At 45.6% G+C, this 70,689-nt stretch overlaps 1 protein-coding gene across 1 annotated transcript; it reads left to right on the top strand.

Annotated features, from left to right (window-relative positions):
- The first annotated feature begins 9,983 nt into the window (after positions 1 to 9,983).
- LOC145411954 (solute carrier family 23 member 2-like) lies at positions 9,984 to 41,546 on the top strand. The gene is made up of 12 exons (XM_080281924.1): positions 9,984 to 10,238; positions 12,828 to 12,985; positions 14,230 to 14,432; positions 15,889 to 16,015; positions 16,708 to 16,828; positions 20,780 to 20,921; positions 26,209 to 26,322; positions 27,016 to 27,155; positions 27,909 to 28,148; positions 31,924 to 32,053; positions 32,961 to 33,102; positions 41,486 to 41,546. The coding sequence occupies exons 1-12, from the start codon at positions 9,984 to 9,986 to the stop codon at positions 41,544 to 41,546; spliced, it is 1,833 nt and encodes a 610-aa protein (XP_080138050.1).
- Positions 41,547 to 70,689: the final 29,143 nt, after the last annotated feature.

The following is a 70,689-nucleotide window of genomic DNA, read 5'->3' as shown; positions in this document are numbered from 1 at the left end:
CCTTGGGATCTGCGGGTTGGCACTGGGAGGCCTGGTGCTGCGGTCGCCTACAGGTTGGGGTGCCGTCAGGGATTGGCTGCGGCACCTCTCCTGAGGGGCGTCTGTCAGGGGCCGGCATCATCCAGGGACAGGTCGTAGGGCAGGAACCCGGCCTTCAAGGACAGGATCTCGCCACCACTCCCGGAACGGCAGCACCTCCGGAGAACCACACCTGGAGGGAGAGAGAGAAGGGCATCCCACGCAGCCGAGATAGTAGAGAGCTGGCCGAGCAAGGGGCCTTCCTCTCCGGAAGAACCCTCGAGACTGTGGATGAAGGGCGTACAGTGGCCGTCCTTTCCCCAACGCGTACAGTGGCCGTCGTTGCGGTTCCACAGTCTCTAAGGGCAGCAGCAGAAGAATGTACAATGGTCATTCCTTCCCCGGTATGTACAGTGGCAGTTACCACGGTGCTGCTCCCGAAGGAGGAAGAGGCAGATGAGGGACGTACAGTGGTCGTTCCCTCCCTGGCACGTACACCAGCTGTTGCTGCGGGTCTGCCCGCCCAACGGGAAGTAGCTGAGGGTCGTACAGTGGCCGTTACCGCGGGGCTACTCCCGTAGGAGGAGGAGGAAGTGGATGAGGGACATACAGTGGCCGTTCCCTCCCCGAAGCGTACAGTGGCCGTTGTCACGGTTCCACTCCTCCTGCCTTTGCCTGTCGGTGTGTGCTCAATAGCTAGCACACCGAGGTGGACTCCTGATGTGGCTGCAGCAGAAGGATGTACAGTGGCTGTTCCTTCCCCGGTATGTACAGTGGCCGTTACCACAGGGCTGCAGGGGGAAGCAACTGAGGGACATACAGTGGCCGTTCCCTCTCCGGTACATACAGTGGCTGTTACTGTGGCGTTGCCTGGGACTGTATCTGGAGCAGTCCCACCCCGATCCTGGTGAGGACTGCTTCGGCCGAGAAGTAGTGTCGCATTCCTGTGACGTCGCAGTTGGGTAGGTTGAGGGGAAGAGGGACTCAAGATAGGGGTGCCCTGGTGCCTGTCTTGCTCTGGGCCAGTCCCGCACTCACCTGGCCTGCCGTGGTGTCCTCCTGGGGTGGGGGTAGGGCTGCGGCTCCATAGCAGGGTGGAGGGTCCTGTGGCTGAGGCGCTCATTTTACATATGCCTACAGGTGACTCTACACTCCCCCTTCTGTTTTTTTTTTTCCCTTCATTCTTTCCTCTTCCTTCTTCCTATGGGTGACTCTACACTGAGTGACAAGCCAAATGGTGTCTTGTACACCAGGAAACCATTTACTATGCTGGGTAGTAATCATATAACCATATTATGTTGGAGCCTGGTGGTTTATTGGGAAATTAAGGCATACCAATCGGATTGAGCTTGTGTATGCTAATATCCAAGGGGTGGTTGGGGTTTATTGCTCATGTAATGCCACTCAGGGCTGAGTGAGGCTGGACATTTTACCATCGTCCATGGTAAAGAAGTCACGGACCCGTGACTGGAGATGGTATGTACTGGTAGTGGATGTCTGGTGGGTAGGTGTGATGTGTTGGAGGAGGGTGGTCCAGTGGTGTGTTATGTGATTGGGTTCTTGGTGTGGGATGAGTGTGAGGTGGAGTGTGGAAGTGTGTGTGGTGTGGTGGAGGTTGCGGAGGAGCTGGTGGGTCCCCCGTACTCTCAGGCTTGGTCAGTGTGTGGGAAGCCAAACTATCCTCTGGATCCTCATCTCTGGTGGTGGTGCTTGGTGCAGGGTCGATGGCTGTATGCTGGCTAGGGGTGAGGTCCTGGGCTTTTTATGGGGGAGGTTAGGGTAAGAGCATTGTTTCCCTCTGGGGATTTGGGTAGGTGGAAATTTCCACCGTGCTTGGTGTAGGGTGAGCGTGATGGGGATAGTGTTGGGGTTATGGGTAGCATGTAGGGATGAGGGTGGATAAGTAGGGGAGGTAGGAGTGGGCATAAGGGTGTATCTGGTTGGTGGGCGTGAGAGGCGTCCTGATTTGGTGGTAGTGGTGTAAGGGTAGGTGTGGGAGGTGAAGCTGAGGAGGCACGTGGTGGTGTGGGCGTCCTGTTGTGGTTGTGGGTGGTGGTGTGGGTTGGCATGTGTAGTGGGCATGGTCGGTAGGTAAAGGCTGGACAGGGGTGGATGAATGAGTAGTGTGGGTGCTAGGTGGAGTTGATGCACATGGGGAGTTAGCAGGTGAGGTGGTGCGTGGGGTGGTGAGGAGGGGAGTGAGGGTGGGGGAGGGTGAGTGTCATGGCGGTACGGTGTGGGTGGTTGTTTCCATGGTGGTCATGGTGGGACTTGTCGCAGAGTGGCGTGGTGTTGGTGTGGTGATGGAGGTAGGGGATGGTGATTGAAAGTGGTGGATTGGAGGAGGTGAGGTGGGCATGTGGGGTGTGGGCAGAGGTAAGGTCGGTGAGGGTGTAGACTCAGAGGAACCTGGTGGCGGGTCATGTAAGGGCACAGTAGGAGGTGTGGTGGCAGGTGAGGTGGAAGGGGAGGGTGAGGAGTAGGAGTATGAATCAGTGGGATGATTCTCGGAAGGAGGGGAAGTGGGTGGTGCACGGCGGGAGGTGTGTGGCGCGCAGTAGAGCGGAGGGTTATTGTTGGTGGGTTGGAGGGGGCGCACCTGGCGGTTGCGGTACGTGCGTGGATGCCCATGCTATTGGATAATGACTTGGTAGGGGTTGGGGACTCTGATGATGGTGAAGGGGCCTTTGAATCGGGGAGAGTTTTGCTAGGGGTGGGTAGGCGTGCCACGATGACAGAGTCTTCCGGTCTGTAGGGGTTGGAAACGATCGTGTCAGGCTGTAGATCTTGTTGTTGCTGAAGGTGGTGGAGGCGCCTCTTGAGGTGGTGTAGGGGGTCGGTGGTGGAGGGTGGGGGAGGGGGTTGGAGGTGTTGGCGGAGGGGCAGCAGGAGCAGGGCTTCCCCGAAGACTCACTCGTGGGGGGTTATTCCATCATCCCTGGGGCATGTGCTCAGGCCCCACTGCACAATTTTCACATGGGCTGGCCAGTCATCGTTGCCTGTTTGAACGATTTGGGTCCGTACCTGGTTAAGGAGAGAACGATGACTTCTCTCCCAGACACTATTTCCCTGAGGCCAGTATGGGGAGGAGTGTAGCCGAATAGTGTTGTGAGTTCTTCCCAGACTTTACCTGTGAATTCAGAGGCATTATCAGAATGCAAGGCCTGGGGGATTCCAAATCAAGGGAAGACGTGACGGACTAATGCATACGCTACTCTTACGGCGTTATGTCCTTTCGCAGGGCAGCCGATGATGAATTTTGAGCATACATTGACGAAGGTGATGATGTATTTGTAACCTGCTTTGGGTGTAAGAGGTCCAACAACGTCAACCTAAAGTAGTTGCCACGGTTTTTGTGCGGATATATTTCCCGCTGGTCCAGCTGTGTGTGTGATGTCTTTACCCAAGGAACAGGCTTGGCACATTTGGATGATGTTTTTGGCAATGGTGGAAGGGTTTGGTGTCCAGTAGATGTCATTGAAGACTTGTAGTAACTTCTTTGTGCCGAGGTGGATGCCATTGTCAGTGTGAAGGTGGAGCATGGCATCGTGTGTGGCGGCATCCAGGAGGGGCGTTGTTTGTTGTGCCACATTTGGAGGAGGTCTGGTTTGGTGCGAATTGAGTTGATGGGGAGGCAGGAGAGGGCATCGGCGTTCATGTGCAGCTTCCCGGGTTGATATGATATTTCATAATCAATTCTTCCAGTGCCTCTCGCCATCGAATCAGTTGAGCGCTGGTGGTGTTGGACTGTCATAGCCACTGGAGAGATTGACGGTCGGTAATGATGATGACATGGGTGCCTGATATATAGGAGCGGAAGTAATCCAACACCCAGATATTACCCAGGCACTCGCTTGGTAGCAGTGTAATTTCTCTCCACCTGATTGAGGGTGCGGCTGGTGCAGGCGATGATATGTTCCCGTCCGTCCTGCACCTGGGCGAGTACAGCCCCTATGGCAATGAGGGAAACGTTGGTGTATAGATGGGAGAGGAGGTTGTAGTCCAGGAAAGCAACAATCGGGGGTGAGATGAGTTTGTTTTTGAGGGTGTTGAATGTCACGATTCAGGTATCTGTCCAGACAAAAGGTCTGTCTTCCTTTGTCAGATCGTGTAAGGGTTTGGCAATGTGGGCGAAGCCTTTGACGAAATGCTGGTAGTAAGAGGGAAGTCCGAGGAAGGCGTGCGTTTCATGGACATCCTTAGGCGAGGGGAGGTCAGCGATTGCGCACAATTTGTCGGGATTGGGGGGAGATGCCCTCGGCTCTGATCATGTGTCCTAGGAAGGAGACGGATCTTTCTGCTAGGACGCACTTTGAAGGTTTGAGTTTAAGTCTGGCCTGGCGTATTCGTATAAAGACTTGTTTGAGGCGGTGGAGATGGTTGACTCAGGTTTGGCTGAATATGATGACATCATCTAGATACGCCATGCAGATCTCCCAGGTCAGACTGCTCAGGACCGACTCCATGAGGCGGGAGAATGTGGCCAGGGCATTGCAAAGTCTGAAGGGAAGGACGTTAAATTCATAATGTTTGCCATTGCTGGTGGAGAAGACTGTTTTTTGTTTGTCCTCGGGATGGACGGAGACTTACCAGTACCCCAACTGCAGGTCGAGGGTGGAAAACCATGACGAGACGTGTAATGAGTCGAGGGAATCGTCAATTCTGGATAGAGGAGTGGCGACCTTGGTGATGACATCGTTTAGTTTATGGTAGTCAACACAGAACCGCATGGTGCCATCCTTCTTTCTAACGAGTACGATGGGGGAGGACCAGGGGCTGGTGGAGTTGGAAATAACACCGGCATCGAGCATGTCCTGGACCTTCCAGTCTTCCTCTGCCCATTGTTTAGGGTTCTTGTGTCACGAGGGTTGGCAGATGGGTGGTCCCGTGGTGTGGATTTCATGGCTGAGGTAGGTGGTATGCCTGATGTCTGCTGGGCCAGATGAAAAAAGGTCTTGGAAGTCCAGGAGCAGTTGTCGGAGGCTGTTAGTTTGGTATGTGGAGAAGTGAGAAGGTAGAGGAGGTAGCGTGGGGTGGGAGGGGGGTGGCGTCTCACAAGACTCGGCCTCCTCCATGTCACCTATTATTAACCCTCGAGGAAGGGTAAGTGGTGTGGCGGCGAGATTGGCGATTCGCACTGCTCGGGCATGGGGATGAAGGAATGTGGGAGAGACTAAACATGATGAAAGGGGCCCGGGTGGTAAGGTGGGTGAAAATAGTATGGAGGTATCAGTGAGTCTGTTTAGTTTTAACCAAGCCTCATGGTGAGGGGGAATGGTAACGGCGGAAACGATGGTGGCAGGAAAAGTTGGAGGGGCAGGTGAAGTTGGGGAGGCAGAGGAGAGGGAATGGGGGTGAGAAGGTAAGGTGTTGGGTGACGGGAGGGGTGTGGTTGGTGGTGTGATGCATGTACAGAGAGGTTGAGGGAGGTGAGGGGTGGGTGGTGTGTGTGGTGGGGGTGTGTACACGCTGTGTGAGTGATTAGGTGGCGGGCTGGATGGAAGTGAAGGCAGAGCTTGTAGCAGTCGATGCTTGCGTGCAGCTTTTGTAGAAGGTCCAGCCCCAGGTAGCCGTAATATGCACAGCAGGTGGAATCGAAGACAATGAAGGGGTGTCTTGTGATGACTTGCTGGTGGGTTTCAGTCCGCAGGTCCCGGGTTTCTCCACGGATAGGCAGGGGGCTATCCCCCGCGTCTACGAGGTTGGCTGAGGTGGAGAGAAGCAGGCCAAAGGCGGAGTTGTGGCTGGAGTAAAAATGCGAGTAGAGGCAGGATCTGGCTGCTCCCGTGTCCACCAGTAGCCTTGCCTTGACCCCGTTGAGCCTTATTTTGTCGTAGACTGAGGGTCTGTACTTATGTGAAATGGCCCCCGCCACTGTGGGGAGGTGCGGAGGCGGACCTAAAAATCCATCTGCTGTACGGTGCCTCCCTCTTCAGGCTCCTCTTCCCCTTGGTCTGCATACATTAGGGGTGGGGCATCGTCTTGTGAAGTGTTGTCTTCCAGGGATGACACCTTCCAATGCCCTTGTGGGGCCGTCCTGCATCGATTGGCTTTTAGCTGCCTGTGGATGTCATGTAGCGGGCAGCTGCGACTGCAGGCGGTAAATTCCCAGGGGTTAATGGAAATCAAGTTGGAGTTTTTCCTGGGGTTAGGGCGTTTCCTCTGGGGGTGAGCCCTGGGTACGGCAGGTGATGGCTCCATAGTGGGTTGTGAGGGGGATGCCCGTTGCTTGGGGAGCGCCGTCTTGGTTGTTGGGAATTTACTGACAGCATGTATAGGTTGGGGTGTGGGGCGGGGGGCGAGGAGGTGTCGTACTAATTGCAGGTCTCGGTCCATGTCTCTCGATGGATCATAAATTGAATAATGTCCCCTGACCGTGCTTGGGAGGATTCTTAGCAGGGTGTTGAAGATATGCTGGTCCTGAGTGGCTGTGCTTGCGTCGGGATAGGCGGTGGTGACGAGTCGCCATGCCTGGACGAAAGTGTCGTCTAGGCTGCTGTCATATGTTAGGGTGTCGAGTTGTGAAAGAGCGACAACTCTGCCCAATGAAGGCGTAACAGCTTGTTTCACGATATGTGTGAATTGGTCCCATTGTTAATTGGGAACAATTTTTGTGGCTATAGTGGCCACAATTTTGTCCAGGTTAGGTAGTGTGACAGCAATTTCCTCTCTGTCATTGTAAAACCCTGTGTCTAGTAAGGGTTTAACCATATCCAAGTATACATCGATGTCGTACTGTTCAGGGTTGAACTTTGGCAATTGGATGTGAGGTTTGGCTGCCATTGTGCAAGATTTCCCTTTTTGTTCCTCCGTGTTCTAATGGGGTCCAGAACCACCGCTTGCCACCAGTGTTATGCTGGGTGTTTTTAGTCCGACCTCTCGTCCAAAAGACACCAGCGACTGAGTGGGGTCCTCTTTCTAGACCGGAAGTAGAACACTCACAAAGGAACAGGGCATAAAAACTCAGCAGTATACCTTAACACATCTATTGTCCTAATTCAAACTCCTTACAATACACATACAAAGATATACTATGGAAGGGGTAAAGTGACAAAGTAACTAATATTGGTACAATGTGTACATGGGCAACGTATTGATGTCTGAGTCTGTGTACCACTTCACTTCAATACATATATATAACAGGTCACAAAGGCAAAATGTAGATGTCAGAGTCAGTGCACAATTTCCATTCAATATACACGTCAGGATACACTACATATGAAAAGAGTGAAGCGAAGAAGTAATTAGTACTAGCATACATATCACATAAGCACGGTGTCTATACCTGAGTCAAGGCATGAGGGAATGTCACTTAGCTGTGGCGACACTGATCACACGTTCTGTGTTTAGGACTGTTCTTGGTAGGTTAGTCTTGGGCCGCACACTAATACATTACCCTGGTTCCGAAGGGCTTGAGCATAAACACAGTACCTTGGATAAACAGAATAGGAACCTTAGTGTATCATTTCTGTCTCACTGTTCACATTCACTGACTGTCACTTTCACTAAGTCTTTAACATGACTCTGGAGGTTGAAGGTGTCGTCACTGGACTGTCAATGCCTAGGGTTAACTGAGGTGGCACCTGGGAGTGGGAGGGGGGCCCTCAGGAGAGCTCTCCTGTAGGAGGCACGGCACAGCTCTAGCGAGCATCACAACCCGGGCGCATGTCTGGTCTGGGGTGCAGGGAGGTCCCTCCGTCTGGGGGCCTCGACCTGGTAAGTGGCCCTCAGGACTGGGGCCAAACAGCATCAGGAGTCGGGCCCGCTGCTTCTTACTGTGGGCAGAGGGCTGACGGAGAGTGAGACCTGAGCGGCCCTGCCTTGGGGTCCATGGGCTGGCCCTGGGAGCCTGGTGCTGCGGTCGTCTACAGGTTTGGGTGCCGTCAGGGGTTGGCTGCGGCACCTCTCCTGCGGGGTATTTGTCAGGGGCCTGGGTCGTCCAGGGACAGGCCGTAGGGCAGGGACCTGGCCTTCGAGGACAGGACCTCGCCACCACTCCCGGAACGGCAGCACCTCAGGGGAACCACACCTGGAGGGAGAGAGAGAAGGGCGTCCCATGCAGCTGAGAGGTAGTGAGCCGGCCAAGCAATGGGCCTTCCCCTCCAGAAGAACCCTCGAGACTGTGAATGAAGGGTGTACAGTGGCCATCCCTTCCCCAACGCATACAGTGGCAGTCTTTGCGGTTCCACAGTCTCTAAAGGCAGCAGCAGAAAGACTTACAATGGCCGTTCCTTCCCCGGTATGTACAGTGGCTGTTACCGTGGTGCTGATTCTGAAGGAGGAAGAGGCAGATGAGGGACGTACAGTGGCCGTTCCCTCCCCAGCACGTACAGTGGCCGTTGCCGCAGGTCTGCCTGCCCAATGGGAAGTAGCTGAGGGACGTACAGTGGCCATTCCTTCCCTGGTACGTACAGTGGGCTTTACCACGGGGCTATTCCCGTAGGAGGAGGAGGAAGTGGATGAGGGACGTACAGTGGCCATTCCCTCCCTGATGCGTACAGTGGCTGCCGTCGCGGTTCCACTCCTCCTGCCTTTGCCTGTTGGTGTGTGCTCAAAAGCTAGCACACTGAGGCGGACTCCAGATGTGGCTGCAGCAGAAGGACGTACAATGGCTGTTCCTTCCCCGGTACGTACAGTGGCTGTTACCGCAGGGCTGCAGGGGGAAGCAACTGAGAGACATACAGTGGCCGTTCCCTCCCCGGTATGTACGGTGGCCGTTACCATGGCGTTGCCTGGGACTGTATCTGGAGCAGTCCCACCCCGATCCTGGTGAGGACTGCTCCGGCCGAGAAGTAGTGTCGCATTCCTGCGACATCGCAGTTGGATAGTTTGAGGGGAAGAGGGACTCAAGGCAGGGGTGCCCTGGTGCCCGTCTTGCTCTGGGCCAGTCCCACACTCACCTGGCCTGCTGTGGTGTCCTCCTGGGGTGGGGGTAGGGCTGCAGCTCCATAGCAGGGTGGGGGGTCCTGCGGCGGAGGCGCGTATTTTACATATGCCTACAGGTAACTCTACACTCCCCCTTCTGTTTTTTTTTTCTTTCATTCTTTCCTCTTCCTTCTTCCTATGGGTGACTATACTGAGTGACAAGCCAAATGGTGTCTTGTACAGCAGGAAACCATTTACTACGCTGGGTGGTAATCATATAACCATATTACGTCGGAGCCTGGTGGTTTAGTGGGAAATTAAGGCGTACCAATCGGATTGAGCCTGTGTATGCTAATATCCAAGGGGTGGTTGGGGTTTATTGCTCACGTAATGCCACTCAAGGCTGAGTGAGGCTGGTCACTCTCATCTTAAATGTCAGGATCAGCTTGCTAGCGCAGGACTCCTACTCTCCTCATGGGGCAACAAAGGATTAGATGATGATGGTGATTATGTTATCTGATAGTTTCACTCTCGAATCTTGTCACATTTTCACGTAAATCTATAGTGTACTCTTCATTTTGCGTGATGGAGACTTGATGGATAACAATTCCTTTCATTACCCTGCGGTCTGTCGGGAAAATATTAATAGTAACTTTTTTTTTTTTTTTTTTTTTTAAGCTCCCCGTACCAGCATATTGGGTCACCTGAATGCGAAAAATACATTTGGGGTGACCACCATCACTGATTAGTTAGATGATGTCAGTTTTCTCGCCTTTCGCTATTTTCCTTCATCTTTATTGATTTATTTATTCTTTTATCTATTTCTTCATCATCATCATCATCATCATCATCATCATCAGGACCTCCTTTCCTACCTTGGGGCAGGGTGAGGAGTAGCAATGTCCAGACAGCCCAAATTTGTCCAATCCAATGGGCCACGCTTCCATGCACTCATCATTCAAGCCCCCGGAATCCTGGCTCTATCTGATACACCAAAAACATTCACCACTTTCTGTAGCTTCACATAAACGTATCCGACTGAGTCAGTCCCGACGATCTATTTATTTTATTTTATTTTTCAGCTCCTCGTGGACCCCAACATGCCACTCACGGATCTAGAAAGCGTGGGACCTGAGCCGCCCACAGATGGTTCAGGCGTCAGATTCATCCCATCCTCTATGAAGACCAATTCGTGCGGCCTCCAGAGTGACTATGAGGGAGCGAGTGTTGACGAGGAGGAGGCGAATGACGACGAGGAGGGGACGAATGACGACAAGGAGGGGACGAGTGGCGATCTCTTGTACTCTGTGGACGATATACCTCCTTGGCACACTTGTTGTTTCCTCGGCCTACAGGTGGAATATATGTAGTTTTTTTTTTCTTTTACCTTAACTTTGTCAAAAATGTCGTCTTTTTCATCTTAAATTGGCCAAGATTTTTTTTTTTTTTTTTTTCACCATAACCTGACCAAAAATGTCCTCTTTTCCACCTTAAATTGACCAAGAATGTCGTCTTTTTCACCTTGAACTGACCAAAAATGTCCACTTTTTCATCTTAAATTGACCGAGAATGTCGTCTTTTTCACCTTAAATTGACCAAGAATGTCCTCGTTTTCACCTTAAATTGGCAAAGAATGCCTTTTTTTTCACCATAATTTGGCCAAAAATGTTGTCTGTTTGCGGCTCATTCAAATTTTAAGACAGTGCTATGAATCACCTTCCTTTCCATTGCACTTCTTCGTGGCTTCGGCTCTACCTTCATCCCTAGCACTCCTTCTGGTTAGCATCATACTCTTGTGTTTATCTGCGGTTACAATTCAGCATTCAAAATGGAGAGATGACAATTTAAGGCCAAGTTCAAAGAGTATAGGCAATTTATTTCCTGAGTTCAATTATGTATTGCGTGTGTGTGTGTGTAATTCACCGGGTCGGTCAGGATCACTTGATGGTCGTGATCATCAGCTTTTACCCTCCCGGAAGGGAGCTGAGAGCTCATATAGTCCGATCTAAGGGCAAGGCTGTGACCTTCACACACGCACACACCCGTCCCCTTGCTCAAGGGGGACAGTAACCACCCACTTCGTCAGTGAAACTTTTCGCAACCTGAGCAAGGCGCGAACTCCCGTCCACCAGTTGGCAAGCGAGAGCGTTACCACTGCACCAGCGAGCGGTGTGTGTGTGTGTGTGTGTGTGTGTGTGTGTGTGTGTGTGTGTGTGTGTGTGTGTGTGTGTGACATACTGTACGTATATAAACTGGAAGCTTAAAAAAAAAAGTCCATATTTTTAAAGTTATTTGAACTTATGGTTAGTGACAGGTGATTATTTTATATTTTTTCCTGCTGGCATAATGTTAAAGTAAGTTTAAGGTAAGCATGTTCTATTACGGGTAAATTAATTGCCACCACCTGTATGACCCTGGATATGTCACCTATGAAATATATCCGTGTGACGTGATGGGTCGCCGAGATGGCATTGTTTCCAGACTGTGGGTTGCGGCAGGTCAAAATTAAGACAGGTTAAATGTAGAAGACTTGAGGAACTGTTTTAGCGATTTATTTTGCCTGTTGGACCTTATCATTCTCTTGTGTGTTGTTAATTTCCTTTTTATCATTACAGTTTACATAAATAACATACAAGGGTGTAGTACTCAATGCTATGTGCAAAGCAAAAAGAGAGAGAGAGAGAGAGAGAGAGTACTAAAATGAGATAATACGAGCAAGTGAGGTGTTGCTTTGGTGGTGCTGGAGACCCAGTAACACTTTTTCTTCAGCGATTTATTCTGCATTTAGTAAGTGACTGTTTGTTTATTTAATTATTTATTTATTCATGTACGTATGTAACTTTTTATTCACCTGTTTGTTTATCTATGTAGTTATTCATTAACATTTTTTCTATTCGCGCAGAATGGTTCACAGATCGAACATACATACAGACAGACACACATCGTTGTCCCGGGTAGTGATGGATATGGAATATGATGGCATACACCTTAACCCCTTCTGTTCAGTGGTGTATTTTTTTTTTTTTTTTTTTAGCTCAATCCTGCTATCTCCACTTTTTTTTTTTTTTTTTTCCGGATAAGGGCTCTTTATTCTTTCTTTATCCAGAAGATTTTTTGCCGGATAAGGACTGTTTATTCTTGCTGTATCCGGATTTTTTTTTTTTTTTCTGGGTAAGGGCTGTTTATTCTTGCTATATCCAGACCCTTTTTCTCAGGTAAGGACAGATTTTTTTTTTTTTTTTTTCACAGTAGGGTGGTTAGATTTAGCTTTCACCTTCACTACATATGGCCTCCCCTATGATGAGTGAAATCGTCCGCAGGCAGCAGAAATAAACGGACAAAACACGTTCCAGGGTTGAAAAGAATAGTACTGTAACGAGGTTCCGAAGTTAAGAGACTCATTCCCCCTCTCCCCAGCATTGCCCCACCGTGATGAACCCCTGTGTTGGTCAGTCAGTTTCCCATGAGTGAGTTCTTGGTGAATCAATTCCTGGTGAGTCAGTTCCTGGTGAGTCAGTTCTTGGTGAGTTAGTTCCTGGTGAGTCAGTTCTTGATGAGTCAGTTCTTGGTAAGTCATTTCTTGGTCAGTTAGTAACTGGTTAGTCAGTTCTTGATGAGTCGGTTCGTGGTGAGTCAGTTCCTGGTGAGTCAGTTCTTGGTGAGTCAGGTCTTGGTGAGTCAGTTCTTGGTGAGTCAGTTCTTGATGAGTCAGTTCCCGGTAAGTCAGTTCTTGATGAGTCTGTTCTTGGTAGGCCAGTAAAGGAAACACTCACTTCTTCCCTCAGCCCTGCCTGTCCATGATAAGACCCACCACGGCCATTTCTGTGCTGGTGCGTTACTTCGTGGCCCTTCCATGGTGACTCAGTCCTTTGCAACATTTCTGGTCGAGTCAGTTCTTAATGAGTCATATCCTAGTGAGTCATTCAATCACTCTTTACCCCCAGCACTGCCTGACCATAATAACCCCTGCCATAGCCGTCTCTGTGCTGGTGAGTCAGTTCATGTGCATAAGCGACACTGACCCAGCCCGGGGCCAGTTAGTGTGCACCAATATCTTCGTGGCAGGGATGATCACACTGCTGCAGACCACCTTCGGCGTCAGGTTAGCAATAATTATCATATGCAAACTGACACATAAAAAAAGGAAGCAATTAAACGGCTTTCAACAAACTTTAATATATAAAACATGTAACAGGCGTCCAGTGTGGAACGTGTTCGAGCGAGCGAGCAAGCAAGTCAGGCAGTGCTGAATATTGTGTCATGTGGCTCATCATCTTCCTCTGATTGCCTGACCTGAAAACACTAAAAAGAACTTATTATATTACACCAAAAGTATTCCCTCACACTTCCTAACACTAATACTCCTCTTGTATTAGTGTTAGGTCTAGGGCTTGGGACCTAGCAGGTTTATAATGACTGCTTTTTACTCACAAAAATTACTTCCATCATATCTCTCGCTGCGCTCCAATTGGAACCAGAAATTCAGAGTTTCTTTCGTCGAACAGAGTATTGTATTAGCCTGACTCGTATTCAGCCAAAAATTTCCAAAAAAAGAAAAAGCCAAACAGAAGTTTTTATTTGTTTTGAGAAGGCAAAACCTGGTTGCTCTCACCAATCATCGGAAGATACTGCTGCGCTACTCACGCAACCTCAGACTGTTACTTCTTTCGCAGCCGGGTGTTACGCTAATCTGCCTTATAAAAAATCGTTCCCTCAATTTATGGAAAAACTACTGAGAATTACGGGTTGTCTATGAAATGAAAATAATTGAGGATTTTTATGCTATTTCCAAATTAATGTCTTCCTTGTAACTTCAAAATTGGCTGAGATATCGAAAACAGTTCAGTACTGTACTACAGAGTTTTCCTCCCGACCCCTGCCCTCATTTCTTGCTGATGCGATAAATCTTTCACTCGGATACATATGTCCGGGGTCCAACCTGTGACTAAAATTGATGTTCTCGCTCGCTTCGCTCACTCGAACAATAAGAAATAACAGATAAAAGTACAGGGTGGCACATAAATATGGCTCCACCAGAAACTGGCCTGGTGTTTATGTTGCAGGGACGGCTCCTTCAGCTGATGTGGGCGTGCAGATGGCGGTGGGATAAAAAAAAAAATGAATACTACATGTTAGACATTGATAACCCTGACTAAGCCGTCCCTACAACACACGAGAAGGCACCTGGTGGAGTGGAGGAGGTGCGTTTTATATGGGCCACCCTGTAAATATTTTGTGTGTACTGTATGTGTTTATGTCCACGTCATTCCCTGTGTAGAGTAATCCTATTACCTGGGTATAATTTCATACACTTCCATCATCATTTCCTTTTCCTTTTCCTTTTAGACTACCTATCGTGCAAGGGACCAGTTCCTCTTTCCTAGTGCCGACCATAGCCATCCTGACCACCTCATTCCCAGCGTGTGAGAACCTCCCGCTGGCCAACATGACGGCGGAGGAGAAGCAAGAGGTGTGGCAGGTGCGCATAAGGGAGGTGCAGGGCGCTATCGCTGTGTCTGCCATTTTCCAGATCATCATAGGATTCACAGGTAAGACAGGATGAGGTTTTGTGTGTGTGTGTGTGTGTGTGTGTGTGTGTGTGTGTGTGTGTGTGTGTGTGTGTGTGTGTGTGCGTGTGTGTGTGTGTGTGTGTGTGTGTGTGTGTGTGTGTGTGTGTGCACGGTCATTCTATAGCTGCTGTTGTAGATGGCCACTGTTCTTCTAACGCTATCAAACATGGTGTTCCTTAGGATTCTGTTCTATCACCAACTCTCTTCCGTTCACCAGTGATCATCTTAGCTGCACATCTAGCCCTATCCACTCATTCTTTGCTCACTCCATCCTTCGTATTTCCACCCACTTCTCACGGCGTCTCTCACGGCAGGTGTCTTAGTAATCGACACGCCTGATATCTAACTTGACTGTTATGCCTGACTGAAGCAAAAGAAACGATGTTGTTTTTAATATATGAAAAATTCAATTCCAGCACCTTCCTACTCGACAAAAGCTTTCAAAAGGGTATCCCCTAATATTTAATAATATGCGACTCACTCCTTCGTTATCTTTCAGTATCCTTGGAGTTTCTCTCGGGACCTGCTATGGAAAGATCACATTACCTCCCTTGCAAAATCCGCTTTCAAGAGCCTGGATGTCCTTAGTCGACTACTAGCCTTTCTATACCCCTGAATATCTGTTAACTTTCTACAGGGGTCTTATTCGCCCCTGTGTAGAGTACAGCTCTCATGTCTCGGGAAACTTGCTTCATACAACTCTTTTAAACAGGATCGAGTTGTTAAGGTTTTTCGCCTCATCATCTCCTTGCTCTTACTGACTCCCTTCAGTATCTCTTGTCACCGCATTGTTGCATGCGTATTCCTCGACTAGCGCTGTTGCAATAGTCACTGATCTTTTGAACTGTTTGCTTGTATCCCTAACCTATTACAGCAGGCGAATAACATATATCTCAAAACGCACTCTTACTCTCTTTTTTGTCCAGCTCTCTACTATAGAACTTGACCGATACTCTCTCCTCCATGTATGCAACAGGTCAACCCTGGAACTGTTTCCCTCAATCAGTATTCGCTTTTTCTATCACCTCCAATTTCTCTCTCTCTTGTTTAATCTTGGAAAGAATAGATTTCCTGTGCGCTTTCAGCTTTTAGTACTTTCTTCTTTGCAGACAGAAAAAGGAAGATGCCATAGGGAGCCTCAATAACTGAGAAGGCGGGCTCTGATCCCATAAACACCACACTGACATCAACTGAATTAACAATGGGATGAGGTGAAAATCGGTAAACATCCTTAGTTAGACAGGTGGATCTGTTTTAAAAACGCTCGAGGTGGCACGCGAAAAACAAAAGAACGAAACCCTGTTCAAACACATTCAGGTTTTCAGCTGTCGTATGTAATGGTCTTCACAAAATGCTTTTAATCATCCACGAGCAAAAAAAGCTGATGTACGGTTTACCTCAGTCACCTCACTTCATTTTCCTACCTAACCCGCAGGTGTGGTGGGGCTAGTTATCACGTGGATCACTCCTCTGGCCCTTGCGCCCACCGTCACTCTGATTGGACTCTCCCTCTTCGATGTGGCGATCGACAAAGCCTCCCTCCACTGGGGTGTTTCCCTCTTGTGAGTTGTAATTTTCTTTTGGTGTATAACTACTTAGCTATGAGGTGTAGTGAGTGATTATGATGATAACACTAAAGTCAACCAGCATCCCTCATGAACCCCCACTAAACATTTATATCATAGAAGCTGCCCATCCTGGAGAGTCACCGGATCAGTTAGCCAGACTAAAATGTGGGCAGCACCCTTTCTCTGCATCAGTACAAACACTAAATGCAGCTCATGAACTATAATGCATTCCCACACACCGCAACACAATTACTCCTATTCATGTACCTCTGTCTCACAACAAAAACAATCTCCCAGCATAACCTCAGCAGAAGATCTCTTGTACCATCCGGCTGAAGCAGCCAGTTACTTGCAGTCCACCAGGGTTATATCCACATGAACCGAGGTCCACAACACTAGGGGATGTACTCGTAGGCTTCCGTGCCACATTATTTCCGCATTTGTCAAGATAATACTTTCTAATATAGTTTCACGTGATTGAAAAATAACAATATTCCGGATAGTCTACAAAATAATTTGCTGAAGATGAGGTGCTAGGGGACTACAAGGAGGCGGTCCTAAGAGACAGCAAACATGTTAAACTTGGAAAACTCCATCAAGATGTTTTCCACCAGGAGTAACAACGGTCTAGGGTTATCATTATAGTCGTGGCTGTGGTAACTAAAGATCCTCTTTGTTTCCTGCAGGACGATGGTTTTGCTGATCCTCTTTTCACAGTGCATGAAGGACATCAGCCTCCCTCTCCCGTCCTACTCCAGGCGCTCCGGCTTCCACACGACCTGGGTCCATGTCTTCAAGCTTTTTCCTGTGAGTCACATGGCCTTATGATTAACCCCTAAAGCACTAACAGGATCGATCGATCCTTTTTCAGGATTACGCTACATGCTCAATGTGATTGTTAGAGGAGCCTTTGTAAAACAAAAAAACTGCGGACTCTAGGCTTCCACCCGATTGTGACGTATATCGATGCAAACCAATGAGAACTAAGTCATGGGGAGGGAAGGGGGAGGATCTGGGCCCCCCACCCATGGTGGGGGGGTAATTCCCCCATCGACCTCTTGCCACCTTCTTCTACCCCAATACCTTTGTTCCCTCTTCCCCTCCCTCGTCTCTGACCGCCTCCTGTTTCCTCTCTCCCCCTCCCCCACCTTCCTCCATCACGCCACCATGGTCCCCAGCTCCCTTCCTCCCTGGGGAGGGTTATATCCTCCCTACCCACCCTCCACACCCCTGTACTCCCTCTCTGCCTGTCCTCTTTGTCTTATGGTGTTTGTCTCCCACCTCTATACTCCCGTACCACCTCTCCAGGCCTCTTCCCACCCCACCCCCCACCTCCACCCCCTATAGTATGCCATCCACTTACCTTTCCCCCCCCCCCAACCTAGAGTATCATACGTCATTGTTACTATTCATGTCGCATGTTTTCATTCAATACCAGATTGTTTGTGTACCTGTATACACTGATGCACAAAACAAAGAATGTATGTTTTTTCATGTATGTTTTTTTTATTTTGACAGCTACACAGCTGTGAGGGAAGGGGATGGGGGGAGGGAAGGTGGGAGGGGAGAAGTGTCGAGGGAGAAGGATGTTGGGAGTGAGTGAGGAACACCGACATAATTTTTGTGCATGCTACTGTTTGAAAAAAAAAAAAAAAATGAGCTGGAATATTCTGAAGGGTGGGGGTAGGGGGGGAGGGGGGTATCTCAAGTGTTTTTTTTTTTTCCCTTGAAATTCTTACAGCTACTTGATTTGACAGCTCTGAGGGGAGAGGATTGGGGGAAGGGGTGAGGGGAGAGGGTGCTGGAGTGTGTGTGTAACACCAAGAAAAGATTTTGCATAGGGGGTACGGGGGAAGGGAAGAAAGAGAGGGGGTGTGATGGGAGTGGGTAAGGAAGGTCATGGGAGGGGAGAAATGAAGGAGAGAAGGGGTGAGAGCGCATAGAAAACTGGAGTCGCCCCGCTTGAAAGGGTAACTTTTTTCAACTTTGACGGGCTATAGCTCATGAACCAGTTGGTCTAAAATGCTCTGGTTTGCGGCATAAGGTGTGTAAATTCAAGCTCGAAACCTTGGGCATAAAACTCTTTACTTATGTAAGAGTCGAAAAATCGGCTCCATATAGGCCTACAGGTTTTCAGGGAAGTTCGATCGATCGAATTGTGTATCCTAGGGGTTACAGCCGAATATGCAGAAATGCAGGAATCAGGCTCTTCCCTGTGAATCAAATGGTTTTATCAAAACCGAGTTATGACAACTTGGAAGAATCTCCGAGCTCTTTTCCTTTGAATCGGATGGCGGTATTACGAAAATGTGCACTCCCGCTGCCGGACCCCCCTACCCCACTATGGAGCCACAGCCCCACCCCCACCCCAGGAGGACACACAGTGGGCCAGGTATATAAGTGAGATGCTGACCCAGAGCGAGACGGGCTCAGGTGCCCGACCTTGTGTCCCTCTTCCCCTCAACCAGACCAACCATGATGTCGCAGGGATGCGAGACTACTTCTCGGCCGGACCAGCCCTCGTCAGGATCGGGGTGGGACTGCTTCAGATACAGTCCCAGGCAGCACTGCGGTAATGGCCACTGTACATACCAGGGAAGGGACGACCACTGTATGCTCTTCTGCTGTTTCCCCCTGCAGCCCTGTGGTAACGGCTACTGTACGTACCGGGGAAGGGACGGCCACTGTACACCCTTCTGCTGCAGCCACATCTGGAGCCCGCCTCAGTGTGACGGCCACTGTATGTGCACTGACAGGCAAAGGCAGGAGGAGTGGAACCGTGACGTGATGATGGCCACTGTATGCGTCGGGGAGGGAACGGCCACTGTGCATCCCTCATCCACCTCCTCCTCCTCCTATGGGAGTAGCACCGCAGTAACGGCCACAGGACGTACTGGGGAGGGAACAGCCACTGTACGTCCCTCAGCTACTCCCTGTCGGTCAGGCAGACCCGCGGCGATGGCCACTGTACACGCAGGGGAGGGAACTGTACGTCCCTCATCTGCCTCTTCCTCCTTTGGGAGCAGCACCGCGGCGATGGCCACTGTACGTGCCGGGGAAGGAACGGCCACTATAAGCGTTGGGGAAGGGACGGCCACTGTATGTCCTTTGTCCACAGTCCCGAGGGTTCTCCCGGAGGAGAAGGTCCCTTGCACGGCCCACTCTCCATCCTGCGGCTGCGTGGGATGCCCCTCTGTCTCTCCCTCCACGTGTGGTTCCCCGGAGGTGCTGCTGTTCCAGGAGTGGTGGCAAGGCCCTGTCGCTGAAGGCAGGATCCACGCTCTCCAGCCTGCCCCTGGACGACGCCGGGTCCTGACGGACGCCCCACGGGAGAGGTGCCGCAGTTATCCCTTGACGGCACCCCAACTTAGAGGCGACCGCAGTCCCAGGCCGCCCTGGCCCCATTCACCGTCGGCCCTCCGCCCGGAGTAACAAGTGGCAGGCCGGACTCCTGACACTGTTTGGCCCCAGCCCCGAGGGCCCCTCACCAGGTCGAGGCCCTGACAGGAAAGGGCCTCCCTGCACCCCAGACCAGAAACGCGCCTGGGCCGCGACGCCCCCGAGAGCTGTCCCTTGCCTTCTGTAGGAGGGCTCACCAGTAGGTCTCCCTCTGACTCCCGGGCGCCACCTCAAATGAGCCCTGACCTCGGTAGCCCAGTGATGACATAGTGAGACCCCAGTGTTGTATTAGAGACTCAATAGTTACAGTGACTGTGTGTGCTACAGAAACAGTGAGACCGGAACACCATCCTTAAAGTGTCTCTACCCCAATCTACTCAGAGTGCTGTGTTTGTACCTAAGTTCCCAGGACTAGAGCAATATACAAGTGTGTGGCGATACCTAAGTGCAAATAGACCAGCATACTACACAGAGTCCAAGGGACCGAGTGTATGAACTGTGTTTCCACCCCTATGTGATATTCTCTTGTGCAGTAACTCAGGTGTAACCACAGTGTCTATGTAACTTGGCGTACCAGTATTAACTAACAGGTCACTATACCCATCCCACATTCAGTGCCCCATTATATGTATATTGTAAGGAAGTTGGAGTAAGGCAATATATGTGTTAAGGTGTCTTGCCGAGTTTTTATGCCCTGTTCCTTTGTAAGTGCTCTATTTCCGGTCTAGAAAGAAGACCCCGCTCAGTCGCTGGTGTCTTTAGAACGAGAAGTCGGACTAAAAACATCCAGCATAACAATTATTATAACTGTAAGGATTGAGATAACACAGACTCCACTCCACTCCACTCCCACTGTGGGCAAGGATTTTTTCTGTCAGTCCCTGTCACATCCCTTCCTGAGCTGCACTCTGCCACTTCATAAATAACTGTTCGATCTTCAGTGGCTATCCTCCCCTGAGTTTTGTAGCTGATCACCGGGTGGTAGTTCAAGAAAAAACAATGTAATGCAGTGATTGCCACACTACTCCCTCCTCCCTACTCCCCCACCACTCAGAAAATGTAGAATTAAAAAAACAAGTTTGTATTCAGTTATATACTGTATGTATGTATTCATGTATAATAATATATATCTACAGTATATATAGATAGATAGCAAATAAATGGGTAGGTAGGTAGGTAGGTAGAAAGATAGATAGATTGACAGATAAGAGGTATTCCATCTGAGTTGCAATTCATCTTACTAAATGGAAGGGTTATTGTGTTCCATGTGTGGGTACAACACTGCCATCTGGACAATCACGTCGCTCAAAAATCAAAGCATTTACGTACTTAGTCATGTTCCCCTGCCTTCCCCTGCAGGTGGTGCTGTCCATGCTGCTCTCCTGGGGTCTATGCTGGGTCCTGACAGTTGCTGAGGTGCTGCCTGAGGACAGCAAGGCCAGGACGGACCTCGCTGGAGGACTGATCAGGGACTCTCAGTGGTTCAGCATCCCTTATCCCTGTAGGAAATAAGGCTAAAGTTGTTTCTGTTTATAGCAACAAAATCCTATTTCCAGAGTTCACATAGATTGACTGTGACACTAACCGTTGTTACACAAACAATTCATGTTCCTTAATCCCAATAATACACGAGGCTAAGGATACTTGCTTACGTATTGCCACAAGCCTAATGGCAGAGTTGATTCAGAGTGCAACATAAACGCCATTTTTGTGCTTGTGGTTAGGCGCCCCTTGTCACGGCCGGAACAAATCTCACGGCTGTAACTAATATCAAATTCGGAACTAACCTCACGGCTGTAACTAATATCAAATTCGGAACTAATCTCACGGCTGTAACTAATATCAAGGTCGGAACTAATCTCACGGCTAATATCAAAGTCGGAACTAATCTCAAGGCTGTAGCTAATATAAAGGTCGGAACTAATCTCACGGCTGTAACTAATATCAAGGTCGGAACTAATCTCACGACCGGAACTCATCATACGATCGGACCTAATCTCACGGCCGGAAAGGTCGGAACTAGTCTCGCAGTCGGAACTAATCTCACTGTCTCAAACTTTCTTGACCTAATCTATCTATCTATCTATCTATTGCCAGAAACCTCAATCCCGTTTGGGGTGGCCACAAACAAATCGCCTCCAAGTCGCCCTGTCCCCCGCCATTTCACTGCCTTGCTCCCAACTCACACCCCCCTCTCTCATATACCTCTCCACCCCATCCCTCCATCTCATCTTCGGCCTCCCCCTCCCTCTTCCCCCCTCCACCTCACTCACATACTGTACACTCTCTTCGTCAGTCTTTCACCCTCCATCCTCTCCACATGGCCAAACCACCTCAGTGTGTTCCTCATAACGCTTCCTATCACATCCACATCAACACCACAACGCTCCTTTATATCCTCATTCGTCAGCCTGTCTCTCCATGTGACTCCACAGGCTCCTCTTAAATAACTCATTTCCACTGCTCTCACTCTTGACTTGTGTCCTTCCAACAACGTCCAAGCTTCACTTCCATACGTTAGAGTTGGTATCATAATACTGTCATGTAGTAACTTTTTCACTTCCATGCTCACTTCCCTGTTTCTTATCACTGCTTTCAAAGAACCAGCAACCTTTCTTCCCTGCTGTACCCTTTCAAGCATTTCACCCTCCAAACCTCCATGCTTACTCATCATACTACCCAAGTACTTAAACGTACTCACATTTTCCAATTCCTCACCATCCAACCTCGCTGTACATTCACTGACTTCACCTCTCTCAAAGACCATCACTTTACTCTTCCCTACATTCACCTTTAGATTCCGTTTCTTACACTCTCTCTCAAACTCATCCACCAAGCCTTACAGCTCCCCTTCGTCTTCACTCAACAACACAGTATCATCTGCAGACAAGAGTACAGGGAGTTTCCAAACACTATCCTCTCTCACCAGAGCCACTCCAACAGCCACTACCCTACCTTGTACCTCTTTTATTACCCCATCCATGTACAGATTGAACAACCATGGAGACATGACACATCCCTGTTTCAAACCAACTTTCAAAGAGAAAAATTCACTTAGTTCACCATCCACATGCACTGCAGCCTTTGCACCATCGTAAATACTCTTCACAGCATTCAACAACTTTCCATCTACTCCATACATTCTTAACACTTTCCACAATCCTTGTCTATCCACCCTGTCATATGCTTTCTCCAAATCCATGAAAGCCGCATACAACTTCTTTCCCTTCTCTAGAAACTTTTCCACTAAAGATCTAAGAATGAATATCTGATCTACACAACCTCTTCCCTTCCTAAAGCCTCCCTGTTCTTCTCCAACTAATTTCTCTGTTCTTTCTCTAACTCTGTCAATAAGTATCCTACCATACACTTTTCCTATTATACTAAGAAGACAAATGCCCCTATGATTACCACACACTTCTTTTTCCCCTTTTCGTTTGTACAAGGGAATAATTATACCTGACTTCCAATCCTCGGGGACTCTACCTTCCTCCCAGGCCAATCTGCACATCTTCCACATCCATTCTACTACTATCTCTCCCCCATGCTTCAGCATTTCACCACACACTCCATCAATTCCTGGGGCTTTCCCCGATTTAACTTTCTTCATTGTTTCCACAACTTCTATCCTACTGATCTCTTCCTGTCTTCTCACCTCCCTCCTTCTCCCAGCCATTCCCCAGCCACTTATACCCGCATTACTTCCATCCTCTACATTCAACAATTCCTTAAAGTGTTCTCTCCATCTGCTCACTTTTTCTCCCTTCTCCACTAGTAATCTACCATTTTTATCTTTCACTCCCCTGCTAACTTGACTTCCACCCTGTCTTACTCTTTTCACTTCTCTCCAGAACATTTTCTTACAGTCCCTCCACTTTACACTCAAATTCCTTCCAGATTCCTCATCCACTCTCTTCTTACTCTCTCTTACTAATCTTTTCACCTCTCTCTTTCTTTCTACATATACCTCTCTCTTCCGCCTCTCAACTTCTTCCACGCCCCTATTTCTCATCCATTCATTGTATGCTTTGTTCTTTTGTGCCACAGCCTGTTTCACTTCTTCAGTCCACCACGCTGTTCCTTGCACACCCCTCCGTCTTCTCTTCCACACACCACATCACGTGCTGCACATATTTCTTCTGTAAATATTCTACACACACCTTCCACGTCCCCCATCTGCTCCAATTCATATTTGCCTAATCGTTCCTCCACTTCTCTCTTATACTCTGCATTTTTCTCATCCTCTTGTAACCTTTCCACTCTCCTTGCAACTACTCCTTCCTCTCGTCTTTCCCTTCTTCTATTCCTCCATCTTACTTTAATTTTAATTCTGGCCACCACCAAGTAGTGATCAGAAAGTCCACTCCCCCAACCTCTATAAACTCTTGCATCCATTACACATCTTCGCATCCTTTCATCCACACACACATAATCAATCATTGCCTTCCTTTCATTCAGTTCACCACCCACCCTTCTCATCACTCGCCATGTATACCTGTGGATCATTTTATGCCTGAAGAGGGTATTGGCTATCACCAACCCCCTCCCAGCACAAATGTCCACTAACGCACTCCCATTCTCATCTATCTCAGCAGGCACACCCCACTCACCAACTATTCCATCCACCTTCACATTCCCAACTTTACCATTCATATCACCGATCAAAAACACTCTCTCATTCCTTCCAAACTTTTCCATGCACACTTCTACATTTGTCCAGAACTCTTCTCTCACTCTTCTAGCACGATCTTGCGTTGGTGCATACACACACACAATCGCCCACATTTGTATTCCAACTTTCAACTTTACCCACACAATCCTTGACCCAACTGATCCATACTGTCTTATGCTCCTCTTCCATCTTTTACACACAACTATACATACTCCTTCCTTTGCCCTCTCATTCTCACCTACTCCTGCACATATACCCCATCCATACTCCCATTCTCTCACACTTTCTCCTCTCCATTTTGTTTCAGTTATTCCACATACATCCACTTTCACACCCTCAAGCACCTGGACAGTCTCTCTCTTTCACCTCATCATTCGCTCCTCTTACATTCCAAGTTCCAATTACCATGTCTTTTGTCCGGTCCTTGGTCGTCATCGTTTGGTCAGTCCTTGTCCGAGGCTTATTGTTTGTTTTTTTAGTTAGTTGTTTTCCGGGGAGGGGCACTAACCCTCCGCCAACCCTTTTAGTCACCTTTTACGACAAGCAGGGATACTGGGACAGTATTCTTGAAAAAACCTCTACCCCCAGGGGTAAAATATTTTTCATATTTCAAAACATAAACCAAGTAATATTTTGACAGGAAATGAGAGAGAGAGAGAGAGAGAGAGAGAGAGAGAGAGAGAGAGAGAGAGAGAGAGAGAGAGAGAGAGAGAGAGAGGAATGAAAAGCCGGTTAGCCTAAGAATATCACAGGAATAAAGCATTTCAGATAATGCCAAGTTTGTTTCGTATGCAAACTGAGGCGGTAGCCGAATGGGTAAAGATGGCCTGCAATCCTACCGGACCCAGGTTCGAATCTTGGCTGGGGCAGGGAATAGTTTAAAGATTTGAATTTCATAAAAGCAGACTTTACTGATCTACCAGAAGACCCGCTGATATGTCATAAATATATCCCCGCTAATACCAATACACCAGTCCTGTATGAGACAATCCTAGCATATGTTCAACACGAATGGTGGGTGTTTGCACTGAAGTTGTGACATGTGGTGGTGTATGGTATTTTGGAGGACTACTGGGCATTGAGAACCTGCTGTGTAGCCTATGCCGAGTCGGACACACAAAAAGAAAGACTTTGTTTGTTGCCGAACATTATTGAAAATTCATGTCTTGAACGGGAGCTTAACATCAAAAAACATGGTAAAGAAAGTGACAAAATTAGTAAAGACAAGAGCAATCCGAGATTGCAGACCTCCGGCAAGGTAATATTAGTTGCAAGTCTGAAGCTTTATTTGTTATCTCACAGTAGTGAATTTTCCGTGAGCCCTATACACTTGAACATTTTGGATCACTAGATCCGGAATGTTTCTTGTATCCAGATCAAACTGGGTGTGTGATAGATCTTATGGAGACGTTATCTTATAATTTTTGTGCAAGCATTGTGGGCATTATTTATCGAGTTCGAAGTAAAAATATTGAAATTGCCACTATTCCATAATGGTAAAGAATCCTTTAAAAAATTCCTGGATCCGGATGATTATCCGATCACCACCAAAATCTATTGGATATTTCCTTGGGTCATACCCTACCCCTCCAAAAATTTTCAGCAAAATCTGTACATAACTTTTTGAGTAATCCTACTAGCTGACATACAGATAAACAAACCAACGCCGGCAAAAACATAACCTCCTTGGTGGGGGTAAATATGTATGATTTAAAGTAACTGTGAAGCAGCCCGAATGTCATTTTTCTCGTATTAGTAGTAAACTGCACATGATATTCTGTACCTTATTTCTCATTACATTTACATGGTTCATTTACCTAGTTATAATCCGATGAGAAGCAAAGAACTTGGAAAATAATAATGCATGGAAGGAAAATGCTGCCTTCTCTGGATGTTATTCTGTGTGGAAGAGTAGAGACTAAGGGCCGAGTGGGTACCGAGTGACATCAAATCCTGAGCTGACGGCACGCGGGTAGACCTTGTATTCTCTACAGTAGATGAGATTCAAGATGGATGTCTGCAGTGAGGGTGGTATGTGTAAGAATAAGGATGTGCATTTGTGTGTGTGTGTGTGTGTGTGTGTGTGTAATTCTTTTATCCCCCCCCTCCCCAACAGGTCAGTGGGGTGTGCCTCGTGTGAGCGTGGCAGGGGTGTGTGGGATGCTGGGTGGAATACTGGCCTCCGTAATCGAGAGCATCAGTGACTATTACGCTTGTGCCAGTATAGCAGGTCAGACTTTAATGTTCATGGTATCATCATCATCATCATAATCACCATCATCATCAACATTATTATTATTATTATTATTATTATTATTATTACTATTATTATTGCGACTGAAGAACTGAGAGGAAGGATGGGACTTGAATGTACTGGTGCTGTGATGAAGAGGGGTAGACTGAGATGGTTTGCGCATGTTGAGAGGATATAGGAAGAAAATTGGGTACAGAAGATGAGAAGTGTTAACATCGGAGTAAGGCTGCGAAAGGTAGACCAAAAAAGCCATGGAACGAGGTCATACAGTGTGACCTCAAGGCTAAGGGACTGAATAGGGAGGCTACTAAAAATTTAGCAGCGTGGAGAACCACCATTAGGTGACCAAGGCCTATGCATGAAGGCATGTTGGAGCTTTTATAGACAATACGAACGTTTATTATTATAAAAATATTGCTCACCTCTTAAACGATACGCAATATTTTTAGTCGAGCAGGTATATCTGTGTGTTAGTCTTTATATATTTTAGCCTGTTCATCTCAGTCTGGTCAGTGCTTGCTGTGGAAAAGCTTGTACCTTTTTTCATGGGCTTAACATTCTGATTCACTGGCAATTTCTCAACTCAGCATCCTCCTTAACTGCCCAAGATTAGGATTGCGGGCCATATCCTCTTAAGTTTGTTAGTGACGCTGTGAATGTGGTGTACAGGAGCCCCACCGCCGCCGACCCACGCCGTGAACCGAGGCATCTGCGTGGAAGGCGTGGGCTGTGTGCTGGCCGGACTGTGGGGCACCGGCAACGGCACCACATCCTACTCGCAAAACATCGGCGTTATCGGGGTTACTAAGGTGAGCGTTACGTGGGAGTGCAGGTGTAGAGATGGACAGGAGTGTAATGCTGGTGTGAGGATTAAGACAGGCTAGGAGTCTTACTGTGTTGTAATATTAAGACATTCACACCTCATGCTCAGAGAACACACCTGATTTTTCAAGAGTGCAGGTGTCTAGAGGGGCAGGTGCAATATATAAGTGTAGGGACTAAGGCGAGTGTGGAGTCTTAAATGGATGTTGTAATTATTAAGACATTCACTACCTCATACTCAGGGAACATCAACTTCATAAGTGCCGCTATGGTAGGCGCAGGCAGATGTGACGTTCTGCATGGACGCACATGCATAAGGTGCACGTGTAGAGACTGAAGCAGGTGTGGGGGCTTAAATGGGGACTGTTTACGGTACATGCATGAAATGTGAGGTAGATATGGTGGTGAGGGAACAGACAGATATGATTCACCTGAGTGGTTCACGTGGGCGTCCGCAGTTTGATTCAGGTGAGGGAAAGAAGAGGTGTGTGGTGCAGGTGTTGGAACAGAGGGAACAGACAGGTGTGGCACAACTCCAGCTGTGTGGTTCAGGTGAACAACCAATGTGTGGTGCACGTGTAAGAAGGAACAGGTGTGTGATGCACGTGTAGGAGCAGGTAGGTTATGAACAGTCAGGTGTGCATGGAACAGTTGGGCAGCTGCTATGTGGTACAGATATGGAGATAGCCAGGTGTGTGGTGCATGTGAATTTGCTTAGCCTACACAGGTGTCTGACACAGGTGAGCAGTCGCCGTGTGGTGCAGGCTGCGGCGGTGATCATGCTGCTGTTAGGTGTGTTCAGCAAGTTCGGCACGGTGTTCGCTATCATCCCCGAGCCGGTCGTGGGCGGGATGTTCTGCATTATGCTCTCCATGGTCACTGCCATCGGCCTTTCCCCTCTCCAGTACGTCGACCTCGACTCATCAAGGAACATTTTCGTCGTCGGCTTCCCTTTGTTCTTCGGCCTTGCATTTCCAAAGGTAATGTACAGTCGCGTTCATAAGTAGGGATAAATATATTCCCGTGTTGTCAACTTTAGCGTCCACTGCTGGTGGAATGTGGAACTTATTCACTTACTGCCTGGTGCACTGATGACAAGTAAACCAGAGGCGGTCAGTGAAATTGGTCCATAAACAACCAGCAGTGGTCACATCGTAGACAACACGGGAAGGTGTATATCCTTGCTTCTGAATGCGACTGTACAACATTTTCACTTCTATGGGGGCATTTTCTATTTAGATTTTGATGTGCAGTTAATGCAGTTAATCACAGTTAGACATAAGTTTGCAGGTATTTCAGCCGTATTTTTAAAACTGTCTGGGCAAACATGAATGCTGGCCTCCAATTTCTGGCAGTCATGTACGAGTGTTTGTCAGAAATGCCTGTGTTCAGTTAGCTTGCCACATTAAAGGAAGAATTCAGAAGCAAGGCAGAGAAGTCAAACACTCCTTATTCTCATAATGGATTTTCACATAACTTGGAAACTGAAGACCACCTATATGTTCGCGTTTTCCGTTTAAAGCAGCCTCATGAGGAATTTCCCTCTGATATACATTAATATCCTTGCTGACTAACAGTGTCTGAACATCGATAAATGATTCCGGGAATTAAAAGAATATCATATACTGTACTTAATTACTATTACAAATATGTATAAAATAACGGCAAAATTATTTCTTCAGTGGAAACCTAGGATGGTATATCTCAGTGCAGGAATGTGCACGATTATAATGTACTGTACAACAGTTAGTTACAATTCACCAAAGTCTCTTTGGCATGGAAATATCAATTTCAGTCATATCTGATCTGAATTAAACGAGTAAAAGTGGATGAGAAATCCTTTCCACACACACACACACACACACACACACACACACACACACACACACACACACACACACACACACAAAAGAGAAATAAGATAGTGTTTGGAAACTCCCTGTACTGTTGTTTGCAGATGATACTGTGTTGTTGAGTGAAGACGAAGGGGAGCTGCAAGGCTTGGTGGATGAGTTTGGGAGAATGTGTAAGAAACGGAATCTAAAGGTGAATGTAGGGAAGAGTAAAGTGATGGTCTTTGAGAGAGGTGAAGTCAGTGAATGTACAGCGAGGTTGGATGGTGAGGAATTGGAAAATGTGAGTACGTTTAAGTACTTGGGTAGTGTGATGAGTAAGGATGGAGGTTTGGAGGGTGAAGTGCTTGAAAGGGTACAGCAGGGAAGAAAGGTTGCTGGTTCTTTGAAAGCAGTGATAAGAAACAGGGAAGTGAGCATGGAAGTGAAAAAGTTACTACATGACAGTATTGTGATACCAACTCTAACGTATGGAAGTGAAGCTTGGACGTTGTTGGAAGGACACAAGTCAAGAGTGAGAGCAGTGGAATTGAGTTATTTAATTAAGAGGAGCCTGTGGAGTCACATGGAGAGACAGGCTGACGAATGAGGATATAAAGGAGCGTTGTGGTGTGGATGTGGATGTGATAGGAAGCGTTATGAGGAACACACTGAGGTGGTTTGGCCATGTGGAGAGGATGGAGGGTGAAAGACTGACGAAGAGAGTGTATGTGAGTGAGGTGGAGGGGGGAAGAGGGAGGGGGAGGCCGAGGATGAGAGGGAGGGATGGGGTGGAGAGGTATATGAGAGAGGGGGGTGTGAGTTGGGAGCAGGGCAGTGAAATGCTGGGAGACAGGGTGACTTGGAGGCGATTTGTTTGTGGCCACCCCAAACGGGATTGAAGAAGTGACTAGTGGAGTACCACAGGGCTCAGTGCTGGCACCAATCATGTTTTTAGTGTATATAAATGATATAGACAGTAACACTGGAAATGAAAGCTATCTAAATATGTTTGCAGATGATGCAAAAATACTAAGGAGAATTACTAACACAGACTCTTGTAAAGAGCTACACGAAGAATTAAATAAACTTCATTAATGGAGTAGTACATGGCAAATGGAATTCAATGTGGACAAGTGTAATGTGATCAAGTTTGGTAAAAGGGAAAAAGACCTGATTGGGATTATTCGTTAGGAAATAAAACCCTACACACATCAGAAAGAGAGAAGGACCTAGGTGTGATTATCAATAACAGACTATCTCCGGCTGACCATATCAGTGAGAAGGTACGGAACATGTATACACTGCTTGCAAATATGAGAATAGCATTCACATACATAAATGAAGACATACTAAGAAGGATAATAACATCATGCATCAGACCAACCCTGGAGTATGCATCAGTAGTCAGGAGTCCTCATCTCAAAAAACACATAGACAAGATTGAAAAAGTTCAAAGGGCCGCTACAAGATGGATACCAAGCTTAAGGGATCTAAGCTACGAAGAAAGACTAAATAAACTGAATTCACCAACACTACAGGAGAGAAGGAAAAGAGGTGACATGATAATCCTATATAAATGCATATCAGGGAAGGAGAAAATAGACATAAATGATTACTTAACATATGAGGAAGCATCAGCAAGAGGATACTGCAAGAAACTGCATAAGAATAGAGGTGATAAAAACGTAAGGAAATTCAGTTTCCCAAACAGAGCAATTGATCAGTGGAATGCACTACCGAATAAAATAATGTGTGCCAAAACAATTCACAAATTTAAGGATATGTACGATAAATATGGTTTAAGACAAGGGACAGTACGAGCTTGACTCATTCCTGTAAAGATACAATTAGGTAAGAACACACACACACACACTTTTTTTTTTTTTGTATCTGCGGATTTTTGTAAGTCGATCCTTTGTAAGTAGGAGTCTGCCTGTATATGAAACATTTGCTGGCTCAGAGGTACTGAAATGGCAATAATTAGGTGGTAGTGCATTGTGTTCTTGAGTGCAAGGCATGGGAGGGCTAGGTTTACGATGGAAAAGTTGAAGGGTAGGATGGGATTGGAGTGTATTGGTGTTGTGATAAGGAGAGGTAGACTGAGGTGGGTTGGGCATGTGGAGAGGATAGGGGATGATAATTGGGTGCAGAAAGTGGGAAGCGTTAATATTAGGGGTGGGGTAGCGAGGAGTAGATCAAAAAATACCTGGGACGAGGTCATTTAAGTTTGACCTCAGGGTTAAGGGACTGAACAGGGAGGCTGCCGGAGACTAAGCAGCATCGAGAGCAGCCATTTGGTGACCAAGGTCAACGCATGCAAGCATGTCAGAGCCTTCAAAAACGAAACGAAACGAAACGAATCGTAAGAGTTGCACAAGTGTGGTTGGTGTAATCGTATACTTGCACAGAATAATATGGTCTCAGGTTTCTGCCTTAGATGTTATTTTGCCCTACTTACATTGCATAGTCTCGTCGTATACGAGTGTTAGGCTCATACTTTATAGATATCATTCAGCACATGTGACTTTTTTTTTTTTTTTTTAATCATTGTTAGGCATTGTTATTTGGCCCCTTCAGAAATGTCGACTGCAATGTAATTATATATCTGTAACTGTGTAGTATTCCATGCAGTTCAGTGACGGTCTATACCAATTTATTCTTGCTACCATCATATGATTTTATTCAAGTTATTAAATCTCCCTGTTACTGGAGAGGTTCGAGCTAACCTCTCCAGACCGAATAAGTCTCTCCTAAGATGAATGAAACCGTCTTTAGATGGAGAGAATAGCTACAGAATATGTCACCGGATTGAAGCGATTAAGTGATGATGCCACCTTCGCATGTCGCATAAATAATCCATGTAGAAATAATAATCCACAAATAAACAAATAACCCGATAAATAATACATAATACCATCAGTGGCTGGCCAACAACCCCGGCATCATAGCAACTGGGGTGCCGCTGCTCGACCAGGTGCTCACGGTACTCCTCCAGACCTCCATGCTCCTCGGTGGACTCCTCGCCCTGATTCTAGACAACACACTGTCTGGTACGTCGGTACAACACACTGTCTGGTAGCTAGGCTTCCCTTCACTGATTCCCTACGTTGGAGCAAACTTGACAACCATGTAGCATAACTGTTTTCACTAAAATTTGGCCTAAAACTGCTATATCTCTATCTTGAATGCAGAGATCTAAAAATAGATTAACACTTCAGTATCATGCTATACGATTTTTGCTCTTACTTGTCCCAGATTTTCGTCCTTTTTCAGCTTACTACGCGAAGCTCAGTAGCAGAAAGAGATAATGTTGCAGCTCTATGCCATTTTCACAGCACCTTACAGTGATTAGCATCATATTCCAGTGGTAATCTCTTGTTATAACTCAGTATTCAAAATGGAGATACGTCAATTTTAGGCCAAGATAGAGTAAAAAAGTATAGTTATGTTTCATTTTGACTTCATTACTTATTATGTTATCAGTTACGATCCGTGACCAATTCCAGTACTAACCAATATGTACTTTATCACCATGTCACATTGTTTTTTGGTCCTGGAGAGGGTTGCCTTCACGTGATAGCACCAGTAGCCGGGTGACTTTGCTGACTAATTACACACACTGTACTTCTCTTAGCTTCCTCCTTATCCCCTGAAAGGAAGATGGGGACAACCTCAGCCTGCAATCCACTGGGTTCATATTAAGTTGAACCTGGAATTACTACTACTACTACCATACTACTACCCAAGACTAATAAGTTATTGGCCTTGCTACTACCTACAATTACTACCACCACCACTGCTGCAACAACAACAACAATAATTACCTCCTCCTCCTCCTCCTTCTCCTCCCTCTGCTGCCGCTGCTGGTGCTGATAACTCTTTGATATTCTAGGTCTGTATCTTAGCTGTGGCGATATCATTCCACACCCCCTGATAATATCTTTCCCATTTTGGCAGGCACACCTAAGGAGCGAGGTCTAGACAAGTGGAATGCCCTGTTTTCATCACTGGAGTCCATCGACGATGTGGGTAAGATCCAGGTAGCTGGGGACAAGCCCAGCTGCTACGATCTCCCCATCGGCATGAACGCCATCAGGAGGCAAGTAGCGATTCACAGAGATTTTATGTGTACGGAGTTAGGAAAGCCGGTCTCAGGTGAATGGGGCTATATAGATGGAATATCTTAAACTTTGCTGGTACTTGGGTAAATTACTACTAGACCAAAATAATCATCGTCATCATATCGCTCCCCTAATGCTTCTTCGGAACCCAGTGTATTTGATTCCACATCCACACAGTTGAGTAACCTTAACCTTGCCCTTAGCACCGAAATTACCATTTTGGGTGATTTTAACATACATAATGTTGAATGGTTATTGCATTCTCCCAGGACTGATGACGCTGGTCTAGAGTGCGAGCTGTTTGCAGAACCGTTTAATCTCACCCAGCTGGTAAAGCAACCAACCAGAATACCTGATAATCCGGACCATAATCTCCATCTCTTGGATTTATTCTTGACAAATAATCCAGATCAATACAGGATAGAGGTACTGTCACCACTTGGATCCTCTGACCACAATCTCATCAAAGCCTCATTAATTAACCCCCCCCACACCTCCCCATTCTGAACCTGTCAGGGTGACCCGATGGCACTTTGATAGGGCAGACTGGGATGGATTTAAAAATTATCTTGCTGACATTCCATGGCAGTCTTTCTTCTCTAGTGATCCCAATTCTACCGAGTCCCACATTTGCGATTTAATACAAGCTGGTATGGATTTATTCATACCAAGTCAACAGTTCAATAAAAGATTGAACTCTCCAAAATTGTTTGATGGCAACTGTGCCAGAGCAACAGGAAAAAAGTCATTAGCATATAACTCTCACTTAAAATAAAAAAACATCTGAATCACACTCTCAATTTAAAATTGCTAGAAATCATGCAAAATATGTAATAAATCTAGCAAAATCAAATGTTCTTCAAAAGCATCAAAACTACTTAACTATAGAATATTCTGGTCAACTCTTAATTCTTTCAATAATAACTTTAACAAGTCATCTTCCATTCCCCCACTGAAATCTTCAGATGGCAACATTACAAATGACCCACGTGCGAAAGCAGACATTTTTGCCAGTACATTTGCCAGCCAGAACATCCCAGTACTAGAACTTGACTCTCCCAAAATTGTTCCACTTAAACTACAGACAAGATACGTAAAATCCATCTTAGACAATTTACCTACCAACAAAGCTTCAGGCCCAGATGGAGTTCCGCCAGTTGTTTTGGAAAAGTGTTCCCCTGAACTTGCCTCTGTTCTAGCTAAATTATTCAGACTATGCATATGTACTTCTTCATTCCCAAATTCATGGAAAGAAGCCAATATCCACCCAATTCCAAAGAAAGGAAGTTCCTCTTCTTGTTGGACTTCGTAGCCACCATTTATATATATGTAACTCTTTAGTCTTGTAATATTTAAGTCTTGAGTTTTGGTTAAATTTATTTTGGTAATCGAAGAGCAGGAGGAGTAAAAGATGAATACAGGGAGCTGATCTTGATTTATTATCTTCAAAGAAAGTCTAAGTTGAGCAGAGTATGTATTACGCAGGGACTTAATTTACTAGCTAAGTCTAATCGGACCCCTCTTCTTATTTGATCTTTTCACTTCCTGCCGGTACTATGGTTTGCCCCGTTCGGAGCTCTGATTCCTACATTCTCGTTTAGCAGGGGTCGTGTCACGTGGGCTATACTGTTGTGAAGCTTCTAGAACACTGTATGTCTGTGTGTATGTACAGCTTCCGGTGCACGACAAGCATTCCTTCACTTTTAGAGTTCCAAGCTAATTTCCTTTTGTTTGATTCTCGCTGATACACTACCTATCTAACTCCCTGGCTTGGTGCTTCTATCTATCTATCTTTCTATCTATCCATCATGCTATCTATTATGATTTGTATTTATAATATGGAGTCCTGACACTCTGACCCCTCTGATTACAGACCAATAGCAGTCACATCTTCTCTTGGTAAGGTATTTAAAACTTTAATTAATAAGCACACTGTTAAACACCTTGAATCCAACAACTTAATTAGTGATAGACAATATAGTTTTCGCCACGAAAGATCCATCATTGACATACTTAATCTCCTAACTCATACCATCCATCAGTCAATTGACCTACATGGAGAAACTCATGAAGTAACCCTTGATATTTCTAAAGCTTTCGATACAATATGGCACCGTTCCCTGCTGTCCAAACTCCCTTGCTATGGACTAACGTCTTTTGTTCCTTTGGTCTCCTCATATCTCAGTGACAGGAAAATAAGATGTAAAGTAGATGATGTATATTCCAATTTCCACTCAATTAACACCGGCATGCCACAGGGATCAGTTCTGGCCCCAACCCTGTTCCTGGTTCATATTAATGATCTCGTATCTCTCACCCACAATCCCATCCACTCACATGCAGATGACTCAACACTACATAGTTCATTCACACTCAGACACCCATTTACAAAGTCTAATATCTCTACCTCTCAACTCAGTACAGCCATCTCCATACTTCAAGACTTATCTACGATCAGTGAATGAGGACAAAACAACCTTGTCTCATTTAATGCTAGTAAAACTAAATATATACAATTTACTTATAGACAGATATTGCCACATTCGTGTATCACCTTCAGTACTACTGATATTCCCATCTCCAAAAGTATTGAAATTCTCGGCGTCTCCCTTAACAATGCCCTCAGCTGGACCTCTCATGGTAGATCACTTGCCAAAACCGCCTCAAAGAAACTTGGATTAATGTATGGAGTCCGTAACTTCTTCACTGACGAGCAGTTAGCTATAATTTATAAGAGTCATGTGCGCTCCCAGCTTTATTGCTCACCCTTGTGGAATGGATGTGGAGAGGTTGCATTAAAACAACTAGACAAAATTCAGAACAAGGCAGTTAGAATTATTAACAACCCTGCCATTACAAATAAACTACTTCCCCTACAAGAAAGAAGGAATGTTGCCTCCCTTGCATTATTTTACAGATATTTTTATGGCGAATGCCCAGATGAAGTTGCACCCATGATGCCACCTCTCCATGCCTTCCCTCGTGCTATACGGGCATCTGGTAGCGCTCATGACTGGAATGTCACTCAGCCACATTCCAGAACTTCTGCCTATCAGAATTCTTTCATTCCCCGAACTGCATCTCTTTGGAACTCGCAACCCCAGAGTTGTTTCTCTCCAAACTTCAACCCACAGCTGTTCAAGTCTAACTGTTACAGATATTGTATGAACAGAGGACACCAGTAATCTGGTGTATGGATTATTTTTTTTTTTATTCATTTGTTTTTTCTTTCTCTGTTCTATTAAAAAAAAAAAAATCATCACCATCATCCATCTATCTATCTATTGCCAGACGCCTTAATCCCTTAACGGGGTTGCCACAAACAAATCGCCTCCACGTCACCCTGTCTCCCTCCATTTCACTACCCTGCTCCCAATTCACCCCCCCTCTGTCATATACCTCTCCACTCCATCCCTCCATTTCATCCTTGGCCTTCCCCTCCCTCTCTCCCCCTCCACCTCACTCACACACACACTCCCCTCGTCAGTCTCTCACTCTCCATCCTCTTCACATGGCCAAACCACCTCAGTGTGTTTCTCCTAATGTTTCCTATCACATCCACATCCACACAACAACGCTCCTTCACATCCTCATTTGTAACTCTGTCTCTCCATGTGACTCCACACGCTCCTCTCAAATAACTCATTTCCACTACTCTCACTCTTGACTTGTGTCCCTCCAACAAGGTCCAAGCTTCACTTCCATACGTCAGAGTCGGTATCACAATACTGTCATGGAATAACATTTTCACTTCCATGCTCACTTCCCTGTTTCTTATCACTGCCTTCAGGGAACCAGCAACCTGTCTTCCTTGTTGTACCCTTTCAAGCACTTCACCCTCCAAACTTCCATCCTTACTCATCACACTACCCAAGTATTTAAACGTATTCACATTTTCCAATATTTTCCTTATCATCCAACCTCACTGTACATTAACTGACTTCACCTCTCTCGAAGACCATAACTTTACTCTTCCCTACATTCACCTTTAGATTCCGTTTCTTACACACTCTCCCAAACTCATACACCAAGCCTTGCAGCTCCCCATCGTCTTCATTTAACAACACAGTATCATCTGCAAATAGCAGTACAGGGAGTTTCTAGACACTGCCCTCACTCATTAGGGCCACTCCAATATCCACTGTCCTACCTTGTATCTCTTTTATAACCCCATCCATATACAGACTGAACAGCCATGGAGACATGACACATCCCTCTTTCAACCCAACCTTCAAATAGAAAATCTCACTCAGTTCACTATCCACACGCACTGCAGCCTTAGCACCCTCATACATACTCTTCATGCATTCAACAACTTCCCATCTACTCCATGTATTCTTAATACTTTCAGCAATCCTTGTCTATGCATCCTGTCATATGCTTTCTCCAAATCCATGAAGGCCGCATACAACTTCTTTCCCTTCTCTAGACACTTTTCCACTAAAGATGTAAGAATGAATATCTGATCTACACAACGTTTTTCCTTCCTAAAGCCTCCCTGTTCTTCTCCAACTAATTCCTCTGTTAATTCTCCAACTATGTCAATAAGTATCCTACCGTATACTTCTCCTTTTACACTGAGAAGACAAATGCCCCTATGATTACCACACACTTCTTTTTCCCCTTTCCCTTTGTACAAGAGAATAATTATACCTAACTTCCAATCCTCCGGGACTTTACCTTCCTCCTAGGCCAATCAGCACATCTTCCACATCCATTCTACTACTGTCTCTCCCCCATGCTTCAGCATTTCACCACACACTCCATCAATTCCTGGGGCTTTCCCCATTTTGACTTTCTTTAATGCCTCCACAACTTCCATCCTCCTGATTCCTTCCTGTCTTTTCACCTCCCTCCTGCTCCCAGCCATTCCCCAGCCACTTATACTAGCATTACTTGCATTTTCTTTGGTCAACAATTCCTTAAAGTGTTCTCTCCATCTGCTCACTTTTTCTCTCTTCTCCACTAGTAATCTACCATTTTTATCTTTCACTCTCCTGCTAACCTCACTTCCACCCTGTCTTACTCTCTTCATCTCTTTCCAGAACATTTTCATACAGTCCCTCCACTTTACACTCAAATTCCTTCCAAATTCCTCATCCACTCACTAATCTTTTCACCTCTCTCTTCCTTTCTACATATAACTCTCTCTTCCATCTCTCAGCTTCTCCTACACCCCTATTTCTCATCCATTCATTATTTGCTTTCTTTTGTGCAAACTATTATTTATACTTAAAGATGGATGGGCCAAAAAGTATAAAATAAAATAGAAAATAAAATAAAAGGACAGTATGGATCAGTTGGGTCAAGGATTGTGTGGGTAAAGTTGAAAGTTGGAATACAAATGTGGGCGATTGTGTGTGTGTATGCGCCAACGCAAGATCGTGCTAGCAAAGTGAGAGAAGAGTTCTGGACAAATGTGGAAGTGTGCATGCAAAAGTTTGGAAGGATTAAGTGAGTGTTTTTGATCGGTGATATGAATGGTAAAGTAGGGAATATGAAGGTGGATGGAATAGTTGGTGAGTGGGGTGTGCCTGCTGAGATAGATGAGAATGGCAGTGCGTTAGTGGACATTTGTGCTGGGAGGGGGTTGGTGATAGCCAATACCTTCTTCAGGCATAAAATGATGGCGAGTGATGAGAAGGGTGGGTGGTGAACTGAATGAAAGGAAGGCAATGATTGATTATGTGTGTGTGGATGAAAGGATGCGGAGATGTGTAATGGATGCAAGAGTTTATAGAGGATGGGGGAGTGGACTTTCTGACCACTACTTGGTGGTGGCCAGAATTAGGATACATGTAAGATAGAGGAATAGAAGAAGGGAAAGACGAGAGGAAGGAGTAGTTGCAAGGAGAGTGGAAAGGTTACAAGAGGATGAGAAAAAGGCAGAGTATAAGAGAGAAGTGGAGGAACGATTGGGCAAATATGCATTGGAGCAGATGGGGGACGTGGAAGGTGTGTGCAGGATATTTACGGAAGAAATATGTGCAGCATGTGATGTGGTGTGTGGGAGGAGGAGAAGACGGAGGGGGGTGCAAGGAACAGCGTGGTGGACTGAAGAGGTGAGACAGGCTGTGGCACAAAAGAAGAAAGCATACAATGAATGGATGAGAAATAGGGGCGTGGAAGAAGTTGAAAGGCGGAAGAGAGAGTTATATGTGGAAAGGAAGAGAGAGGTGAAAAGATTAGTAAGAGAGAGTAAGAAGAGAGTGGATGAGGAATTTGGAAGGAATTTGAGTGTAAAGTGGAGGGACTGTAAGAAAATGTTCTGGAAAGAGGTGAAGAGAGTAAGACAGGATGGAAGTGAGGTTAGCAGGGGAGTGAAAGATAAAAATGGTAGATTACTAGTGGAGAAGGGAGAAAAAGTGAGCAGATGGAGAGAACACTTTAAGGAATTGTTGAACATAGAGGATGGAAGTGATGCGTGTATAAGTGGCTGGGGAATGACTGGGAGGAGGGATGTGAGAAGACAGGAAGAAATCAGTAGGATAGAAGGTGTGGAAGCACTGAAGAAAGTTAAATTGGGGAAAGCCCCAGGAATTGATGGAGTGTGTGGTGAAATGCTGAAGCATGGGGGAGAGATAGCAGTAGAATGGACGTGGAAGATGTGCAGATTGGGCTGGGAGGAAGGTAGAGTCCCGGAGGATTGGAAGTCAGGTATAATTATTCCCTTGTACAAGGGAAAAGGGGAAAAACAAGTGTGTGGTAATCATAGGGGCATTTGTCTTCTTAGTATAATCGGAAATGTGTATGGTAGGATATTTATTGACAGAGTTAGAGAAAGAACAGAGGAATTAGTTGGAGAAGAACAGGGAGGCTTTAGGAAGGGAAGAGGTTGTGTAGATCAGATATTCATTCTTAGATCTTTAGTGGAAACGTTTCTAGAGAAGGGAAAGAAGTTGTATGCGGCTTTCATGGATTCGGAGAAAGCATATGACAGGGTGGATAGACAAGGATTGTGGAAAGTATTAAGAATATATGGAGTAGATGGAAAGTTGTTGAATGCTGTGAAGAGTATGTACGATGGTGCTAAGGCTGCAGTGTGTGTGGATGGTGAACTAAGTGAATTTTTCTCTTTGGATGTTGGGCTGAAAGAGGGATGTGTCATGTCTCCATGGTTGTTCAATCTGTTCATGGATGGGGTAATAAAAGAGGTACAAGGTAGGGTAGTGGATGTTGGAGTGGCCCTGGTGAGAGATGATAGTGTTTGGAAACTTCCTGTACTGTTGTTTGCAGATGATACTGTGTTTTTGAATGAAGACGAAGGGGAGCTGCAAGGCTTGGTGGATGAGTTTGGGAGAGTGTTTATGAAACGGAATCTAAAGGTGAATGTAGGGAAGAGTAAAATGATGGTCTTTGAGAGAGGTGAAGTCAGTGAATGTACAGCAAGGTTGGATGGTGAGGAATTGGAAAATGTGAGTACGTTTAAGGACTTGGGTAGTGTGATGAGTAAGGATGGAGGTTTGGAGGGTGAAGTGCTTGAAAGGGTACAGCAGGGAAGAAAGGTTGCTGGTTCTTTGAAAGCAGTGATAAGAAACAGGGAAGTGAGCATGGAAGTGAAAAAGTTACTACATGACAGTATTGTGATACAAACTCTAACTTATGGAAGTGAAGCTTGGACGTTGTTGGAAGGACACAAGTCAAGAGTGAGAGCAGTGGAAATGAATTATTTAAGAGGAGCCTGTGGAGTCACATGGAGAGACAGGCTGACGAATGAGGATATAAAGGAGCGTTGTGGTGTGGATGTGGATGTGATAGGAAGCGTTATGAGGAACGCACTGAGGTGGTTTGGCCATGTGGAGAGAATGGAGGGTGAAAGACTGACGAAGAGAGTGTATGTGAGTGAGGTGGAGGGGGGAAGAGGGAGGGGGAGGCTGAGGATGAGATGGAGGGATGGGGTGGAGAGGTATATGAGAGAGGGGGGTGTGAGTTGGGAGCAGGGCAGTGAAATGGCGGGGGACAGGGCGACGTGGAGGCGATTTGTTTGTGGCCACCCCAAACGGGATTGAGGCGTCTGGCAATAGATAGATAGAATTTCTTTGGCTGGTTAGAGGCAGCTCAACATGTTCTTGCGGGAGCAACACTAACCTCAACCCCATAATCAAGAAAGCCTTATCAAATCACAGTAAAAACAATACTGCACATTTGCAAGTCAGCTGATCTTCCTCCATGGTAGGGTATAAAACTGAAAATAATATAACACCCAAATTTTTTATGGTATGGAGAGCTATCCTACTGATGAATTTTGTTGTGGTCAGTGCCAAATTATTTTACTGCTGCAGTTACTGGTATGATAAGCTACCTACTTCTCTGAAAGCTGCTGATACTTCTATTATTTTTTATTTCATTTTTCGTTTTCAGAGCAACCTGGACTCGCTTCTTCCCAATATCACCAACCTTCAGAGGATTCTTCAAGCGCTAGAAGACACAAGGAATGCAGGAACTCGATCAAACTCAAGAACAGGACATTGATTAACTGGGTTCTCTTGGCCTACTGTATGCCTCAGTCTTCCAAGTGTTCTGCAGCGTCCATAACCTTCCGGTTGTTTTCCTTTATGTTGAACATTTTCTCCCCTCTGACTCCCGTAATGACGTCCTAAATGCCTTATCGCCTGGTCAGCATGTGGAGTACTCTGTGGTTAAGTGCTATATCAAGTTGTGGGAGGCAGCTTCAGTTCCTTCCCCTGAGTGTCATTAATTTGTCAAGATTTCGTTTATTACATATGCAGTGCTTGATGGTAACCATATAACCACATAATGGGGTGATGTGGAGCCTATTATGGTGACCCTGTTGACTGGATGGAGAGACGCATATGCAGTGTCCATCCGGGAACCAAACCTCCACTTCTCCAGGTACCATTTTATGGTGAGGCACTGCCCACCACAGTGGAACATCAGTTTACTGTATGGGATAGCCCCGCAGGCTAGGTTGCTTTCCTGAGGTTGATGGGTCTGGTTGGCCAGACAGAATGGGGTTACTCAGCAACAACAATGGCAACAACAACAACAACAGCAACGACACTTTTCCTAACTGAGATCCAAATGAGAGCCAGCCAGTGGCAGAATTCACAGTAAACTCGACCCTCATGCATAAAAAGTAGGGTCGTCGACCATCAGCACGTGTGACTGAGCTGGGCTGGAGGTGGACAGTGACCATCCTATTGTCCTGGCCCCCTTTTCTGGAGACCTGGCATTGCCACAGTGTAGCAAGAATTGCAGTGTGATTGTGTCTTAGTCAGCATTATAAAACAGGAAGTGCTACACAACCGCCCTCCTACTCCAAGATTCATATTTTTCCAGCTCAGGGGATAGACTTGCTTGACCTTTCCCGTAGGTCCATCAATCCTCCTAAATATCACACATCTTTACATGTCGCAACTTCGGTGCTAACAACTATCGTCCGTACTGCATACAAGGTAGAGCTATGTGATTCAGGACTATTTTCATGAGATAAGCAAGAGAGTTTCTATGGCATATCATTGGGTCAAGCGGAAGATCAATCAAACTTTCTTCAAAAGCAAGCATCAAAACTACTTAACAACCCTATTGGCAATAGAATATTCTGGTCAACTCTTAAATCTTTCAGTAATAACTTTAACAAGTCATCTTCCATTCTCCCACTAAAATCTTCAGATGGCAACATTACAAATGACCTGCGTGGGAAAGAGGATATTTTTGCCAGTACATGTGCCAGAAACTCTACCATAGACGATACCAGCCAGAATGTCCCAGTACTAGAACAGACTCTCCCGAAACTGACCCACTTAAAATACAGACAAGATATGTAAAATCCATCCTAGACAATTTACCTACCAACAAAATTCCAGGCCCAGATGGAATTCCGCCAATTGTTTTGGAAAAGTGTTCCCCTGAACTTGTCTCTGTTCTAAATTATTCAGACTATGCATACGTACTTCTTTATTCCCAAATTCGTGGAAAGAAGCCAATATCCACCCAATTCCGAAGAGGGGAAGTTCCTCTGACCCCTCTGATTACAGACCAATAGCTCTCACATCTTCTCTTGGTAAGGTATTTGAAACTTTAATTAATAAGCACATTGTTAAACATTTTGAATCCAACAACTTAATTAGTGATAGACAATATGGTTTTCGCCACGCAAGATCCACCATTGACATACGCAATATCCTAACTCATACCATCCATCAATCAATTGATCTACATGGAGAAACTCATGCAGTAGCTCTTGATATATCTAAAGCTTTCAACAGAGTATGGCACCGTTCTCTGCTGTCTAAACTCCCTTGCTAAAGATTAACGTCTTTTGTTCCTTTGATTTCTTCATATCTTAGTGACAGGAAAATAAAAGTAGATCATGTATATTCCAATTGCCACTCAGTTAACGCCGGCGTGCCACAGGGGTCAGTTCTGGCACCAACCCTATTCCTAGTTCATATTAATGATCTCTTATCTGTCACCCACAATCCCAACCACTCATACGCAGATGATTCAACACTACATAGTTCAATCTACCTCTCAACTCAGTACAGCCATCTCCATAAATCAAGACCATATATCTACGATCAGTGAATGGGGACAAAACTACCTTGTCTCTTTTAATGCTAGTAAAAGTAAATATATATACAATTTACTAATAGACAGATATTGCCAGACTCGTACATTACCTTCAGTGCTACTAATATTCCCATCTCCAAAAGTATTGCAATTCTTGGCGTCTCACTTAACAATGCCCTCAGCTGGACCTCTCATGTTAGATCACTTGCTAAAACCGCCTCAAAGAAACTTGGATTATTGTACAGAGTCTGTAACTTCTTCACTGATGAGCAGTTAGCTATAATTTATAGGAGTCATGTGGACTCTCAGCTTGAATATTACTCACCCTTGTGGAATGGATGTGGAGAGGTTGCATTAAAACAACTAGATAAAATTCAGAACAAGGCTGTTAGAATTAACAACCCTGCCATTACAAATAAACTACCTCCCCTGCAAGTAAGAAGGAACGTTGCCTCCCTTGCATTATTTTGCAGATATTTTTTTGGCAAATGCTCAGACGAAGTTACGTCCATGGTGCCACCTCTCCATGCCTTCCCTCGTGCTACATGGGCAACTGGTAGCGCTCATGACTGGAATGTCACTCAGGCATATTGCAGAACATCTGCCTATCAGAATTCTTTCATTCCCCGAACTGCATCTCTCTGGAACTCGCTTCGCCAGAGTTCTTTCCTTGCAAATTTCAACCCACAGCTGTTCAAGTCTAACTGTTACAGATATATGAACAGAGGACACCAGTAATCTGGTGTATGGATTATTTTTTTTTTATTCATTTGTTTTTCCTTCCTCCGTTCTGTTATTAAAAAAAAAAATCAGTTTTATCGAAATTCAAATAAGACTGCTCCCTGTCCTTTTCTGTGATGGAACTCTAGTCCTCTCAGGAATATATCATTCTTCTACAGTAACCACACGATCACCATCTCCCCCTGTGTGAGTCAAATGCAAATCCCTTGAACTGTGCCAGGAAGTGGATTTTGCGTAGGTACGAGCATTAAGAGGTGACTGGAGGTAGCCACCTCTTAATGCTCGATGTAGGCTGGTTATGTACCCTTACATGTACTGGACTCTGTCAGCCTAACTCCTGGCCCCAACACTTCGACGAGGTGATACGGGACTGGCTGTTACCGATTTTTATTTAGTTTTGAGGCCCAATGAGGGGACCAATCACCACATCTATTTTCTTTATACGAGTGTATATCTATCTATCTATCTATCTATATATATGTATATATATATATATGAATGGTGTCTTAGTGGGTTAGAATGCTCCGCTCTGGTAAAAGGGTTGGAGGTTCAAGTCGACCCAAGGGTCATTGGTAAACAATAGAAAGAGCATCCGGCCATAAAGTGCTACACACTCCAAACCTAAGTCCTCTACCCAGGGGCAACGTCTTGGCCCTTATCGAAAAATGAGGACACAGCGTACCTCCAATATCTATCTGTCTATCTATTGCCAGATGCCTTAATCCCGTAACGAGTGGCCACAAACAAATCGCTTCCATGTAGCCTTGTCCTCCACCATTTCACTGCCCTGCTTCCAGCTCACACCCCTCTCATATACCTCTCCACTCCATCACTCCACCTCATCCTTGGCCTCCCTCTCCCTCTCCCCCCTTCCACCTCACTCACATACACTCTCCTCGTCAGTCTCTCTCTCAATTCTCTCCACATGGCCAAACCACCTCAATGTGTTTCTCCTAATGCTTCCTATTACATCCACATCCCCACCACAACGCTCCTTCACTTCATTTGTCAGCCCGTCTCTCCATGTGACTCCACACGCTCCTCTCAAACAACTTATTTCCACTGCTTACTCTTGACTTCTGTCCCTCCAACAAGGTCCAAGCTTCACTTCCATATGTTAGAGTTGGTATCACAGTACTATCATGTAGTAGCTTTTTCACTTCCATGTTCACTTCCCTGTTTCTTATCTCTGCTTTCAAGGAACCAGCAACCTTTCTTCCACGTTATACACTTTCAAGCACTTCATCCTCTAAACTTCCATCCTTACTCATCACACTACCCAAGTACTTAAACGCACTCACATTTTCCATTTCCTCCTCATCCAACCTCCCTGTACATTCACTGACTTCACTTCTTTTGAAGACCATAACTTTACTCTTCCCTACATTCAACTTTAAATTCCGTTTCTTACATACTCTCCCAAACTCATCCAACAAGCCTTGCAGCTCCCCTTCTTCACTTAACAACACAGTATCAACTGTAAACGACAGCACGGGGAGTTGCCAAACACTGCCCTCTCTCACTAGGGCCGCTCCAACATCCACTACTCTACCTTGCATCTCTTTTATAACCCCATCAATATACAGACTGAACAACCATGGAGACATGACACATCCCTGTTTCAATCCAACCTCCAAATAGAAAAATTCACTTAGTTCACCATCCACACGCACTGCAGCCTTAGCACTCTCATACATACTGTTCACGGCATTCAGCAACTTCCCATCTACTCCATATATTATTAATACTTTCCACAATCCTTGTCTATCTACTCTGTCATATGCTTTCTCCAAATCCATGAAGGCCGTATACTTCTTTCCTTTCTTTAGAAATTTTTCCACCAAGATCTAAGAATGAATATCTGATCTACACAACCTCTTCCCTTCCTAAATCCTCCCTGTTCTTCTCCAACTGATTCCTCTGTTATTTCCCCAACTCCGTCAAAAAGTATCCCACCATATACTTTTCCTATTACACTGAGAAGACAAATGCCCCTATGATTACCACATACTTGTTTTTCCCCTTTTCCTTTGTCTATCTATCTATCTATAGCCCGACGCCCTAATCCCGCAAAGGGTGGCCACAAACAAAACGCCTCCAAGTCGTTCTGTCACCCACCATTTGACTACCCTCCCTCCAACTCACCCCCCCCTCCCTCATATACTTCTCAACTCCGTCCCTCCACCTCATCCTCGGTCTACCCCTCCCTCTCCCTCCCTCCACCTCACCTACATACACCCTCTTAGTCAGTCTTTCTATCTCCATTCTCTCCACATGTCCAAACCACCTCAGTGTATTTCTCCTAATCTTCTCAACCACATCCACATCCACCCCACAACGTTCCTTCACTTCTTCATTTGTCAACCTGTCCCTCCATGTCACTCCACATGCTCCTCCCAAGTAACTCATTTCCACTGCCCTCACTCTTGACTTGTTCCCCTCTAGCAAGGTCCACGCCTCGCTCCCATAAATCAGGGTAGGGATCACAATACTATCATGCAGTGACTTCTTAACTTCCATACTCACCTCCTTATTTCTCATCACTGCTTTCAGTGAACCAACAACCCTCCTTCCCTGCTGTACCCTTTCATGCACTTCATCCCCCAAAGTTCCATCCTTACTCATCACACTACCCAAGTACTTGAATGCACTCACATTCTCCATATCCTCACCATCCAACCTCACTGTACACTCTGTGACTTCATTCCTCTCAAACACCACAACTTTACTTTTGTTTACGTTAACTTTCAGCTTCCTCCTCCTACACACTGTCCCAAATTCATTCACCAAACCTTGCAACTCTCTTTCATCTTCACACAACAATGCTGTATCATCAGCAAACAGCAGCACCGGAATCTTCCAAATCTCACCCTTATTCATTAGAGCCACCCCCACATCCACTGCCCTACCTTGCACCTCCTTTACAACCCCATCCATGTATATATTAAGCAGCCATGGAGACATAACACAACCCTGTTTCAGTCCCACATTGAGATCAAAGAACTCACTCAGCTCACCATCCACTCGCACCGTAGCCCTAGCTCCCTCGTGCATACTCTTCACAGCATTCAACAATGTCCCTCCACTCCATATATTCTTAATACCTTCCACATACCTTACCTATCTATTCTGTCATAAGCTTTCTCCAAGTCCATGAAGGCAGCATACACTTTCCTTCCCTTCTCTAGATACTTCTCCACTAAACATCTTAGAACAAATATCTGATCTACACACCCTTTTCCCTTCCTAAATCCCCCTTGTTCTTCTCCAACTAGCTCCTCTGTCATATGCCTAACCGTATCAATGAGTATTCTACTCTATATTTTACCAGTCACTCTAAAAAGGCAAATACCCTTATGGTTATCACATACTTCTCTCTCCCCTTTTCCTTTTATAATGGAACAATTATACCTGATTTCCAGTCCTCTGGAACCTTTCCCTCTTCCCAAGCCAACCTACACAACTTCCATATCCACTCCACAACAATCTCACCCCCATACCTAAGCATTTCACCACACACCCCATCAATTCCTGGGGCCTTTCCCAACTAAATCTTCTTCATCGCTTCCACTACTTCCGCCCTACTGATCTCTTCTTCCCTCCTCTCATCTCTTCTTCTCCCAGCCATTCCCCAACCACTTATACTCGCACTGCTCTCACTCTCTACATTCAACAAATCCTCAAAAGTGCTCCTTCCATCTCAATTTCTCTCTCTTCTCCACCAACAATCTATTATTCCTATCTTTCACTCCCCTACTATTTCCCCTTTCACACTGCCTTACTTTCTTTACCTCCTTCCAAAACAATTTCTTACTCTCCCTCCATTTCACACTCAGATTCCTCCCAAACTCTTCATCCACTTTCTTCTTACTCTCCTTCACCAGTCTCTTAACCTCCCTTCTGCTCACATATACATCTCTCTTCTTCCCTTCCTGTACTCGCTAACCATTCACTATATGCCTTCTTCTTTTGTTCCACAGCTCATTTCACCTCATCATTCCACCATCCTGTCCCTTGCATCTCCTCCTCACTCCACAAACCGCCTCACACGCTGCGTCTATCTCTTCCGTGAATATCTTACATACGTCTTCCACCCCTTCCATCTGCTCTAGCTCATACTTTCCCAATCTTTCTTCCACTATGCTCTTATACTCTGTCATTTTCTCACTATCTTGCAATTTCTCCACTCTCCTCACAGGAGATGTTTCCTCCTGTATTCCCCTTCGTCTCCTCAACCATTTTCTTTGCAGCTTTACCTTGGCCATCACTAAGTGATGGTCTGAGACTCCATTCCCCCACCTTCTCCACACTCTTGCATCCAACACTTGTCTTCTCATTCGCTCATCCACACACACGTCGTCTATCATTGCCTTGCGTTCAACAAGTTTATCATCCATCCTCCTCATTACTCTCCATGTATACCAGTGGATCATCTTATGACGAAAGTAGGTGTTGGCTATTGCCAACCCCTTAGAAGCACACATGTCCACCAAAGCACTATCATTCCCATCTACTTCAGCTGGCACACCCCACTGACCAACCACTCCATCCACTCGTACATTCCCAATTTTGCCATCCTTTGTACAGGGGAATAATTATACCTTGTAAGGGCCCTCCCTTCTTCTTCCTCTTCTATAAAAGTTTCAGTTTTAATTCCCCTCTCATCAATCTCTCTCTTATCTCAGACTTCAGGGAATCCTCGACCGACCAAGGTTAGCCCTTATTAAAATTCCTCTTACTTATTAAAAGGGGGTAACTGTGCAGTGCATGATCCTTGTGAGAAGGCAATTATAAAGAAAACTCAAATTAGAGACTTACATTACTTATTAATACTACTGTAGAATGGTACAGTACAAAAATTAGAAAAAAAATATACTAAGTACAACATCCACTTAGCCTTAATATAGCACCATGAATCATCCACTTATCACAGCACCATCAGTTATTCACTTATCCCTCCTTGCTTGGACCCGGTTCCCTAGGCTATCCATGGCCTAGAAACCGTCCCTGACGACTCTGGGGGTCCCAATCTTGGTAAATCTGCAACATTCGAACTCTCTAACCCTCGAACCCGTTCTATAACTTCAATTCTAAACTTAGGAACGTTCAATCCTTAATATTGCTCATTGTCTAACCCAAAATTTGGCTTCACTTTGGATAATAAGGAACATGCATCGAGTATTATCTTACTCCTTAGCTTAACTAGGTATTTCAGAGTCAAGTACATTTCTATGTCATGATACATTCACTGATACTGATAGTATTGTAACTCACATAAACGGATTCCTTTCTTTGTTCTCTTATAAAACTGGGGCCTTCATCCTCGTCACAAAAGACCTCCTAAGTGGAAAGAACAAAGCCTGGTCTAGTTTTGGGATACTGGCATGATATTTTGACAGTATATACCATACACCACTGTCCCATTAGTTCATTTTACTTTAATTTTGGCCACTGACAATTAATAATACCTTTAATATTCCAAAAAACAGACGTGGCCCACACAGCCAGTCTTTACCGCTCCCCAGAGTGGACAAAGAGCAGCTCAAGGTCATCCCAGACCCAAAGCAACCAAAGCCATGGTTCTTTCACACTCCATATTAGGTTTATGTATTAGAAAAATTACAGATTCCTTAGTAAGTAACTCTTGGCAATTTGTTAGATCACATTTTATCACAAAAGGTGGGAAAATCTTCTTAGTTTCTAAAACAAAAAAGGTAAACAAACCCATTTTCCTTCTTGCAAAGTGGGGTAACTAAAATATTCTTTCCTCTCCCATGCATTAGTAGATTACTATGAGTACTTTGGACTTATTTCCTAATGACATCAATTTGGGACCAGCAGTTAGGGAAAACAGTTACACCATGTTTTCTCAGAGGAATTTCGATCATAATATCAATGAAAAAACCCTCTGGGTCACTACACCTCTCCAGGATTGGGGAAGACCGAAATTCCTCCATTACAAAAAGTAAAAACTTATATATAGAAATTAACACAGCCATTAGCAACATACCTTTTTCGCTTAAAAAAAAAAAAATCACACTAAATGTCAAACATCAAAAAGAATGTCTGTTTCTCCTATACTGCTATAATGGAATGTTACACATTTCCCATGCTTTTAGGAGTAAGAAACCTCACAGACTGTTTATCTCGTTCTTCAGAACTTTGTACTGTACTGTAAGACATGTACTGGGGACCTCCACTAAGGTATGACCAGAGAATCCCAAAACATGTAAGGCGACCAGCCCTATATTTTGTAAGGGATGATATCAACTTCCCCAAGCCCTATAGAGAACCAAAGTACAGGCTAAAAGTTTATGAACCAAACACTCATACCGCTACATAGGAGACACCCATGTTTGAAGTGCTTTACCACTGGTCAACAATCAGCCTAATACTCTGAGTGGGGACCTTCATGTAGATACTATCCTCACAAAGCTCTAATCCTAAGTCCCTAACCAATTTGTGTACCGGTACAGAATCGAAACAACTATTCTTCTAAATAAAAAAAAATATACAGGTCGCACCGTACATGAATCGGAATAAGCACCCGTAGAACACAGTTATCCCATAGGGTGTCCTCGCTTTGTCACATCTCAGGATCCTCATTGCCCATTCGTGAACAACTAGAGCCCTCTCCTATCATGCAAATATTCTACATCACCCATCATTTAAGAGGTCATCATCTCATCATCATCATCATCTTTAATAACTCAAAATTCATCAAACACCTACCTGTACCACAGGAGGTAGTCTCATCACAGGTACTGCATAATACTCATTTGACAAAAAATGGAATGTAATCCCACTGACATCCCTGACAATTCTTAAACTTTAAATGAAACATTTTCCCTGGCTACTGAGGTCCAATTGTTGTCACTAAAACTATTGGATAATATCTTACACTCTACACTACTAAAATTAGTAACACCGTATCCTAACAGGTAATCATCAAACTTCTTAGGAACTCTCCTGGCTCTAACCTCTGTCAACATGTCTTTCTCCTCTTCCTCAGTAAGAAAATTTTTCCTCAATTTTTTTCCAAAATCTCCTCTCTCTCAATCTATTTCTTCAACTTTCCAGCTGCTCTTTCAATTACGGTACCATCAAAGATGTTCTCCTGTACCTCAGCTTGCTCCTTAAGATGCTGTAAATGCACAACTGTCACATTTTGAGTAAGCTCTTGGATATCATTGTGCAGGGCATCTATTTCTGCTCCTACTGGGTCAACCTGGCTTGCTGCGCACTCCTCCTGAACTTGGCCTGTGCCAGCCTCACCTTGACCTTCCTCACTATGATCATTTTTCCACCCAGCCATGTTAGGGGTACTCATGATTATTTCCCTTATAATCAAATTACCTCTCACAATGAATGAGAAACTGCATTATCCCAACTGCTATGCCACCAGTGTAAGGGCCCTCCCTTCTTCTTCCTCTTCTATAAAAGTTTCAGTCTTGATTCCCCTCTCGTCAATCTCTCTCTTATCTCAGACTTCAGGGAATCCTCAATCGACCAAGGTTAGTCCTTATTATTAAAGTTCTTCTTACTAATTAAAAGGGGTAATTGTGCAATGCATCATTGTGAGAAGGTAATTAGAAAGGAAACAAATAAGAGACTTAAATTACTTATTAATACTAGAATGGTACAGTATAAAAATGAGAAAAAAATATGCTAAGTACATCCACTTAGCCTTAATATAGCACCATGAATCATCCACTTATCACAGCACCATCAGTCATTCACTTATCCCTCTTTGCTTGGACCCGGTTTTGGCGTCCATGGCCTAGAAACCATCCCTGGCGACTCTGGGGGTCCCAATCTTGAGCCGCGTTTTCGCGAGGCTTTGAGACCAGTATTGACCGGTCTTATTGCTGTTCTGACGAGACAATTAGACCGGTACAGACAGGTCCAAAGCAGTCCTGCCCCACAAGCTAGCCTAGGCGAGACCGGTCTGTGCACACGCGTATGCGCATCAGCAATAGCCAAGAAGGAGGTGAGGAGCATCTGTGGCAGGGTGTAAACATCGATGGTCAACAATGGCAGACTTGGTAGTAAGGTTTGTTTTAAATTACATTTTTAACGCTAGCAGAGCCCGTGATCATCCAAGAAGGGAACCAAATAAATCTTACCATGAAGTAGAGGCTTTGTATTACAACAGATCGCACGAAATAAGATTATTAAAGCATTATTGACCGAGATAAAAATCGAGGGGAAGCATGAAATTTGTGTAATCAACACCATTCCCCATTTGTTTACATTCTTCTAGGCCACGCCCAGTCACTCATGCAGCCAATAGCAGGCTCAGACAGGATCGGACCGACATTAGCCCGTTCTCGCGATCATTTATGAGGCCAGACCGGTCTAAACAGGTCCAAAGTGGCCTGCGAAAATGAGGCTTTGGTAAATCTGCAACACTCGAACTCTCCAACCCTCAAACCCGTTCCTATAAATTCAGTTCTAAACGTAGGAACGTTCAATCCTTAATATTACTCATTGTCTAACCCAAAATTTGGCTTTACTTTGGATAATGAGGAACATGCATTGAGTATTCTTATCTTACTCCTTAGCTTAACTAGGTATTTCAGAGTTAAGTACATTTCTATGTCATGATACTTTCACTGATACTGATATAAGTTTTTTAACTCACATAAACGGGTTCCTTTCTTTGTTCTCTTATAAAACTGGGGCCTTCATCCTCGTCACAAAAGACCCCCTAAGTGGAAAGAACAAAGCTTGGTCTAGTTTTGAGATACTGGCATGATATTTTGACAGTATATACCATACACCACTGTCCCATTAGTTCATTTTACTTTAATTTTGGCCATTGAGAGTTAATCATACCTTTAATATTCCAAAAAACAAACGCGGCCCACACAGCCAGTCTTCACAGCTCCCCAGACAAAGAGCTGCTCAAGGTCATCCACCTCAGACCCAAAACAACCAAAGCCATGGTTCTTTCACACACCATATTAGGTTTATGTATTAGAAAAATTACAGGTTCCTTAGTAAGTAACTCTTGGCAATTTGTTAGATCACATTTTATCACAAACGGTGGGAAAATCTTCTTAGTTTCTAAAACAAAAAAGGTAAACAAACCCATTTTCCTTCTTGCAAAGTGGGGTAACTAAAATATTCTTTCCTCTCCCATACAGTAGTAGATTACTATGAGTACTTTGGACTTATTTCCTAATGACATCAATTTGGGACCAGCAGTTAGGGAAAACAGTTACACCATGTTTTCTCAGAGGAATTTCGATCACAGTATCAATGAAAAAACCCTCTGGGTCAGTACAACCTGACTTCCGATCCTCCGGGACTTTATCTTCCTCCCAGGCCAATCTACACATCTTCCACATCCATTCTACTACTATCTCTCCCCCATGCTTCAGCATTTCACCACACACTTCATCAATTCCTGGGGCTTTCCCCATTTTAACTTTCTTCATTGCTTCCACAACTTCCATCCTACTGATTTCTTCCTCTCTTGTCACATCCTTCCTTCTCCCAGCCATTCCTCAGCCACTTACACTCGCATTACTTTCATTGTCTATGTTCAACAATTCTTTAAAGTGTTCTCTCCATCTGCTCAATTTTTCTCCCTTCACTAATAATATACCATTTTTATCTTTCACACCCTGCTTAACTCTCTTTACCTCTTTCCAGAACATTATCTAACATTTCCTCCACTGAAATTGCTTCCAAATTCTTCATCCACTCTCTTCTACTCTGTCTTGCTAATCTTTTCACCTCTCTCAGGAACTCTACATATAACTCTCTCTTCCTCTCTACATATAACTGTCTCTTCCGTCTCTCAACTTTTTCCACGCCCGTTTCTCATCCACTCACTATAGGCTATCCTTTCTTTTGTGCCACAGCCTCTCTCACCTATTCAGTCCACCACGCTGTTCTCTGCATCCCCTTCGTCTTCTCTTCACCCCTCACACCACCTCACATGTTACACAGATTTCTTCTGTGAATATCCTGCACACACATTCCACCTCCCTCATCTGCTCCAATCTGTATCTACCAAATCGCTCCTCCACTTCCCTCTTATATTTAGAAGCAACACTAACACCAACATCAGTAGTAGTTCATGTACCATTCATAACTGAAGACCTGTTCACAGTATACCAAATACACCCCTTCCCTTCTAAGAATAATAACACTTTGGTCATCATCAACATCAACAGAGACACCGAACCCATCATGGTCTCCAAGAGACGGAACACTGTCACTTTCGCAAGTGAATCAACGATTGAACGAAAGTGCCGCACATCGTTACATGCTGATCACCTTTGTCCTGCGTACATTTTCACTTTTCAGCCTACTGAAACAGTCCCTTGTGAGATGGCTATCATAAGAAATAACAATATTCATCATCACTGTAACTTCACTTTTGCTCCAGATAAGCTTGTACACCATCAACGCATCTGACACTCACAGTTTTTTTTTATTTCACTCATAACACATCAGTTTACATAGTCTGTCCAGATATACCACCATCTCATACTTCAGCCTCAGGATTATACATAGCACCAGACTACTGTGCGGTATATACACCATCCATGTCCACTTTATCCACCATCAATCACTACGCCATTCTCAATCATACACACAAACATTTCCACCCACTGCCTGATATGGACTTAAACATGAGCACAAGTATTAAGTTGACTTCACCTAAGTTTGAAACTATGCAACTGATCAATGAAACAATGAAGCCCTGGGAAGATTTGAGTTTGAGTATGTTCAACCCATATTATGTGTATAGCCCAGCACCTACTGTCTTTATAATCTTCTATATTGTATTTGCAGTAGTGCTGTTCGCAATGCACAGAATGCATGCAAGAATTGCAAATTTGGAGTCAGTATTTAATGGGGGTAGAGTTAACATCCAAGTTAGCCCCCCTGAATGAAATTTTGTCTATAGTATTATATATATATATATATATATATATATATATATATATATATATATATATATATATATAGAGAGAGAGAGAGAGAGAGAGAGAGAGAGAGAGAGGGAGAGAGAGAGAGAGAAAATACAAAGAATAATGACCTATGATATAGAAGTATGCTTTACCAGGAGCATTATTTTTAAATGAAATATTAATAACTCAATCCCGTTTGGGGTGGCCACAAACAAATCGCCTCCAAGTCGCCCTGTCCCCCGCCATTTCACTGCCCTGCTCCCAACTCACACCCCCCTCTCTCATATACCTCTCCACCCCATCCCTCCATCTCATCCTCGGCCTCCCCCTCCCTCTTCCCCCCTCCACCTCACTCACATACACTCTCTTCGTCAGTCTTTCACCCTCCATCCTCTACACATGGCCAAACCACCTCAGTGTGTTCCTCATAACGCTTCCTATCACATCCACATCCACACCACAACGCTTCTTTATATCCTCATTCGTCAGCCTGTCTCTCCATGTGACTCCACAGGCTCCTCTTAAATAACTCATTTCCACTGCTCTCACTCTTGACTTGTGTCCTTCCAACAACGTCCAAGCTTCACTTCCATACGTTAGAGTTTGTATCACAATACTGTCATGTATAAACTTTTTCACTTCCATGCTCACTTCCCTGCTTCTTATCACTACTTTCAAGGAACCAGCAACCTTTCTTCCCTGCTGTACCCTTTCAAGCACTTCACCCTCCAAACCTCCATCCTTACTCTTCAGACTACCCAAGTACTTAAACGTACTCACATTTTCCAATTCCTCACCATCTAACCTCGCTGTACATTCACTGACTTCACCCCTCTCAAAGACCATCACTTTACTCTTCCCTACATTCACCTTTAGATTCCGTTTCTTACACACTCTCCCAAACCCATCCACCAAGCCTTGCAGCTCCCCTTCGTCTTCACTCAACAACACAGTATCATCTGCAAACAACAGTACAGGGAGTTTCCAAACACTATCCTCTCTCACCAGGGCCACTCCAACATTCACTACCCTACCTTGTACCTCTTTTATTACCCCATCCATGTACAGATTGAACAACCATGGAGACATGACACATCCCTGTTTCAACCCAACTTTCAAAGAGAAAAATTCACTTAGTTCACCATCCTCACCCACTGCAGCCTTCGCACCATCGTACATACTCTTCCCAGCATTCAACAACTTCCCATCTACTCCATATATTCTTAACAATTTCCACAATCCTTGTCTATCCACCCTGTCATAAGCTTTCTCCAAATCCATGAAAGCTGCATACAACTTCTTTCCTTTCTCTAGAAACTTTTCCACTAAAGATCTGAGAATGAATATCTGATCTACACAACCTCTTCCCTTCCTAAAGCCTCCCTGTTCTTCTCCAACTAATTTCTCTGTTATTTCTCTAACTCTGTCAATAAGTATCCTACCATACACTTTTCCTATTATACTAAGAAGACAAATGCCCCTATGATCAGGACTCCGTATTATAAATACAATTCATTATAGTAAACATGACAGACAGATAGATAGATAGATAGAGAGATAGACAGAGCACCAGGCAAACCTGGGAACGGGATATGAGCTTGCAAATCTAAGGGAGGGAATGTTGACAATACACCGGAAGCAGCAAGTCAGGGGATAAGATAGGTAGTGTGTCAGCGAGATAGGCACACGAACAATGTCTAGTGACCATACACACACATACACACATACTCACACACAGGCTTCTAGAACATTTCAACAAAAACTTAACACACGTGACATGACCCCTGCTACACCATAATTTAGGAAGCAGAGCTCAGAAGGTGGTTAGCCACAGAACCGACAGGTAGTGGAGAAAGTGAACAAGAAGAGGGGTCCAACTAGATTTACTAAGTATATTGTCTCTGTATTATATGCTGCTTAACATAAGACTTTCTCTGAAGATAATAAATCAAGATCAACTCCCTGTATTCGTCTTTAACTCCTCCTGCTCTTCAATTATCAAAATAACAATAAAAACTCAAGACTCACCTATTACAAGAATTAAGAGTTACACCTACCTAAATTAAGGCTACAAAGCCTTTAACACCATCGCTTTGGCTATCACCATTCCACCCCACCATGAGGCTTGGTTACAACTCAACAGACCCTCCGTACCTCCTTCCTCTTCTCCCCAGCCCTACCAACCAGACCCCTCTCATCCTGTTTAGTGTCCCCAACCTTCCTCCCCCCCCATGTCCGTGTGGTCCGCATCACAAACCTCACCGCCACACCACTTACCCTACCACGGGGATTGATTGTAGGCAACATGGAGGAGGCAGAACCCTGTGAATAACCTCCCTCCACCCCTCCCACTCTACCTACTCTACCTTCCCACCTCTCCACCTCCCAAACTAACAGCCTCCGACAGTTACTCCTGGATTTTCAAGACCTTTTCTCATCAGGCCCAACAGACATCGGCCACACTACCTATCTCAACCATGAGATCCACATCACCGGCCCACCCATCCGTCAACCCTCACGCTGCAAAAACCCCAACCAGCGAGCAGAGGAAGACCAGCAGGTCCAGGACATGCTCAATGCCGGCGTTATCTCTAACTCCACCAGCCCATGGTCCTCCCCCATCGTGCTGGTTAGAAAAAAAGATGGCACCATGCGGTTCTGTGTGGATTACTGCAAGCTCAATGATCTTACCACCAAGGATGCCACACCCCTACCCCGAATTGTCGATTCCCTCGACTCATTACATGGCTCATCACGGTTTTCCACCCTCGACCTGCAATTGGGTTACTGGCAGGTCCCCGTCCACCCAGAAGACAAACAAAAAATGGCCTTCTCAACCTCAAACGGCAAACACTACGAGTTTAATGTCCTCCCCTTTGGACTCTGCAATGCCCCAGCTACATTTTCCCGTCTCATGGAATCGGTCCTGAGCGGCCTTACCTGGGAGCTCTGCCTGGCATATCTTGACGACGTCATAGTATTCAGCCGTACTTGGGCAGACCACCTCCACCGCCTGAAACAAGTCTTCATACGTATACCCCAGACCGGACTTAAACTAAAACCATCCAAATGCATCCTAGCCGAAATATCCGTCTCCTTCCTAGGGCACGTGATCGGAGCCGAGGGCATCTCTCCCGATCCCGACAAACTCCGTGCCATAACCGACCTCCCTCTACCCAAAGATGTTCACGAAACACGGGCCTTCCTAGGCCTAACCTCCTACTACCGACGTTTTGTCAAAGGCTTTGTGGACATCGCTAAACCCCTACACGACCTCACAAAGAAGGGTGAACCATTTGTGTGGACTGATGCAAGGAAAACAGCATTTACCACCCTCAAATCAAAACTCATCTCGGCCCCCATTGTAGCCTTCCCAGACTACAACCTCCCCTTCCGTCTTTACACCAACGTCTCCCTCATTGCCATAGTGGCTGTACTCGCTCAGGTACAGGATGGGCGAGAACACATCATCGCCTGTGCCAGCTGCACCCTCAATCAAGCCAAATGGAATTACGCTGCCACCAAGCACAAGTGCCTTGGCATCATCTGGGCGTTGGACTATTTCCATTCATACATCTCCGGCATCCACGTAGTCATTATTACAGATCACCAATCACTTCAATGGCTACGACATTCTAACACCACCAATGCCCTACTCGTTCGTTGGCGAGAGGCTCTGGAGGAATTCGATTTCGAAATATCCTACCGGTCCAGGAAACTACACACCAATACCGATGCCCTTTCCCGCCTCCCCATCAGTGCTATTCGCCCCGACACTAACCTAATTCAAATGTGGCGGAATAAACAATGCCCCACCTGGATCCCACCACATACTTCGCCAAACTGTACCAGCAAGGTGATCAACTCTTCAACCCAGACGGCCACATCGTCCTTGACCCTGACACTGCACACGATGCCATGCTCCACCTTCACGCCGACAGTGGTATTCACCTCGGCACAAAAAAGCTTCTGCAAGTCTTCAGCGACATATATTGGACACCAAACCCCTCAAACATCACCAGAAACATCATTCAAGCATGACGAGCCTGTGCCGTAGGGAAGGATATCACACGCGCACCTGGACCATTGGGGAAACTGACGGCTCAAAAACCATGGCAGCTACTCTCAGTTGATGTCGTCGGCCCTCTCACACCTAAAGCGGGATACAAATACATCATCACCTTCGTTGATGTTTATTCAAAATTCATCATCGCCTGCCCCGCTAAAGACCACAGTGCCATCACAGTCGCCGATGCATTAGTCCGCCATGTCTTTCCCTACTTCAGGATTCCCCAAGCCCTACATTCAGATAACGCCCCGGAATTTACGGGCAAGATCTGGGAGGAACTCGCAACAATCTTTGGTTACCATATTTCCCACTCCTCTCCATACTAGCCACAGGGAAATAGTGTCTGCGAGAGAAGTCAGAGATCCCTCCTAAACCAAGTCAGAACCAGAATTGTGCAAACAGGCAACGACGATTGGCCAGCCCACGTCAAAATTGTGCAATGGGGCCTCAACACATGCCCCAGAGACGATGGCATAACACCCCACGAGCGAGTCTTCGGTGAAGCCCCACTCCTCCTCCCTCCGTCAACACCTCCAACCCCCCGCCCCACCCTCCACCACTGACCCCCAACACCACCTCAAAAAACGTCTCTACCACCTCGAAGCCCAACAGGACCTACAACCCGACACACTCCCCTCCAATCCCTACAAACCAGGAGATTCCATCATTGTGGCACGTCTGCCAACCCCCAGCAAAACCTCCCCCCGATTCGACGGTCCCTTCACTATCACCAACATCCCCAACCCCTACCAAGTCACTATCAACCACCAAGGACATACACGCACATACCGCAACAGGCACGTGCGTCCCTTCCGCCCCACCAACAATGAACCCACACTCAGCTGCTCACCACACACCTCCTGCCGCGCACCATCCGCCTTGGTGTCTTCCGAGAATCACTCCCCTGATTCATACACCTACTCCTTGTCACCCCCCTCCCTCCGCCTCACCCACCGCCACCCCGCCGCCCCCTACACCAACACTCGACCCACCACTAACTCTCTCCGATTCTGACCCCTCACCACCTCCAACTATCCATGATTCCCCTACGCCCATACCACAATCTCCACCATGCCACTCTCAACCACCACCCACCCCACATCCCATCGCCAGACGGAAACCACACCCAACACCACCACACTACCACCACCACCCCTACACCCCTCCTGCACCCCTCCATGCACCACCCCACGCAGCACACCACCTACTGACCCACCATGTATACACACTCCACCTAGCAACTGCACCACCCATGCACCCACTCCTGCCCACCCCTTACCCACCGACCATTCTCACTACACACGACACCCCACACCCTCACCCACAACCGCCCCTGAACAAATTAGAACGCCCACGCCACCACACGCCTCCCCACCTTCGCCACCAACACCCACCCTCATCACCAATACCACCAGATCAGGACGCCTCTCACGCCCACCATCAAGATACACCCCTACACCAACCCCTACCTCCCCTACTACCACACATTCCCCTACACATACCACCCATACCCCCAACACCACCCCCATCATGCTCCCCATCCATCGAGCAAGGTGGAAAGTTCCCAATTCCCAATTCCCCAAAGGACAATGCTCCTCCCACCATATCCTCCCTCATAAAAGACCCAACCCCTCCTCCCTCACGAGCATACAGCCTCTACCTCTGCACCAAGCACCACCTCCAGAGATGAGAATCGACCGCATGCCATGGCGCCCACACGACCGCCCAGCTGTCAGACTACAGGGGACCCAACAACTCCTCCGTATCCTACACCACAACACGCAGCCTTCGTCGCTTCAGCTCACCCTCAACCCCCACCAGGAGCCAAACACCACCACTTACCACTGGACCACCCTCCTCCAGCACATCCGACCGGCTTACCAGACATCCACCACCAGCACATACCACCTCCAGTCACGGGGCCGTGACTTCTTGACCGCGGAAGGTGATAAAATACACACTTCCGCCGCCGCTGGACCAACCACCCTGCCACCCCCCACCCCACTGCCGACTCCCAGCCCTATCACCACCCCAGGAGGGCACCACGGCAGGCCAGGGCAGGGTAAGACTGACCTGGAGCAAGAAGGGCGCCGGGGCGCCCCCACCTTGAGTCCCTCTTCCATGGAACCGACTCAACAACAACCACACAGGAAGAAGAGACGACCCTGCGAGCGGGGCAGCCTTCACCAGGTTCGGGGTGGGACTCCTCCAGAAACAGTCCCAAACAACACCGCGGATACAGCCATCGTACGTACAGGGGAGGGAGCGGTCATCGTACGTCCCTCAGTTGTTTCCCGCTGTAACACCGCCACAACAGCCACAGTACATGTGGGGGAAGGAGCGGCCATCGTACGCACTTCAGTTACAGACCCATCTGGAGACAGCCTCGGTGGAGTAGCTATTGAGCACACACCGACAGGCAAAGGAAGGAGAAGAGGAACCGCGAACACGGCCATCATATGTTCTTACCTAATTGTTCTTACCTAATTGTATCTTTACAGGAATGAGTCAAGCTCGTACTGTCCCGTGTCTTAAACCATATTTATCGTACATATCCTTAAATTTGTGAATTGTTTTGGCACACACTATTTCATTCGGTAGTGCATTCCATTGATCAATTGCTCTGTTTGGGAAACTGAATTTCCTTATGTCTTTATTACCTCTCTTCTTATGCAGTTTTTTGCAGTGTCCTCTTGCTGATGCTTCTCCATATGTTAAGTAATCATTTATGTTTATTTTCTCCTTTCCTGATATGCATTTATATAGCATTATCATGTCACCTCTTTTCCTTCTCTCCTGTAGTGTTGGTAGATTCAGTTTATTTAGTCTTTCTTCGTAGCTTAGGTCCCTTAAGCTTGGTATCCATCTTGTAGCGGCCCTTTGAACTTTTTCAATCTTGTCTATATGCTTTTTGAGATGAGAACTCCAGACTACTGATGCATATTCCAGGGTTGGTCTAATGAATGATGTTATTATCCTTCTTAGCATGTCTTCATTTATGTATGTGAATGCTATTCTCATATTTGCAAGCAGTGTATACATGTTCCGTACCTTCTTGCTGCTGTGGTCAGGCGGAGATAGTCTGTTATTGATAATCATACCTAGGTCTTTCTCTCTTTCTGATGTGTATAGGGTTTTATTTCCTAACTTATAATCCCAATCAGGTCTTTTTCCACTTTTACCAAACTTGATTACATGACACTTGTCCACACTGAATTCCATTTGCCATGTACTACTCCATTCATGAAGTTTATTTAATTCTTCTTGTAGCTCTTTACAAGAGTCTGTGTTAGTAATTCTCCTTTGTATTTTTGCATCATCTGCAAACATATTCAGATAGCTCTCATTTCCAGTGTTACTGTTTATATCATTTATATACACTAAAAACATGATTGGTGCCAGCACTGAACCCTGTGGTACTCCACTAGTCACTTCTTTCCATGATGAGTAGTTTCCTCTTAGTACTGTCCTCATTTCTCTTTTTATGAGAAAGTCTTGCATCCAACAAAACAGTTTGCCTCCAATTCCTCCTTGATGGTACAGTTTCCATAAAAGTCTTTGGTGTGGTTCTGTGTCAAAAGCTTTCTTGAAATCTAAATAGATACTGTCCACCCATCCTTCCCTTTCCTGTATTGTGTTTGTTACTCTGTCAGGTAGCTCAACAGATTAGTAACACATGATTTTCCTTTTCTGAAACCAAACTGTCTTTCTGTTATCATACTGTATTCTTTTAGATGGTTTACCCAAGCTTTTCTTATAAGTTTTTCTAATACCTTGCTTACAACACTGGTCAGTGATACTGGTCGGTAGTTGAGTGGATTTTGTCTATTTCCTTTCTTGAATAAGGGGACAATATTTGCTTTTTTCCAAATATCAGGTAGTTTACCTTGACTCAAGGATTTCTTGAAAATTAAAAATAATGCTTTACTTAACTGCTTTGCACATTCTCGTAATACCCAACATGAAATTTCATCAGGACCACTTGCTTTTCCTCTGTCTAATCTACTTAACTCCTCCTGTATTACTTTTTCTGCAATTTGTATATCTGGTAGTATGTGTGGACATGCGTGTTCCACATAGTCCCTCTCAAAATTTTTTTCTTCTGAAGAAACTAATTGGAAATTCTTATTTAGTGCTTCACAAATATCTTTCTCTTGTGTATAAGTGATTCCCTCGTCCGTAATGGATTGTATTATATCTTTTACTTTAGTTTTGCTTCTGATATAGCTGTAAAACAGCTTTGGTTGATCACTACTTTTATTTATTATATCCTCCTCAAACTGTTTTTGGGCTTCCCTCCTTATTCTTGTATAGTCGTTTCTTGCCTGTTTGTAATTATTATACGCCCTTTCACTATTGTGTCTTCTGTATCTATTCCACAACAAATCTCTTCTTTCTTTTGATTTTTTACATACTGTATTGAACCATTTCTGTATTTTCTTATCTGCTTCTTTGTGCTGTGGGATGTACTTCTGGACTCCTATTTCATAAAATTCACACAAATTTTTATATACAGCATTTAAATCTTGTCCTCTAAGCTCATTTTCCCAATCAGCTTCTAAGAAATACTTCTTTGGTCTTGATAATTTCCCTTTTTATAGTTTAGGCTCTTTTTGTAACTATCATTGCTGTTTACTATGTCATATGCTATCCTGAAGTTATAATTTAGTACTGCATGATCGCTTTTGCCGAGTGGAGGGTGATATATTAAACTGTTAATATCATTTTCTTGCCTTGTAAATATTAGATCTAGCACTGAAGGTACATCAAGTCCTCTTTTTCTGGTGGTTTCCCTCACATGTTGCGTTAAGAAAAACTCTTGTACAAGATTCAGGAGCTTTTGGTCCCAACAGCTTTCTTGGCTATTTATATCTAGAGTATTCCAATTTATATTTGTATTGAAGTCCCCAGTTAGTATAATTCTTTCCGATTTCTCTTCCATTTTATGTAGCAATGATCTTACACTCTGAATTGTACTCTCTGCCAGGTCCTCATATTCGTCTCTTTCCCATGTGTTTGATCTGGGTGGCATGTACAAATTGGCTACAATCACTTTACCTTCAGATGTGTCGATCTCTACTTCAATCAGTTCTACTTGTGATGGTATATCTAGTTTTATTTCCTTGACTTTTAGATTTTTCATAGTTAATGTTATAAATCCTCCTCCTTTTTTTAAATATCTGTCTCTTCTCCATATATTGGATTCCTCTAAGTTTAGTATGTCATTTGATATCCTTGGTATTAATTTTGTTTCAGTTAGGCATATTATTTGTGGTTCATTTTCTCTGACATAATCATTCATCTCTAGTAATTTAGATACCATTCCATCCACATTTGAGTACAACTTTATCATCTTGTTTATATACTTGTCATGACATGGTTCTACTACCTTCCTCCTTTTTCTTCCCTCCTGTTTGTGTACCACTTTCGTACCTACAATCCTATTACTTTGCAAAAAAATTTCTTCTCCTCTTCTGATCTTCCCTCATTTTTTGTTTTTGTTTCCTCCCTTTTCTCTTTCAGTAATTCCAGTTCCTCTTGTGTTAGGCATCTTTTTATCCATACTTTTTTGAACTCCTCTTTTTCCTTAAGATTCTTTGCATTTTTTAGTATCTCTTCCACAGTGTTTACACTTTGGAAAGTCACCTTTAGAGGTCTTGTCTTGCTTTTCTCGTATTTCCCTAACCTTTTGTGTTCCTCTATGTCTTTAATACAGATTTCCTCTGATACTTCTTTCAGTAAGCTCATTACATTTGCCATCTCCTTTTTGTCTCTTGTGATCTTGTTTTTAACTTCTTCCTCTTCTATACCAGTGATCACTATTGATTTGTTTATCTCTACTGAATCTCTGACTAAATTTGGATTGTTTTGGATTATTCTTTTCACCTCCTTTTTAATGCTTTTTTCCTCCACCCTTGTTTCTAAGTCTTTCTTTACTTTCACCATTTCAGCATACGTGGTTTCTACATCAGTTTTGTAGCTTTGCACAGCTTCATTCACTTGTGTTATCTTCTCCTCAATATCACTGCTCTGGTCAATAAGACTGCTAACTTGCCTAATTGTCTCTGTGTCATTTTTGAACTCTTCCATAACACTCTCGTGATTGACTACTGTACTTGCCATTTCACTCATTTTCTTCCTAAGTGTACTCAATTCCACTGTTAGTTCACTGATGGTTGTGTCTTTCTTTTTTGCCTCCCTTCCTAGTTTTTCTATTTCTTCCTTTTGCAAATGCATCTGCTTCTTTATTTCATCAATTTTATTTTTGAAAGCCATTTCTAGTTTGTTTACACGTTCAACCAGTCTATTGTGAGTCTTTACTTCAACCAGTTCTTGGTAGAAATCGTCATTTTGCTTTTTACCTTTATCCCTTTTCTTTTCCAAATTTGTTTTACTGAAGTATGTATCCATTTTGCAATACTTAAAGTGCAAAGCATGTACTTACAATCTCCGTGTTGTTGTAGTCTAAACAAACCTCAGAGATGACGCAGTGTATTCTTTCGTCTTGGTTCTATTTCCTGTTTGAACAAGTTTTGTTTAAACTTATTATTTTTTTTCCTTTTGATAATGAACAATCATTTAGTCTAACCTGGTACTGAGCTTGACTCATACAAAGATACTATTTAGGTAATGCCACTGGCCGTGATGATTTGGTACGGAGCACCGGTGTCGCACGTCCGCCTAGATTGAATCCCTGTGTGTGTCTGGGAGGAAGTGGCCATCGTACGCCCCTCATCCACTTTCTCCTCCTCCTACCGGAGTAACACCGCCATAACGGCCATCGTATGTGTGGGGGAAGGAGCAGCCACCATACACCCTTCAGTTACTTCCTGTCGGGCAGGCAGAGCCGCAGTAATGGCCATTGTACGTACCGGGGAGGGAGCTGCCATCGTACGCCCCTCATCTGCCTCTTACTCCTTCGGGAGCAGCACCACCACAACGGCCATCGTACGTGTGGGGGAAGGAGCAGCCACAGTATGCCCTTCAGCTGCTGCCCTTAGGAGCTGTGGAACCTCCAACATGGCCACAGTACGTGTGGGGGAAGGAGCGGCCATCGTACGCCCTTCATCTACAATTCCTAGGGTTCTCCCGGAGTGGAAGGTCCCTTGCGTGGCCGGCCCACTACCTCTCGGCTGCACGGGACGCTCTTCTCTCTCTCCCTCCAGGTGTGGTTCCCCAGAGGTGCTGCCGTTCCTAGAATGGTGGCATGGTCCTGTCCCAGTCCTGCAGCTGACCCCTGGACGACCCCAGCCCCTGACAGATGCCCCACAGAAGAGGTGCTGCAGCTCACTCCTGATGGTGCCCCGCCCTACAGGCAACCACAGCATCCGGACCTCCAGGACCAGTCAGCAGGCCCCAGAGCAGGGCTGTCCGGGCCCCACTCCCCCACAGTCCCCCACCAGGAGTAAGAGGCGGCAGGCCCGGCTCCTGGAGTTATTTGGCCCCAGCCTCGAGGGCCACCTATCAGGTCGAGGCCCCCAGACTGGAGGGCCTCCCTGCACCCCACCGACAAGGCCCCAACACGAGGGCCACCTATCAGGTCGAGGCCCCCAGATGGAAGGGCCTCCCTGCACTTCCCTGACGAAGCAGGCCCAGGCGACGACGCCCCTGCGGGTGGTTCACTGCCTCCTGCAGGAGGGTTCCCCAAGAGGGCCCCCTCCCACGACTGGACCCCACCTCTGTTAGCCCAAGGACTCGGGCTTTAGTGGTGACTTCAACGCATCTCATCTGTCATGCATAAGTGTAAGCCCCATAGAGTGTGATAAAAGTGACAGTGAAACAGTGAGGGAAATAATATAAAGTAACGCACTATCTCAGTGAACACCAAGGCAGCAAACAAGGGTCAGTGAATATATATAGTAAAGTGACTGGATGTAAAGAAACTCCAACAATGGCAAAAGAACGAGAAAACCAGCATAACAGTGTCGCCGCGGCTATGTGACAGTTCCTGGTGACGTGCCGCGTGCTATAACAAGTGTATGTAAATATAAGCCAACCTGACCCTTTGCTCCGATCATATATTGTGCATCCGGTCCAGAACACTAAATGACATATTCACTGTTTATAATACCGATGCCACGTTCTAGTAATTACCAACACACACACACACACACACACACATATATATATATATATATATATATATATATATATATATATGAATTCTGCCCTTGACATTCTTGTGTGCATTGTGCACATTGTGTGTTAGTAAACCCACTCTGTCTTCCTGTTCATGCCATATCCAGTGTCTCTCTGTCCTTATATTGTAAGGTGTATTAAACTAATGCAATCGATGTGTTAAGGTGTACTGCCGAGTTTTTATGCCCTGTTCCTCTATTGGTGCGGGGGGTTGGGGTTGGTATTTATGGCTATCGGCCACATGATAGGCCATTAAACCAAAAAATATATATACATTATCTACACTTACATGCACTTCTCATGATACTGTATATATCCTACAATATCTCTATGCCAGTTCTCTAGAGCATTAGAACTGCGAATGTAAGGAGATGACAAAACAGGAGCAGTAGGGCTCGAAGGCTATGGAGGCTGACAGAAGTTATGCTGTCGAATCGCTGGAGTCCGAGTCTGAGTCAGAGTTAGGACCAGTGGATAGATGGGACTTCACGACCCCGAGGGTGTAAGAGAGGATACAGTACTCCTTGGGGCCGGTTACAGCCTGGAGGGACCCCCGGCGCAGCTCTGTGAAAGAGAGCAATGCCCGCCGATAGTCCCCTCTGGCATACTCAAGCTCGCCAGCTTCCTCTGGTGCCGAGCCCTCATAATGACGCAGCTGGTCCTCGAAGATCTCGAGGCTCAGCTGGGGGAGGGAGGCAAAGTCATCCCAAGATAGCTGTCGCCCCGAGCTTGCAGGCTGTAGACTCACCGATGCCTGGCTCTCTGGTGGAGAACGAGTCACAGAAGGAGGTGCCACTGAAGTCACAGGGTCGTCGGGAGCAGCAACAGCAGGTGGCGAGAAGGGTGTAACATCCCCCACCTCCATGGGCACCTTAGGGAGTGGCTGAGAGGCAGACTGACAGGAGACAGCACGCCCCGACAGCTGGATCCTCGTCGGGGGAGTAGAGGGCTGCAGCTGCAGTACCCTCGGAACCAGGGAGGTGGGGGTTGCAGATGACCCAGAACGACACTTAGGAGCTCTCCTCCCAGGCCTCCTCCTCACCACGGGTGTGGAGGAAAAAGAATCGGGATTGGAGATGGCAGGGAGCCCGTTGGCCCGGAAGATGGCAGGCAGGCGCTGGGCTAAAACCGCCAAATCTCCTCCCGAGAAGGCCTTGGCAACCTCCACACACATGGTGATGATGGTCGAGTGAGAGGAGGCAGGAGTAGCAAGTAGAGGCTGTCGCTGACGACGATCACGAGGAAGGGCGTGGGGAGAGCCCCGCACTGCCTGGCCTGCAGTGTTCTGGTGTCAACATCTTTTTCCATATGAAGTTGTAGTATCACACATTTTACATAATAATTTTTAAAGCTGTTTAGTCATAATTAACAGTGTGTAATGAAGTGTGAATGATGAACAACCAAATATCATTTCGCTGTTAGCTGTGGTATAGGAAGAAGGTGGATGGCAGGCCACAAGGGCCACCCTGTTTCAATTATAAAGTGAAGGTTAGAAGAAGTGAAAAGATATCTGAATAGTGCATAAGTGTAAAGTCCTGGGGAACCATTTATTATATTGGTATATGTGAATGTACTTAATACCATTTTATAGAGGTGTATAATGTGCTAGTAGAGTTGTTATTTATCTCTACTTTTTGCATAAGCCCAGAGTATATGTAATGCTCGGCACCTCACTTTTTAGCTGACCTCAGCACTGCACCCTAGTCCGCTCGGTAAGCGTACAGCGTCAGAGGCCGTTTTACAGTTTTAAAGGGAGGTGGCGTCGCTCCTACATATCTCTCGGGTCGCAGTTATATTATTCTGTACCCAATAAAGAGAGATTTAATCTGCTCATTTCTGTCACCTTACGCTACCACTTAATAACAGACCAGCTTCCACCTTCTCGTGGCAGAGGACCTTTGGTGGGAAGTGTCGGGCAGTGACGGCGAGTAGCTGACGTGTACTACAGACAGTGTAGTCGATCCAACACGGTGGTCTAGTTATACTAAACAGCAGAACACTTAATATGTAGTCAACTGCTACTCCATAACGGATACATTAAATTGGTGGCCGGCTGTGTGACGATACATTTTATTGGTGCTAGCGGTGGCACGATATTTAGTGCTAGCCGTGTACCGATACATTAAATTGGTGGCAGCGGTGGGATACGATACGTGCTAAAGGGATTTATGCTGTGAACCAGTAACCCTTGCAATCGCTCGTTCCTGAAGGTGAAACAGAAAATCTTACTCTACTGTTGTAAGGGGACTAATTACCAGTGAGTTAAGTGGAGCAGATAAACTGGAGTGGTGCATATTAATTCCTCCCATTATTCTGCCAGTACGAGATTCCTATCTTAAGCACAAACTGGCAGTTATCTCGCCCTGTGGTGTGCGAGATATCACCATCTTCAAACGCAAACTGGCAAGAATCTCGCTTTAGTGTGTGAGAGGCGAGATAAGGGGAGTTCAAGCCAGTGCGGTGAGGAGTGGGTCAACTAGCGAGCGACTTCTAGCAACTCCAGAGACGGGCACGGCCGAGACGAGCCGAGGGAGACCGAAAGCGGCGGTCCTGGCGTGGTACAGGGCGAACCAGTCGCTTGATAACTCCCACAGCGAGCGGGGTGCTGCGTATGGTTGGAGGAGTCTGGTGGAGTGTGGAACGTGGAATGTGGAACATCATCCTGGACTATCATATCTAGGTAGCGTCCATGCATAGTAATCCACACACACACACACACACACACTTGAATCAACACACGTTAGTTAGTTGATGAGTGGAAATAAAGGTTTCTCAGAATTCCCTTGAAATAAATATACTTTCTGTGTATTTTATATGTGTTCCATTCTCTGTCACTTACCATAACTATCCTTTTTTATGTCAGTTTATCTTCCTGTAACTGGGATGGGAATATTACTGACAAGGTTAGATGGATACAGCGAAGTGGGGACGTATAATTAGGGAAATAAGAGATTAACCCCACTAGACTCAGCATTTTATGAGTGGGTTGATACATCAAATAAAAGTGCTCAGACATATTAAATGAGTGAAGGACATATTGAGGATCAAGGTGATGAGGATATTTCTGAAGGACAGGATGAGGATTTGAACGTTTTGCATTTGCGTTCTGGTCATACTTATTCAACAGTTCCAGAGCAATTAGATCCAATATG

Source organism: Coenobita brevimanus, chromosome 91 (genome assembly GCF_032717465.1).
Source record: "Coenobita brevimanus isolate Jiangsu-jjx chromosome 91, ASM3271746v2, whole genome shotgun sequence".
Classification (NCBI taxonomy): Eukaryota; Metazoa; Arthropoda; class Malacostraca; order Decapoda; family Coenobitidae; genus Coenobita; species Coenobita brevimanus.
Note: the sequence above shows the minus strand (reverse complement) of the source record. Positions and strands in the feature narration are given on the sequence as shown.

Excerpts from the sequence above, each read along its gene's own strand:
- LOC145411954 (XM_080281924.1), top strand. The coding sequence starts at position 9,984 with ATGCCACTCACGGATCTAGAAAGCGTGGGACCTGAGCCGCCCACAGAT. Across the intron at positions 10,239-12,827 it reads GTTGTTTCCTCGGCCTACAG|CACTGCCTGACCATAATAAC; the intron begins GTGGAATATATG and ends CTTTACCCCCAG. Across the intron at positions 14,433-15,888 it reads GATCATCATAGGATTCACAG|GTGTGGTGGGGCTAGTTATC; the intron begins GTAAGACAGGAT and ends CCTAACCCGCAG.